Here is a 72,089-nt window from a genome sequence, read left to right as displayed (position 1 = left end):
CGAGTGGGCGATTTATTGAACTGTGATCTAGCAGAGAATTCAAGCCAGGAGATGAAACAGCCTTCTGGGAGATAAGTTGGAGTTCAAAGATCGTGAATCAAATGTGTCTCCAGGAGGTTTTTATAACGCGGCGCAGCATACTGGAACAGTCAAGTACCTTTTCCTCTTGGCTGTTTTACATATTCCTTGTAAAGCTGCAGATTGATGCTTAAAATGACTTAATGTTCTGTTAGAGAGCTGTGGGTTCCCCTAAAATTATTTTCCATGAGACATATGTATGGACTGTACCAGGGTAATATTAGCAGGTCTGCTACAGGCATCAAATAATGGGCATATAAGCTATGAAGTATGTTGCTCCTCTTAGTGGCGGTGTAATAATCAGAATCAGAAACCGCTTATTGATAAGTAGGTTTGCAAAGATAAGGACTTGGTGATGTAGCTCATCACAAAAAACATGCAAAAAGCATAATATGAAATTAAAATAAAATGGCATCTGAAAAAAATATAAGAATATGTTAAACTATGTCTGTAATTACAGTTTTGGTTTTTAAAATAAAGCGTAAATGTCTAAATTATGGCCCGGGGAATGAAAAATGTACTGTATCAGTGCAGTGTTGATGATGGTGTAGCTGTTTGCCTCTTCATTTAACGGTGTAGAGCTTTATATGTTAATGATGCTCTGTTGAACTCTGACCATCTGTCTGTCCATCTGGCTCATTGTCTGTCTGTCTGCTGGTCCATTTACAAAGACACAGAGGAACCTCAATAAATACATCACCCAAAAAATGATCATTTGCATATTAATCACTCACCATGATAGTTTAATTGGTGAAGAAAATTTTGTTTGTCTGGCATGCCTCCACCGTGAACGAAGAATCCAAAAACTGAGAAAATTCTTGATTTATTGGAGTCATAGGGGTCCGAGTTTAACAACACCAAAACCGTGTCAAAACATCCGTTTACAAGCTTTCACACAACTTGTGCAGTATAATCCATGTCTCACTTATCCAGTGTTATGCTCGGTACTTGCCAAACATGCATTTTTGCTAAAACCTTGGTATTTATGAGTAGCGCACATGAGCAAGCGCGTGTGTTTGAACTCTGATCGTGTATTTCATTGAGCAGAGTTAAACACAAGCACTCGCCTTGGTGCGCTACTCATCCGTGTGTGACACTGTTTATTCAGAAGGGTTTCAGATGATAAGGTTTCAGTGAAAATACATGTGTTTGAGAGGTACTGAGCTTACGACTGGATAAATGAGACTTTGATTGTACTGCACGAGTTGTGTGAGAGTTTGATATACCTTGCTGTTTTTGAACACAGCCCCCATTTACTACAAATTCATCAAGAACTTTCTCCGCTTTTGGATTATTCGTTCACCTCGTTTTCTTTACGAATTCAACGTAACACGGAGTGAGTCATTAATATGCAAATGATCATTTGTAGGTGAAGTATTCCTTTAATATGAGAGCCAGAAAGTTTGCGCTACATCATCAATAGGTGATGACATATCTGTATCATCTGCTGATTTTAAGCCGACTCTTCAAGGTTAAAACATCAGCCAGGACTCTCGTATGAGACGGAGGCTTTTGACATTTCACTTTCATGTGAAGTGATGAACACTGTTCTCCACAGACTGAGCCAGAGGTAAATCATGGAAACATTTTTCATTTGTCTACAGATGCTGTGATCTGTCGAAGCTTCCAGCAGTGTACAGTAGAATAGATTTTGTAATGTAAGATTTACTCTTGTCTCCTTTGGCATTAAAACAATGTTACACATGTTGAAAAGGAGGGTTGAGAGCAGAAGCAGAATGACATTTCTCCCAGTTGAGAGAAAGTGAGTGCCTGAGTCATACTCAAAATGCATCATGCTTTGTGGCTGTGCTGCAGTTTCTACTCTTCAGTCTACTGTTAGTGGGAAAAAAACCTGGTGCGGCTCGTTTTATAAGGTCAAATGTCCCAACGAAACCTGAGCAAATGTATTTTGAAAACAGCCGATGCTGAAAGCATTGCTGTACACAAACATGACCCTCCTGCATGTGTGGATGAGGGATGCTTGATTGATCTGTGCTTTTAATATGTATTCTGGGACTAAACCTAAGCAGTGTAAATATTGATGTGTTTAGTTTCAGGTAGCTTTGACCCTCCAGCCTTCTCCTCTGCCCTTGAGCTGTTGGTGGCTGTTGTTACAGAGAACAACTGACTTCTTAAAGTCCTATATTCCCTTAAATTTACCCTCGGATACTGTCTCTATTAGCAATTAGTGATGTTTGGTACATTCCTGGGCAACACTTGCGGTTGAGCCAACTTTCCCTCAACCTATCTTGTATTTTTCTTCAGCTCTACATTTCCCACAATGCCCCAGAGAAGTTCCCTGACCTTGGTTCATTTAGCCGCAGCTTATGCTGCCTCCAAGTGAAACTTGTGAGGTTGTGTTTTCAACATGGGAAGTCAAAAAAACACATTATGGTTGCCATCAGAGTGGTTTAAGTCATGAGAACATTGTTGCAAGTAACTGAAATAGACAGATTCTTCTTTAAAGGGACAGTTCACTCCAAAATCAAAAAGTACATATGTTTCCTCTTACTTGTCATGCTTCGTATCACTTTAGATTGTTCAGGTGTGAGTTGTGTTGGAGACATCGGCTGTAGAGATTTCTACTGTCTCTTGAATACAATGGAACTAGATGGCACTCAACAGCAATGTCTCTTCCTGGAAATCATGACCCGGTTATTCAAGATAATCCACAGACCTTGTTGTGAACTGTTTTATGTAGGAACTATTTTCTTTCTGCTGAATTAATCGTATCACCGCACAGAAGGAAGTGTGCATCTACACATGGTCAAGAAGCTTAATGCTCATAACAGTGCAAGATGTGGAGACAAAATAGTTCCTACATAAAACTGCTCACAACAAGGTCTGAAGATTATCTTATATCTTGAGACATAATTTCAGGAGACACTGCTGTTAAGGTTTTTTAAGAATATATATTGTTGTTAGTATGTGAATATGTGAATACTAAAGCGATCTATGTAAAAATAATATTTCTTTGAGCACCACATACCCAGTGCCATCTCGTGTTATCATATTCGAGGGAAGGCTGACATCTATATGGCCGATATCTCCAGCACTCTGCAACTCACACCAAAACAATCTAGACTGATAAGTAACACTACAGGTAAGAGGAAAAATATGTATTTTTAATCTCAAGTTGAACTGTCCCTTTAAACACCTTAGTATTTTTAATCTCAAGTTGAACTGTCCCTTTAAACACCTTAGGGGGAAACTGTTTTGGTCGACCATGCATGCACATTAAAACAGGAAATAACGGTAAGTGATTTTGTGTGATTCGCAACAAACAACAAATATAAATTTGACTTTTTCAAGTTACCTCAATGAACTTTAAACTAGATAAAGCAGTAACACCAAGTGTGTTCCAGAAAAAAAGGCAGCTGATGTTAAACAAGTTCTGTTATTGGAAAATATTTCATTTCCTCTTCCTGGTGGATTTCTATCAGGTGGTATGTAGATTGCTGGACAAAATAAATGGTTTACAACAGCTAGCATGTGAGAGTCAGGATTTGGACTGTGGAGTGAGGCTCAACAGAAAGAGCAATCATTTCTTTTCTTCATTGTGTTTTTCTGTGTCGGCTCTAGCGTTCTCTGTACCTTTTATTGAAGCACAAAGATCAGACATCACACACTGAGCTCAGCTGTAACTACTGCGAAAAAAATACCCTTTAGACCTTACAAAAACACACATGCACACACACACACACACACACACACACACACACACGCTCACATTTTTTCCCATAATCATCCAGTCATGCAATGAGCATGCCACTGACCATCCCAATACCCACAAACTGATTCATCCAGCAGTCCTGTCCTTCCTTCCTGTGGTGGAGTGGAGATGAGATGACCACACCTTACTATGAGTCAAAGCGGCGCTGGCTGTCAACACACCTGCTCCACTGGAGAACCGTTGTCTGTCTTACAATGGCCGCACAAAGGAGACATTTGCATTTCACTAGACAATGATCCTTCTGCGTTCTGCTTTGAATAATGTTTTAGTTGTTACATTATCATGATGGTGAATAATCCGCCCACGGTCTACTTTTGGCTGATTCATCATGGCGATGATGCGACTCACTATAACACCATAACGCAATCTGCCGTCCTCACAGCTATTTCCAGCCATTTGTATTTACTTCAAATTTTCTATGGAAAGCAGACTTGTTGAAAAGAGAAGCTGTTTGGCTGTTGTAATAACAGCTGTGGGATGCATAAGGGCATGAGGGCTGTTGCTGTGGTTCTATTATAAACAAAAAAGAGCTGCAGATGTTTGATGACAAAACTGAAATTTTGTCTTCGGCCAGGTGATCTTTTCCGGTATTCACACTTTCACATACTAACAAACTCTACAGCTCTATTGCCCGCGTTAATTGCCACTAATCCACACTTCCACAAACACTTCAAAGATCTTAGAAAAAAAATAAAACACCGCCGCTGCTGCATTAGAGCAAGCCAGGAGCACCCAGCAATCAGAGGAGAGCTTCTGCCTCATGATTGCTATGTTGGCAGACTGGCCACATGCTTTACACATGAGAGACAGGCAGAGTGGGCCAGCCCTGCATACACTGTAACACTCCCATCCACACACACACGCTGAAAAAATGCCCGCACTCTTCTTGCTCATTCCCCTGGTCTCCTAACACATGCATCCCGGATTTTTTTCCCCCATGCCTTTAATCTGGCCCACAGATGGAGAGTGCTTACTACACCCCAGCCCTCTACACAAACACACACACACACACACACACACACACTTGAGACACCAGGAGCTGGTTCTGGAAAATTGTAACATGAACTGAGAAAAAAAAAAACAGGAGTGAAGTCGTAAGTGGAAAAGACGACTCAGGAGAAAGTTTTTTTTTCCTCTAGCAGCAGCGAAAGACAAACCCTAAAGCTCCCAGGTCCCTGACCCCGGTGTGTGAGTGCATTTTCCCCTGTATACGCATGCATGCGTTGACACAATAATAAAACTGTGGCGTTTCATAGTGTTTGCGGGACATTTGGAGGGAGAATTGTTCCCCCCACGGCTGAGCCATTACTGAAACATGAAATTAGACCGCAGAGGCATTTTGACAAGGCCTCATAGACACACACTCAGGAGGAGGAGAAGGCTGTGGTTTCGCTGGAGGGCCAGTCGGAGCAAAGCAAACAGTCACTGGTGGCGCCTGGTGTGAGAGGCGAGCTATTTGAGGGAGGGCAGTGTGTATTAAGGGGAGGCTGGATTTGCGTCAGTGGACCATTGAGCCTGTACAGGTATCTAGAGCTGTGATGCAGGAACCAGTATCTGTGTTTTTTTATTTCTTCACTTGTGTTGGCTTAAGTCACCGTCACTGATAGAGAATTTTAGGAAACGGTTTGTTTTTTTGAGGTACAGTTTCTGGTTTCAACTTGTCTCCAGTCGGATACTTCTGTACTTTTATTCTCTATTATGAGTGTTCACACTGAGAAGTATGGCAAAATGCAGTGCACTATGAGCAGGGTTTATGTTAGCCGGCATATGCTGGCTTTTTGCTGGTATCACGTGTAGTTGTCTGGCGGATGAAAATATCAATGGCCAAGATGTCTTGTGGGAAATTTGCCAAATGAATAAATAAATACATTAACATTATGATAAATAGCCTAAATTATGTGATCTATAAGATATGTTGCCAAGACAGCTTAAATATAAATTATGCAGACCAGTTTTTAGGATTTTAATTATGGGCAGATCTGTTTATTCAGCATACGCCACATCCATGGCGGTCACAATCTTCCTCTTGGCATTGTCGTTGTTCGATCGAGCTCTTCAGGAAGGCTTTTAACACACGGTGGGTGTTCTAACATACCAGAGATATGCTTTGCTCCACCACAGCAAGCCAGACAGTGGATAGCAGGGCTTTGCGATTTCCTGGATGTGTCCATGGAGGACTTTACGGTGACACATGCCGCACCAAGTTCTTTTCCTCCTTTGCCTCTGCTGCTAAACTTGTCATTAGCGGCAGAGGCAAAAGACGCCTTATTCATTTAGCTTATTTTCAAGTAATTTAATTTGAGGCGTTTTATTGCTGTTAAAATGTAGGTGTTTATATGGCTATTTAAAACATGTGTCTGGTAGTTGTTCTTTGGGGCTGGAATTCTGGGATATAATAGGTCATATTGGCCGTCAAAAAAAGTCTAGCATGAACACTTTAAGTACTCAAATGGTGCACTCATAACAGTCAAAAAGTTGAGCGCCGAACATTGGACACTTCTCACCCTCGATGGTCACCATGCTGCTTACACAAATGTAAAATGTCGGCTGAACACCCGGTAAACACCAAAACATTCCACTACCATTATATTGTTGTTAGATTTAAGTTTTTAAGTACTGCAAGCAATAATACGAATGCTAACGTTAGCTTTCTAGCTACCTTACAGCAGCAAAATGTATCATCAGGCACTGATGTTATGTGTTGTGGCATAAGGTATACAATCTAGGGGTTACATTAGTTACATTACGTGTTTGTGCATGTTATATTGTCGACTCCTCTGTAAAAGATTTCAGTTAAATTCATGAACAGATGCTTACAAGTTGTAAATATTTGCAGAATGTGGCAGCTATCATTAACTTCGTAAATCTGCTTGTGATAAAGCCCGCCAGTATCAGCCACGGACATTCATAATGTGCCATGTAAGCATGTTTTTTTAATACAATAAATAAATAAAACAGAAGGAGACAAGTGAGCAAACAAGCAGATATAGCAAGCATGCCAGTTGTTCTCAAATGTTGGAGATAATGCTCTGCCTGCTTGCCATTTGCAGAGCAGAAAAAGAAAAGCTGTCAACTCTTGAGACTGTCATTTCCCGTATGGACATATTTGTGCTTAATGTTAGACATATTTACGGACACATATGGAGCTTTCTGTCTGTACTCTTTGTTCATTTTGTTTGCATTTGTGCTAGTTTGCTTAAAGCTTACGGATAAGGACGAAATGATGCAGTACCACTGGAGATCATGGGGGCAGTGTAGCGTAATTCAAGCAAGATGACCCTAGGACACAAGGATGACATTTAAAAAATGTCGGAAGGAGACCAATTGGTAATGCAGTGCAAAGAATTCTCCATCCACACGTCACAATGTATTTATGACCTCGCAGTCCACCATCATCTACAACACTGCCTCCGTTAACAGATACATTATTCCAGTCTCCTGCACCTTTGCCTCATTTGTTGTTGTCTATAACCTTTGACGCTGCCCTCTCGTGCCATCTATTGGCTTTATCTGTTTCAACATAAAGGACACATTGACGTATTAGGGCAGTGACATTTGCAACGTATCTATTCTCATAAACAAAGGGTGTATAAATGAGCCTTAAGTGTGCAACAGCTGTGTTTGATTTGAGACAACATTACCCTGTCAAAATCTGCGCACTACACAAGTAAGTACATAATGTACACTGTGCGCTACATGTGAGTGTGCTAACGGAAGTATCTGATTTGAGACAGCATTAGACGTTATGGTTCAGTAAAAGCCACTTCAGTCTGGGTTTGTCTTACCTACCGTCTCCTAATATAACCTTGGTATGCAGATTATACTGAGTTAAATGGAAAGTTTTTCTCTCCCACTTACCGATTAAGGCAACAGAAAACGAGGCAGAGTGGGAGGCAATTACACACAAAGCTTTTCACACTTAACTCTGGCACAACTGAACTAACTGTGCTGATTATAGTTTTATAAGAGGAAAAAGTACAGCACCTATGTTCAGCATAGTATATCACAACAGCTAGTGTGTAGCAGTATGTCACATTAAGCTGCTTTTAGCGTACATTTAGAATTTGCCTGTGGGAGGTAGACGGCAGCAGAACAGACAGAAGAAGCAAATGTGGCCATTACATTTGTGCGTTTAGACATTTTATGGGCAACAAAGAGAAACTCAGATTCCACACTGTCATCCTTTAACTTGGATTTGAATTAACTCATAGAAGGATTTGGTTCCGGCTGGTAGCGGAGAGGGTTAAGCTGAAAGAAGGAATGTATTCACTAGAAGTCAGAAACAAATCTACAAATGTGTGTGTGTTTATGTGAGTGTGTGTGAACCACAGTTATTTCCTGGTCATTAGTTAGTGGTGGGTTGGCAGCCAAAAGCGCAGCAGCACTTTGGCTTTACACTAAAGCATGTCATGCACAGTTAGGGCCTCCAAAGCCCAAAATATATCTGATTTTATCACTCCAGTCAAACGGAGAGCAACCTTTTAATTGAAGCGGGATAGACATCTGAAGCCCCGCCCCTTCTCCTGGCTAACCTTTGCTCCTCTAACATTTATAACACCGTGTTATTTTCTCATTGAGGGTTTATGTCATCTGTCTTCTTGAAAAGCTGTGACATCCACAGCTGTAGTGGCTAGTTGAATTCTAACACCTCATCATTTAAAAATAAAACAACAACAGATGCCACCAGGGCGCCGTATTTGCCTCACTCATGGGAGCTGCAGTTGTCAAATGCTAAATGTAACACAAGGTTGTGCAGCCAAAGAGCTGAAGTCACTATTTAAACTATCTTAAAAAAGATGACATCAATTATAATTTGTAAGCACACAAAAACATACTACTAAACTGGGTAACTTCTACGTCATGACAACTTGGTTTCTTCCTTCCAGACATTCAGTAATGCTCTTTTCTTAATTTACCAACATTTAAATTGTAATTTAATCTCAGCTGTCTAAAAAAACACTGTCCAACTCCCTCCTATTGTTACAGCCATGTCTTTTTGTTGCTAATACTTACATACTTTTACTTTATTAAACATTTGAATTCCAGATTTTTACTTGTAACAGGGTATTTAGTGTTACATTAGTTGATACTGCTTGTTACAAATGTCCCTGTAAGTCCCTGAGCATTTCATTAGCCACTGGCAATCTGTCAAATGTGAACCGTAGTTGTGATGCGCTAACAAAGTCATTAATTTATCTTTCTTAAAGGTATACTATCAACACGTTTTCACTCCCAACTCGTTTAATCTGGCAGTTTGGTCAGTGGCCCCATGCTTCAAACTATAGCCCCTTTTAAACTGCCAGATTTTCGGAAAATGTTGGGCCGTTTTGCCGGCAAGCTGCGAGCGTTTGGACACACAGAGCCGGATTTATGAGTTGATCCGAGGTGCCCAATTTTCTGCCTCGTAGGGTAGACATATTGGAGGAACCCTTTTTAGTTTAAACAGACTGAGGCGGCCTTCCACAACAGGAGGGGCTGTTGAAGACTTGTGGGAGGAGCTGTTGATGACGCCGCATGTGCGACCCACTGGCGGTGGATTAACAGGAAACAGCTGATAGCAGGAATTAGCGAACAGCTAGTAGCAAAAGGGAAACACAAACCTGACAGACACTGTAAAGATGAGCAACTGGGGAGACAAGGAATTGCGCGCCCTCCTTGTCCTCGCAAACGAAGAGGCCATTAACTGTCAGATGACGGGACGGTGAAGGACGGGCTGACTTATGAGAGAATCACCGAAGGACTGACCAGCCGCGGCTTCCCTCCCACGTTACTGTTTACGTCACATGCTGAGCTACACGTTTTGTTACTTGCTCACGCCCCCCATTGACCCGAAAAAGGCGCATTCTGTATAAACAAAAGTAGGTAGGCGGCATTTTGCCGCGCTCCCCGATTTTGTTTTTATACTGCCAATGCTGAAAAAAGACTGATTGGGCTTTCTTGCAAATTTGCACTACTCCTATCTAAAAAGGGCTTATAATGCTCTAGGTATCCCTCTAGCGGCAGCTTTGGATGTGTCAGTTTTTGTGTTAAATTCCACTCATTATATGCTAAAATAAAGTTTGGTTTTGCCATCAAACTACTTTAGGTTTAGGCACCAAACCATGATAGTTTAGAAAAATGATCATTGTTTGGTTTAAAATGATTACATTTTTCAAGTAACTTAATGAGTATGACACTTGATGACTACGTCATGTGTCACGTGATGTCTGCCAGTAACTACATTATGTGATTAAAAAAAAGTTTTTTCTAAAGAAACAGGCCAGCTCCGCGTCACTCTTCATCCCCATCCTGTACTTCAGTGCTTGGCAGCAAAAGTGATAGTAAAAGCCAACCCGAGATTCACTCTCATTTCGTAATGAGCTTTGTCTGCTTGGCATTTCACTTTGCTAAATTTGTTTTTGCCTTCAGTCGGGCACCTGATCACTACTTTTTTATAAACCTCTGAGTGGTGTTATTGACTAGGGGCTAGATTGTAGAAAACAAGTGTCGCACCCTCTGGCTCCATATGCATTTCTTTTATTTCGATGACGTGTCGGCCTTTGGGCCTTCTTCAGGATCAACAAGCTTACTGAGACACAGGCACACTGATCTGTTATATGGACCACACCTTTGTCACACAGCTGATGATGATTAGGTGATCATGCTGCACCAGTAGACTGAGCAAATCACAGTCACATAGCTGACAGTGGTTAGATAATCATGCCATTGCATTAGATTGAGCAAAGAAACAATTTTGAAGGCCTCACCAAAATGTCATTGAAACAAATGACAACAGCCACTACATATTCTACCACATGTCAGTGTAATACACATTAGTTGCACCATGTTCAACGATGTTAAAATACAAAAGTATGAAACTTATCAATAGATCGCAAAAGTTAAGGCACCAGCTCTAAATGATAATATACCTACCTATAAAGTGGAGGGGTCTTCTCGTCTTACCATCCAGTTAAGGATGCTAGTGGTAGAGAGGGTAGCGAGGGCAGGGGGTGGGGCTTCAGCTCTGTATAAGGGGACTAACAGACTGGGCCTCCAGTGATTTGAAGCTTCCTAGTGCCTCACTTTAAGTAAACTCAGTTATAGTGATCGAACTAGTAAACAAACCAGGAGGCCAAAGTTATGGGGAAAGCTGGCAAGGCCTGGATCATTGTGCACGCGAGTATTTGTGTGTGTGTGCGTGCGCGTGTGTGTCTCTTTGTAAACGATGCCACGGCATGCTGAGACTTGGCTGAGGTCTATGAGAGGAGCGACTCACCCCGGGCCGGAAAACACTTACTTCCTTGCCACTCACGCTCATCTCAGTGTAGATCTGGTGCGAAATGAACAGAGAGGAAGAGATAAACAAAACGAGACGGGAGCTTCGTGAATGTGAGACAAAGACACATGATATATCCACTCCTGATACAGCTGCAGATGATGTAGAAGGGAAGGAGGGTGAGGAGGTTTATGATGCTGTGTGGGTCTGTGTCTGACATAAAGGCACTTTGACAGGAGCAGAACAATCAAAATATGGCCATATGATTTAACCTCTCTTTCCTAACACCCCCACCTCCTCCATCCTTCTTCCCATCACTCCTCCATGCTCCTTTTAAATGAAGTGACACATCTGCAGGCCTTCAGAATAGCTGTGATTATGTATTTATTTATATTTTCTTCTTCTGTGCAAATTCAGAGCATTTTTCCAGCAAACATGTCCTCCTTCATCTCATTTTTTTTCTCCTCTCTCATGCTCACTTCTATTAATGTTGACTGAATGGTGTGAAATGAAAATGTACATATTGCCAGCTCCTGCCACCCCCTGCCTCTCCTCGCCCTCTTCCTTTCTCTGGAAATAGCTTAGCTTCTTTGTGTCAGATGGAAAAAGTTAAAGGAACTTTCTGCCTGTGTTCCAGCTCAGACAAAGTCAGGAAAGCCCCAATATTTTACCCTCCTCTGTCTTTTATTAGGCGTCACTCACACAGTCTATCATTATGGTTCACACACAAACACACACACCCACACATTTCTACCCAACCTCCTATAAATAGAGCGCCACTGTTCTATGAGTCAAATATTTTCTTTAAATGGTTATCTGCAGGAGTTTTTCCTGCTCAGCTGCATTTCCCAGTGATCGTATCGATCTAACTGTGCTGTCTGACATTTCCTTGTATTTTCAGTCATATTCACTTTCCACTTTTCTCATGCACAGTAAAGTAAAGTAATGCACCACAATATGTATATAATCTATTTCATCTGTCCGGTAATTCATGCATGTGACGAGTTTGTTGACAGGTGTAAGGACGAATTAGTATCTGTGTAAGGTTCAGGTCATAGATGGTCAAATAAACACAGGAGACTAGTGTTCAGGACCTGGTGAAACCAATGAACTTGGAATTATTCTAAAGCACGTCATCACTATGTTCATTTTCATAAACCTTACCTATTTACCTAACCTACGTAAATTTAAATTAAGTACAAAACATGACAACGCCCAATCATGATACTTTTCCTGAACCTAAACTACCTAACTTTACTTTCCTAAATCTAACCTAGGAAGTAGTATGAAGAATGAAAGTCCACACAAGTATGTAATGGGATGAGGTTAAATCACATATTGTTCTTGTAACTCTTTATGAATCTTGCTTTTTTTTATCTATGTAGTTTTGTGTAAATTCATTCCGCTTTTTGGATGAATTGAAAATAATATTTTGAAAAATGTTTTTGAAGAATGTGAAAGAAAAATATTGGAAAAGAAAAGTGAAATAACTGTGATAGTTAGTCATGCAAACCTGAAGAAGCCTAGTCTCGCCACCAGACAATCAGAGATCTCCACCTTCTGATAGTCTGGGGACACTCCTTTCTAAAGTGTGTTTAACACACCGGAGAAAACGGCTGCCAACAAAGCAATGCCTCTTGCATTTTTTAAAAGGACATGCCCTCCCGGAAGCGTGTGCTCCCCCTTTTCTCGTCCACAAGGAAACAAACACACAGAGAGCTTCAAAATGGATGCAGAGAGATTTAACTCTGTTTTATCAAACATGTGCTCAGTCCACAAGATTGTGGAAATGAAGGACTTACAGCGACTTTGTTTAAAACTTTTAACGCAGTCAGACTATGTTTACGAGCACAAGAGTTCAGCGAGCCACCGAAGGACCGCCCTGTGGATTTACTATTGGTCAGAGATGGGACCAAGTCACACATGTGCAAGTCTCAAGTAAGTCTCAAGTCTTAACCTTCAAGTCTCAATTAAGTCCCAAGTCATTTTTTCTTGGGCAAGTCAAGTCAAGTCACAGGTTATGTCAAGTCAAGTCAAGTCAAGTCCTGTAATAGGTCAAGTCAAGTCCAAGTCAAGTCACCTTATTATTGTAATTTTACCTGCAGAATCTGATTTTAATAAAGTGAGATCAAAATCACCCATTTAGCTCATTTAACCCTGTGTTGCTCGTTCATAAAACGTACAGTCGGTCTTGTGGTGAACCGGTCGGAATGTTCGCTCACGTTTTCTGGGGTTAATGTTAGCAAATAAATTAAAAAACAAGTTCCACCAAACCGACCCACCCGCCCACCCCACCACCCCAACCCACCACCCCAACCCCATATCGTATAAGACAACGTTAGCTAACTACCGACTAACCAGATAATATTAACTAATTGACAAGCACTTACTGGGCAGAATGGCTCTTCAAATGACGAACAAAGTTTGAAGTTGTTGCCTGGCTGTCCGAGATGTTTATGCCGCATGTCTTGCACTGTGCTGTTCGTCTTTTGCCGTAATAATGGTAATTCCGAAAGCCGAAGACGATGACTCTCGGTACCCCTCCCGCTGACATGTTGATGCCTATCTGATATAAGAGGGCCTGTTTCTCCAATAAACACGTAAGGTACGTAGAGAGGGCATGACTGATTGACAGGGTAGTGATCCAATCATGACAACGCCATTCTCAGCCTGCGCTCCTACCGGGTAATCAACATTATTTTTTAAATTAATTTATTAATTTTATATTCTAACCGAAAACATGATGTGAATAACACTCAGGTCATTCAAGTCATTGTGTCTCAAGTCAAGTCAAGTCCCGAGTCTTTAACTTACAAGTCCGAGTCAACTCTCAAGTCTTTTATTTTTTGTCAAGTCAAGTCACAAGTCATCAAAACAGCCACTCGAGTCGACTCAAGTCCAAGTCACAATGACTCGAGTCCCCATCTCTGCTATTGGTTCTGCAACGTAGGGAGTTTTTTTAAACTCTGAAATTGTATCGGCCCATCTAAACACAAAATCAGGGAGAAAGACATCAGTCTTTAGTTAAGCAAAGTGTCTAAAGACTGACTTGTGAGTCTAGAAGAAGCGAAACAAAACACGTCATTTGCTCTTAATAAAATCACGGTAATTCAGTTCAGTGTGCAGTGGTTTATGTTGATGATTTTATCTGAGATGTTCCTGCAGCCGACCAGCACCTGATCCTTGAGCCTGGCTGTGCAGAGGGAGTTCTGTTTACCTAGCCTACATAACTTTACAAAAATTATGTCACGTGACAATGCCGAACCATGTTTCTTTTCCTAAACGTAACCTACATAACTTTATTTATAAATACATCACGTGACGATGCCCAACCATGATACATTTCCTAAACCTAATCTATGCAACCTTATGTTGAGTACATAACATAACTTTACATTTCACAAGAACGTAACGACGCCCAGCCATGATTTTTTTCCTAAACCTCACCTACATAACTGTACATGTACGTTAAGTGGGCAGTGGGCAAGTATTTACATAATACTACACATTCACATTTGTATGTTTCCATACACAGATTACATGTGTATTAAAAGAAAGAGTTCCCAGGAAAAACAATATTTTTTACCATGCATGAATTTCATTACAATGTATGAACCATATTATATAGGTCATCTTTTCTTGTAGTCTCATTTGGAAAACATGAAGATATGATTAGCATGCTAACAGAAAACAATCGCTCATTAAATGTCCCTGCACCACAAACAGTGAAGTTTGACTGTAGCTGCAGCTCTTGTCTGTGTTTGTCCAGTTACTGTGGTTATCTGCCCACTTTGTCGTTACTGTCTTCCAAACATACTTAACCACTTTAGTCACTGGCAAAAATGTAAAAAGCATCACTTCCTGTGAGTCAAGACAGTTTCAGAGACTCACCTAACAGCGGTTGTTTGAAGCAAAATCTAGCTACACTTTGAATTATTGTTGTTTTGTTTAAATTACCAGTAGACATTTATTTATTCATGTGGAAATGTTCAGTATTTCAACCACCGCCCACCTGACAGCTGATGATCGTGGCAGAGTACTTTTCCAGAGAGGCTCCCAGAGGAGGGAAGCAGAGAGGGGAGACAGCCTGCAGCCAGTTCCCATGCCCAGCTAACCAGCTAACTATGGCCTGGTGTTTTTACTAGCTAAACAATGGCAGACATGAGCGAACCACAGCTGGTGAAGACATTAGCTTTACAGCAGAGGAGAGGTCAAAGGGCAGGGATCTCACAGGGCTCTCTCAGTCCACGCTGTGTCCTAACAGGATGTCCTGGATACCACTTCTCAGTCTCTGTGGACCAGCTGCCTCTCTGGTCCTTATAACGAGGAGTGACTGTGATGAAAGCCAAGGCCAGCGCTAAAGGTGGGGGTCAAATCGCTGATATCTCCCTCTCCCTCGCCCTTTCCCCTTCTCCCGTTCCCTGTGACAGGCGATCAAGCTAGCGACGCATTAATCAATCAGACGTCTCCTGCCACTGCCTCATTTCGCCTCATCTCTCTGGTTCAGCTCTACAGGGACATGGCCATTAAAACTAAGAGACAGAGAGAGGCAAAGAAAGAGATGAGGGATGGAGCATTAAATAAGGCTGTGCCACGGCCAAAGGCAATCTGTTCTTGTGTCCCTCCTGACTCAGAGAGGCTCCTAAGTGCTTTTCCCTGGACTGTTAGTCACAGTAGAGACACTTAGACCAGTCCCAGCATAAACACACTTGTAGGTTCAAACACTGTCTCGGTCTGTGTATAAGACCTCTTCATCACGGCTACATTAATATACATCAATTTGCTTTTATTGAGAAATACTCCCAACAGGTTGCTGTAATTTGCATCCATTATGCTTTTGCCAGTAATGCTGAATCAAACATTGCTCTGCTGCCCATTGGCATGTATTCTGATTAATACATGGAGAGCATCCTGAAGTGGACCATCTTCATTTCTGCTTGTTATGTCTTTGTTTTGACTATCTCTGAAGGATTCAGTATACTTGAAGCAACAAGTACAACATGTCATCCAAAAGCACCTGAAAGCAAAATGTGGTTGTTCCAAACAGCCACAGTCAGAGATCATGTGAAAAGAGACGGAAGTTCAAATCATACTTTAGAGGCAAATGTCAGATGGTCCATTTCTGAAGTTGGTAACCACAGACACCACAATTCTAACAATGGAAAGTTGTGGGATAATGCTTGACTTAGGTTTGACGCATCTGCATAGCCAAAGTGACAACCATCAGACCCATCCCTTTGCGGGGTTCCTGTGCCGCAGGGTTCCCCTCTGTCCATGCACATCCCACATTTTCCCACTACGCAGATGCAGATGGGCAGATAAATTTGAAGAAACATGCTTTAGACGTGAGTTTTCTATACACTCCAAACATTTCCTCTTCAGGATTCAGAGTCAGCTCAGCTCCATGCGACCATCTTTCTGGCAAACACAATGTGGCTCAGGAGTTAGACTGGGTTGTCCACTAATTGAAGGATCAGTGATTTGGTCCCCAGCTCCTCCAGTCCGCATGACTAAGTGTCCTTAGGCAAGTGACTGAACCCCACCCTCAGTGTGTGAGTGCGTGTGAATTTTTGAGTGGTCAGAAGATAAGTGCAAGTTCATTTACCATAACTGAGGCTTAAAGTGATACTTCAACCAGCTTTCAAAACAATGTCGGTAGTCTGTATGAATGAACTGTGGTAAATTTCCCTCCATCTAACTAGTGCCGAGATATTCCTCCTCATCCCCCGGCAAAACTCTGGCGAAACTTTTGTCATCCAGCAGAGTTTTGCTGGCTTTCAGGCTGTTGCCTGATCTACAGGGTGCACTTCTGAATTTTCGTATTGCCCGCCACCCATGCTGCCAATGCAGACACAAAGAGTATAGAAGCAGATAGACAGACAAACCCATCCCTCTGTCATTCTCTTAAACTTGCACAGAAATTGGATCAAACAATAAACCTAGGCAGTACTGATTGAATACATATCAAGATTGTGTTACTGTATTGCCTATTTCTCACCAACAGTGTTTTAAGAAACATATTTTCATGCTGTGTTTAGCTGTAATAGCGAGAGTTGTGAACAGGAAGTGGGCGCCATACTGTTTCCTGCACAGTGAAAATGGAGGCTGAAAAAACTGAGATCGAAGTAGACAGCGCTGACCAAATATAAACCAAGATTCTGTCACTGAGTTGCCTATTTTTGGCCTCAAATATTTTCTGACTCAAATTTTATCTCACAGTTTAACTCTAAAACAAGATTTATTGGTCTGGCACAGCGCACTGCATTCTGGTAGTTGTAGGTTTTCTCCCTCTTGAGCAAAAACGTCCTTTTTCTGTGTTTTCTCTGGTTCTGTAGCACCAGTTTCAAAAGTATTTGCATCCTTCTACTGCATAGACATCCTAGTTTTATTAAAAGGCCATCTTTCCAGCAGTGAAATACTTCTTTAAGGGGGTGTGAGACATGCTGTTTAATCATCCAAACACTCTGCTTGTTTTAGGTAAGTTGTCTTCTTACAGATTTAAACATGCAAACATCAGCTGAATCTCTATATATAATCTGTGCACCTGACCTCAATATATAAAATATTATGGGCTTGTTTTTTTTAGCACACAGAAAAGCATAATAATCGTTGTTGTAGCATAATTCACTTATAATGAGCAGATCAAATATACACAGCCATCATGTTATATAATGTCATCACAACACACAAACAACATAATAATTGAGATGAACAATTAACATGTGTATAAGCAGCTCTTATAAATAGAGCCTGACTGATAATGCATTATTAGAACAAATACCGACATCAATGTGTGAAAGCTTTTAATAGATCTGAACATTTATAGCATAAAAACATAAATTAAAATCCAATAATTTTGCTAATTCAAACATTTTCACCAACATATGCACTGAGTGGGATGTTTAACAGATGACACACACACAACATAAGCTATATAAAGGCGTCTCTGTTTCTAACCTACCTCAAATGTACTGTATCTTCTCATATTTTCCTATGCTGAGCTCTGGTGAATTTCAATAATATCATGATACAAACGTATCCAAAAAGAGCTTACATTGGCTGATATTTCAGCACAACAGATTTATCAAGTCAAGTACAAAGTTGTGTTGGATTTCTGCGCTGGTGGCGAGGCTATCAAAGGAAACCACTGCAGCTCAGTTGCTGTTTATTCTCCTCTTATCAGGATAAAATTCACACCAACCTCAAACAAAAAGATCACAAAATGTGACTCACAGTATCAGGCCAACAGCGAGGTGAATGCAGCACTTTATCAACACGATTTTTACTGACAGCCATTTGTTTACCTGCTGACTTTTATGATGCCTCAACCTGTATTTATTCCATCTGTATTTGTGTTTCTCAAGTGTGATGCACCTTTTGTGCCTCACCTCATTCATGTTCCCCATTTGGGACGAATACGATAGGTTCCAGCAGAGACAGATTACACCTGCACAACCCATTATCAGACAAAGATTCTTGCATGAGTTTGTCATGTGTTTTACACAAAGTTGGCAGTGTGCCTTTTTACGAGCCTCTGGGATCTATGAGGGAGATAAATCTGTATTTCCTGCTATTGCACTTTCTTCCAGTAAAACACGAGCTGGCTGTAACCTGTGCATTCCAGTTTCAACCAGAGACACTAAATGACCCACATCCACATAAGGAACTGAACTTTAAACTCTGTAACCCCACTTCACACAAAATGAGTGTCATTAAGGTATTAAAAGGGAGTTATTTATTAACCCTAAAGGTGCGAATGCCCCTCTACATCCTGAGCAGCTGTTAATGGCACGGTGAATGACCCCGTTCAGCGCCAGAGTGCCCTTTGGAAACTGGCTCAGACTCAGATTTTACATGTCATGAATAATGCACATCAATGCACGACACCGTACTGAGTCTGGCTCTCTTTCTCTTAGTGGAAGCACGCACACACACACATGCATTTGCAGCAGACAGAGAGTGAGCAGGGGTGGTGTGTTTGAGTCATCTTCTGATTGGAGCACTGTGGGAGTCAAAAATACACCAGAACGGAGCCTTTGCTGGTCCGGAGTAAACGGAAGAGAGACATGAAAAGACAAAAAAGCCTCAATTTGCTCCACTGCCTGTATGCCTCTGTAGCTCTCTCCTGTGTACGAAAGCCTGCATCGTGATGTATCTTTACACACTCTATTTAATACTAAAATTTAATATATGGCTGTGTGCATGTGGAGGTGAACTGATAAACACAAAGCCTGCAGAGAGGGACACTGGAAAATATATGCATCTCATCTCCAGCTCCATTTATAGACAGTGGTGGAAAGTAACTAAGTACATTTACTCAAGCACTGTACATAAATACAATTGAATGTACTTGTACTTGAGTATATACTTTATACTTGTGCTCCACAACAAGTCACAGGAGAATAATGTGCTTTTTACTACTTCACACTTACCTGACATCTTTAGCTACTAGTTATTTCAGAAAACTTATAATTAGTTTTAAAAATTATACATTAGGATTCATCAACCAAATACTAATGTGTATAAAGCATGGATACTTTTACTTTTGATACTTTCAGTACTTTTAATTGCTAAAGCTTTTACACTTTTACATACATTAGATACATTTTTTAATGCAGGACTTTTATTTGTAACTCAATACTTTACCCACAAAAAGACCATTTGTATATCAATTATTCACTGCATGTTACATTGAACTCGTGGAGAAAACTTTGTCTCTCATGTCTCCACTGTGAACCGAGAATACAAAAAAGGTAAGCATTCTTCATGAATTTGAATAAACGGGGACCATCTTTAACAACAGCTAAACTATATCAAAACAACACTTGACAAACTGACACACAACCCGTGCAGTATTATCCAAATTTAACTTATCCAGTCCATAGACTGTAAAAATAATGGATGTAACTACAGTGACGTCACCCTTTGGTTTGTGGACTCCAGTTGTGAGGCATCAAGTTCGACATTTCTGTGGTCGCCAGTTTGGTTTTGTGGAGCCAGATGTCCCCATATTTGGGCGAGAGGCTGCTGCTGTGGAGGAGCGAGGGGTGGATCTGACTGAGAAGCCAAGGGCACTTATCACTCAAAGCCTCCAGCCCTTAATGATGCGTAACTTTAAGCCGTAATAAAATGTAAACAGGTGAGATATAAAAAGATTCACATCTGTGCAGTTGTCATAAATTAGCCATAGAGACCAAAACAGTTTGTTGCCCCAGGCTGTAAACATGTTTCAACTCCACTTTGAAGTTGGGCACTGTAACTCAGGTGTCTTTGGAGATTGACTGGCTTCAGGAGCCTGCCTCAAGTGGTCACTCAAAGCACTGCAGTTTTTGGCACTTCAGTGTTGGCTTCATTTTTCAGCCCTGGAGGTTGCTGCTTGATCCAGTACTTCCCAAACACATGCATTATTGCTAAAACATTTTGATTTAAAACACATAAGTACAAACAGTCTCACTTATGGCTGAGTGGGAACAATGGGCATGCGTGTGTGTTAGAATTCTACTTGAGCAGAGCTTATACACACATACATGCTAACGGCACGCTACTCCTACATGGAAGTGTTTTAAATCCCAATGTTCTAAAGAAATTGCATGTGTTTAGGAAGTACTGAGCAAACAACTGGATAAATGAGACTTATTATTAAGTATTAAGATTAGACTGCTTGAGTTGTGTGAAAGTTTGTAAATTAATGTTTGATATAGATTTGCTGCTCTTAAATGTGGTCCCAATCTACTTCAGTTAATGTAGAATGATTGCCTTTTTTGGATTCTTCGTTTACCATGGAGGCATGCAAGGAAAAAAAAGTTTTCTCCACAAACTTAACACAGCATGCAGTGAGTAATTTGCAGGTGGAGTATTCTTAAAGACAATATTTTTACAGTGTGATTTTGCTGCTTTTACTTTAGTTAAGTGTCTAAACATTTCTTCCACCACTGCTAGTGGAGCTCTGGTACCAGCTGGCACAGCTCACCATCCCTCACCTCCCCACTCCAGTCCATTGGCCTCTCAAGCTTGCTTAACACTAACCCTGCAGGCTATTAAAACCTCTTTACTGCTGCTGAATGACCTGCTCCATTGTTTTCCTCAAGCCTTGTAAACGCAGCCAGAGAGTCTGCTGCGACTCTCTCATTGGACACCAAAAGGAGACAAAAAGGCCAAGGCAAAAGAAGAGGAAGTCAAGCTGTCACACATGCTTATGTCTCTTACTTCTCTTTTTCCGTGACATTTCCTTGGTATTGATATGTTGTTAATGTTGCCTTCACTCTGTGAAATGGTGCTGCTGATGGATGACACACTTTATTACTGAGGGCTTTTCCTAGACTTGTTGCCACAGCTTGAGCACACAAGCTGACAGACTTTAAAGTCTGTCTCTTGTATATGAAATATGAATGTGTGCAACTACTACAGAAGTCCAGAACAGATGAGGCAAAAGCGTACTGGCACAGCACTGCTGTTTCCCTTATAAAAGAAAATATCTGAAAAGGAACATGTCTGGAAAATTATTGCTGTTTTAGCACTTAAAGGGTGCAAAGAATGACCTGGCAGCCATTTTATTTCAGAGAGGGATGTGTTGGTTATTCACGTACAAATACATGACTGCCCATGAATGGAAAATAGGTGTCGCATGGAAATAAAATGCACACCAGGGGATTTTGGTGACAGTCTACAACTGGACGGAGGTTTTGCAGAGCTTAATGCCGTTTTTGTTCGTCACTCACCGAAAACACTCCTAACCTCTCTTACCTTTCTGCATCTCTGCGCCATGTTGTCTGTCAGCAACCTTTAATGTTTGAACTAATAATGTTTAGAGGAGGGAGTGTCCGGTGCGAAGAGTGATAAAATGATGTCACATGCAACATGTTCATCCTGTGCTAATATCCAGCCCTAACAAGATGATTGTGTGGGGACACCTTTTTCTGTTGTGGGAGCGCATACAAGCAGGTGGTGAACAGACGTATCTGTGTCTGTCTGAAAAAAGAAAAAGAAAAAAACACATCCCATGCACGTGTACAGTGAGTGTGACCTGTTTTTTTTCCAATACAAAAAATGAGCATGTTGTCATTAGCAACCCCAAACAGGGAAGCACTGATCGGGCATTGTGTTTCCTTATGCATGTGTGTGTGTGTGTGTGTGTGTGTGTGTGTGTGTGTGTCAGATACCTGATACTGTCAGGATCTTGAGCACTGCAGGAGCTCTGAATGGTTCAAAGCACAAACATCGTGTCATTAGTGGCTGCAGAAGTAAAGGACTCACAGTTCGGAACAGGAAGAATCAGTAAAACGTCAAGCAGGGACAGTTAGAGTCTGCTTTGAGAGAGAGATTTGTAACATTTCAAGAGCATATTAGTTTCAACAATTCGACTGTTTCACTTGATGCTTAACAGATTTACACAATCTATGCAGCATAGGTGGAGTTAATAGTTTAAGTTTGGCTGAGTGATTTGAAGAATATGTAGATATGTACACAAATTGTCACATATAACACTTACAAACAAAGCAAAACGAATTGTTGAAACTCAACCTAGCGACAACCTCCGGGGCTGAAAATGAAGCCAACGCGGAGGTGCCAAAAACAGCAGCTCCTCGAACAGCCACTTGACCCCCATAGACCCCTGTGTTAAAATTCCCAACTTAACAGCAGAAATAAACATGTTAACAACTTGGTACAAAACGATTTTGGTGTCTAAAGCTTATTTACCCCTATCATGACAGCTGTACATGGGTGAATCTTCATATAACTCCCCTGTTCACATTTTATTAAGGCTTACACGTAATTAAGGGCAGGCCACTGTAAGTGACAGGCTGTGTGCGATAGTGTCCTCGGCTTTTCACCCCTCACTCCTCCACAGCACCAAATATAGTCACTTCTGGCTCCAAAAAAACAAAATGGTGATGGCCAAAATGCCAAACTAGATTTAAAACTGGAGTCCACAAACCAATGGATGAGTAAGCTTCCACAGACCTGGTACATGTGTCAGATGAATAATGTTCAGGTTTTGGTACCATTAAATAGTGCAACAGTTATGCTGTTCACTACTTTATCTTCACATGTATATACATAAATACGTACCCATTTACACGTGTATAAGTGACGTGGGTATATTTCTGCTTGTGAACATCACTGACTTTATTTTATAGGATTTTTCTTTTAAATTTTCTTGGCTTTTGTCTTTGTTTTGATAATTAACTTGACTGGTTAGTGGCTGAACACAGACCAGCTGAGTAATTGCTATCAATATCTTTGATCAACACTGTAAATAAGTAGTCCTTCTTATAAACTGTGATGATGGCTGACTGTGCTCTATTTACCTGAAGTTGCTTTTCTGCGGTCGAGACATGAAAACCGACACACGAAAAGCAGCCGCTGACAGACACACACAGACATTCACACACACTCACTCAGTAGCCTCATTCAGACGTGTGTGTTCTGCAGCGGTCCAGCTGATAAGCACACAAGTGCCTCCAGCGTTGACTCGGTAAAGGCCAGTCGGCCCTCATCAGTGTTAGCTGCTGGTCCTGCTAATGGCTCATTCCTCTGGTTACTCTGGAACGAGACCAACACAAGCCTCAGGACCACGTCTCACAGCCCAGCTGCAGCACGCTGCACAAAATGTCCAGATTAGCAATCATTTCATTTAGAGTTGTATCGCTTTACACAGATAATAAATGTGCTAAGGGGCCAGGATCAGCTCACTTAACCTTTAAAGACAGATTACTTATTTTTTTTAGCTTTGGGTTTTGTTACCTTTGGACAGTGCGAGACTAGCTTCCACTTGTTTCCAGCCTCTGTGCTAATCTAAGCTGAGCTAAAAGGATGCTGGGTGTAGCCTCACTGTACACTTAAAATATCTGTATAAATCTTCTCCTCTGAAGGTGTATAAAGTGGTGCTTTAACATAACTAAATGCCACCACCTTAGCCACAATCCTAAGACTCAAACAGTGTCTTTGTAACAAACAGATGGCAGCACTTTTCTACAGCAAGTGCATAGCTACAAGACACACAGAATGCATATCACAGACACGTAAGGCACAAAAGAGACAAAGGCATTCGACACACCACAGACTGAATCAAATCAAAAGGACGGTTATTTATTTAGAGTTCATATGGCTGTGGGAATGAAACTCTTACTGAAACAGGCCCCTCTGTACATGAGTATACCTGCATCCAGAAGACAGCGAGATAAAGTACTGATGGACTGGATGATCTTGAGTGATTGTGAGCGTTTTGCGTACCACAGATGAGGCGGCACAATCAGATAGGCTCGGAGTAGGAATCGAAAAGTTAGAAAAGTTTGCTGGCTAAAGGAGTTATCTTTAAGAGTTTATTTTAAGTGGTGACTGAGAGCTTATGGAAAAAACAGACGGACAGAAGAAGACAAAGATGGGGTTGTACTGGCAGGTGATTTGATTTACAGATGGCTGTAAGTCTCTGCTGACGGCGCTTGTAAATGTCCATGGTGTGCTGACTGAAGTAGTTAATTTAAAAAATGATGAAAAATATCTCTTCCTGTCTGGTCTTGATATGAAGCCAGTTTGGTTTTGTACCGTTTTGAAAATTCAGCAACTTAATTAATTGGTTTTTCATTCATCTTTAGTGCAACACAGCGATTGGCTGCACCTATAAAGTCATCGCAGCTCTGGTCAATGTTCACCAACTTGAACTCTCCTGTGCACACTCCTGTGTACTCAGTAATGGCAAGGTGCATGCACAGTTTGTGATTGTGTGAATACGCCATAACTCTCCACTAGGAAACAAATAAGATATTTACCATAATCTCAAATGATTACTTCAAAGGGAGATGAGTGATGCTTTTTGATAGCTCTACTGTATTTGCCATAAATGGCCACTTCATTGATGTACGTGTCTCGGACTGAAATGAAAATAAATGAATCCAGATGGACATTTTTTGCAGGGTACCACCTTTTAGCGGGGCAGGTTTGGCTGCTCTCCATGTTCCACACTGTATGTTCTGATGCAGCGCAGCAGAAACTGTTGACTCAGCGCTCTAAAAACATCAGGCGGAACAAAGAGAGACTGTCTAGTCAACAGCCACGGCCAGAGAGCAGCAAGCACCTTACTAATCTGATGTTAAAAGTAAACTCCACCAACTCCCAAAACACTCTTATGTAACCACTTTGATGGGCCGATGGCTCCTACGACTGGCCTGGCATTGGTGGAGGACTCTGCTTCTGGTTTGTTTTCAGTAATGTATTGCCACATGCTATGCAGAATACTCACTTTATGTTGTGAAAACTTTACACTTGGGGACGAGTGCGAAAATAATGAGCAGGCAGGAGGTAAAGTGTGAAAGCAGGAGAGAGATAAGTAGCAGGAGAGACAGTTTTCTGGCCATCTCTCTGCTGACAGCTTGTACTCCTCTCTAACTCTTTCTGACACTCTGGCTCATGCATGTCACTCATTGCAGCCTCTGGGTGACAGGCTGTATGTGAGTGTGTGAGAGAGCGGACTTCTCAGTGTCTCCATGTGCATGCTTATAATCATCTACGCTCACTTACTGTATGTGCTAAAATCTCCAGCCAGACTCTGAATCACCCACCTCCTTCCCCAGCACTCTGACTCACACCTCAAGCAGCCTCGTGTCCATTCTTCACTGTGTTTTTTCCCCCCACACTCCTTCATTTTTGCTTACATTCTTCGCCACTCTGGGATGTGCAAACAGACTTGAGACAGGGGTCATGGCAAGTGAGTCGATAGCCACCTGCTGGTCCTTAGAAACAGGCTCCAGGCTGTGTGGTGGGGGGTGGCAGGAGAATAATTAGTCTACTTTTAGCTCGCCACTAAAAACAGAAAAGATCCGAACACTTCCTTTTCATGCAGCACTGTCTTAAGTTATATGAAACTGATCTTTGCCTTGCGAGTCACAGATCGTCTCTTGCACAGAAAAGAAATTCACTTAGAAAGCCACTGGTCACACATACTGGTAGGATCCAAATCCAAATCGCCTGCACGACCATTGGTCTGACAAGGCCGTCTTTATATGGAGCAAGCTGTCACCTTTATTAGTGTGCCAGGGTTTCAGAAATCTATCCAGTTGGGTTTCTGAATATCAGAGGGACACTGGAACAAAGAGCTGCTTCAGAGAAACAGGAAATAACAGTGACAAAGAGAGCCTGTTGATGAGAGCCACAGATCTGCCTAATGAGAGCCGTAGTTATATGTCCTGGTGTTGCTATACAAATATCATGGAAACTACCGTGTTGCCGTTGTAGTGTTTTTATGCATCAATGCATCACCTCAGGCCATATAGTTTACATTTCAGAGAAGTCTGTGAACAGCAGCCTGCAGGAAACAGACACTATCTCATTTGCAACAGACTGATGTTTATTGTAGAATGTCAAGAATTTGTTTGTCATTGAAGTTGGTTCCTAGTACTGTATTTTGTGGTCACAGTGTATCATAACATCCATCATAAATGGATCCTTTCACACACCAAACAGCACATAACACTTATTTATAAACTGTCCACTAATCTGCTTGTTTTTTATTGCACATTAACTTTTTGATTACTGTCTTCGATCAGTGATTCCAGTTCACATAAAGCTGCACTTATCAATATTTTTTATCAGCTCTATAGTGAGTTTTAGCATCTTTCAGCTTATTGTTTTGGTTTTGTGGCCCACAATTTAAAAAGTTTTGGTTCAGTCTCGCCACTTAATGTTGTTGTCATGTGCTGCAGTGGAAAAGCTTTTATAAACCAGCACAATCACCATTAGAAAATGCTGGCTTTGAACATTTCTACAGGTACATTGGAGGGGATGGTGGATGGTGTGACACCTAGTTGAGGTGGGTGCCAAGGTGCATACCACTGTGAGACCAACAAAGTGGGGGGTTTTTTTGCAATCATTTGAAGTGTTTCCACTGGTGTTAGTGGCAACTAACCTGGGTGTTTATAGCGGCACATCATTGTGTTTCCCAGCAGCATTTGAACCACCAGACCTGGGCATTTTTCACTGACACATCACGGCATTTCCCAGCAGTGTTTGAGCAACCGAGCATGGTTGCCTTTTACCTATCCATCCCTGCTTTTCCGGTTTGTGTCAGAGTGGTTGTTTTAAGTTAAAACATGATTTTTTTCTTTTCATGACAACACGTTCTCATCCCAAAATATCAAATATCTCCGTTTTGTATAAGTGGACTTCACGTCTACATATGAAGCACTAGGTATCCTCCTGCATCTGTTGTTGATGTTCCTTTTCAAAATACACTTGTGTGTTCAAAATAATGTACAGTTTCTGCTCATTTGAAGCATACAGTCTTTTTCAAATGAACTTACAATGTCTGTAAAACATCCCGTATTTACGTTTATTTCCTTGTGCAAGAAAAGCACGTGGTTAGGTTTAGAAAAAAACATCATGGTTTGACTCAACATTCACATGCGACGTGAACAGTGGCCTCCCGGACCCACCCACTCTCTAGGAATTCTTCCAGCTCCTTATATTATGTTGTTACCAGCAGCGTTTCAAACTGACGCCGTCCTGTGTTGTTAGAAATCGACGGCGCCCAGCAGCATATCACACCGCCGCAAAAAATGCCTTTATGCCTCGATGTCTGCTGCCAAAATCACAGACAAAGCATTAGCATTAGATGAGTTGGGAATGAGAACGGACTGACCATAATCAAATGGTTTTTGTGCCTAAACCTAAAGACACCTTCACCACAGCATTGTTGAGAAATGTAAAGTTTTAACGTATCACTACAAAATAATGTCCAAATATGCATTATCTGTGGTATCTGTGGTTTGCAGAAATGTATATTGAGAACATTTTTCTAGAGGCTGGGTTGGATAAACCCACTTTTAGCTACTTTCCCAGCATTAAAGGGCAGGTGGACAAGAAAATGAATCATTTGGCAACTAAAGAGCCGGATATTTCCTTCAGAAGATGGTGGAGACCAAAACAGAGCTAGAAGAAGAGGATAAAACAATAAAATAATGTCTGCAATGTGTGAATTGGTAAATGTTAGCTAATATGTCGGTGATAACATGTTTCCAGTTTGTTCTGCTGCCCCCAAGTGGCCCATAAAAACAAAAATCAAATACAAATCTGAAGAAGTAGAAATAATGGCACAGTCAGGAATCTTTTTACCTTCAGTTTCCTTTTTAACTTCACAACAAAGGCTTTAATAAAACTTTCTTTCTGCAGGTTTGACATCTTCATACTCACCCACTCCACTTTTGTCTAACATACAATAGGTCTCACCCCCACTCTCATGAAGCTGCACAAAGAAGCAGTACTTCAGATCTCTTGTTTTGGGAAATGACTGTAGACAAGGACATCTGCCTTATTAGCTGTAAATGTCACAGCGGGCTAATTATATGTACATGAAATGCCATTTAGCTTCAGACCAACACGTGAAATGTCACTTCTGTACATTCACACGAAATGCCACGGATCAGATTTCCAACAATTGTTGTGCAGCATTCGACCTCTTGTGTATGCATGTGTTTAAGTGACACACATACTGTGTATAGACACACACGCAGATTATGTGGTGATGAATTCTGCATAGCTGTCTGTTTTGATAAAAAATCATAATTACAAAAAAGCAGGTGTCTTTGAATTTTGGCTCATCTGTTGTTCTGTGCTGAGCTTGCTGGGCAATGACGCCCCCGTCCACACTCTCTTTCTCGCTGTCTCTGTCTCTCTCTCTCTGGACATACATGTGGAGGAGGATGAGGCTGACAATGTGCCCAGGGAACAGGAGGAAAAAAGTGAGGCCTCTTTCCTGGCTTTAATCATAATAGGAGTTATCTGGTGTGTAATTTGTAGCTGGGTGGCACCTAAATAAAACCCCTCGCCGTCCTCCCACTCCTCACATTTACACAGACACATGTTAAGCTGCTGGAATTGGTGTATGATGACACAGTCAGCCTTTTGATGTTCTCCTCTATGATAAATTGCGACTGCAGTGGGACACGACGTAAAACCGTGATCGGTCTGAGTAGAAACCGTGTGCAAAGAGGTTCTTATCGGTGCACAGCTGTTTGATGTTATCCAGAGCAGATAATCATTCCTCCCATAGTCAGCCAACCACACCACAGGCAGCTCCAGGAAGGACGCCGCCCTGTGTTGAATGTGGCCGCAGTGCGTTTCATCTACTCCTCAGCCCTCTCTTCTTAGGCTGTGTTCTGTGCTGAGTTACTTCTGTTAACTTTTTTTTCTAAATCAAAGTACAGTTTTGTTTTTTGTAAAATAAACTTTTAGTCGACAACAGTTTTGTATATCCAAGTTTGGAGTGGACTGGAGGATGAGCCTTTTGTTCATGCCAAAATAAACTGAATCATCCAAGAGCAGTTTGCATCAGTGCTGTGCCTTCATAGTGAGGAGATCACATTAAAATACTGCTACCAATTAGCTTGTTACACAACCGCAAGTTGTGTAACAAAGATAGAAAAAAAGTCTTTCTCTGAATAACTAAAAAATCTGTACTTAAAATCCAACTTTTTTTTTAGCACACAGAGTTCTTTAAGCAAGGACAAAGTAATGTCAGTGAAAACAGTGGAAAGGAAGGACCCGTATTTGTATTACAATGGGTGAACACAGTTGCAAAAGCCTGTTTGTCCAGATGGAAGTCAGCTGTTACGTGTAAACACACTGAAATTTAAGGGCGGTGGTTAAAGACTATAATAACAACATGCACCAAAATGTACTGTAGTCAGTGCTCTATCTGCTTCCAGTGTTCAGTCTTCTGTATTTATAAAGTAATACTTGAGTTTATCCATCTAATATCTGTCTCTTAAAGGCACAGCAGACTGTGTTAATCTGTTAATTAACCTAATGTCCTAATTACATATTTGCTTTCGGCCAGATTTAGATTAGCTTTCTCAATCAGTGCAATGTTCTCAACACCATTTATTTTTTCAAAATCTATTGAGAACATAGTGGAATATTTGGCTGTTAAAGGGACAGTTCATCCTCAAATAAAAAATACATAATTTTATATCTTACCTGTGGTGCTTTTTATCAGTCTAGTTTGTTTTGGTGTGAGTTGCAGAGTGTTGGAGATATTAGCTGTAGAGATGTCTGCCTTCTCTCCAATAAAATGGAACTAGATGGCACTCGGTTTGTGATGCTCAAAGCGCCCAAAACAAAAACATTTGGAAAAACCTAACAGCAATGTCTCTTTCCAGAAATAATGACTCAGTTACTCAAGATGATTCACAGACCTTGTTATGAGCAGGTTCATGTAGGAACTATTTTCTTTCTACCAGACTACACCCACCAATCACATCACTGCACAGAGGGAAGCGTGCATCTACTGCTAACTCACCTGGCACAAGTCTCTCGTCCATGAGTAGATGCATGCTTCCGTCTGCGCGGTGATACAGTTGGCAGGTGTAAGCCTGTAGAAAGAAAATAGTTCCTACATGAAGCTGCTCACAGCAAGGTCTGTGGATTATCATGCCATGACCTCTGGAAAGAGACATTGCTGTTGACTTTTTCAAATGTATTTTTGGTGCTTTGAGCTGAGTGACATCTAGTTCCGTTACATTAGAGAGAAGGCGGACATCTCTACGGTCAATATGTCAAAAACTCTGCAACTTACACCAAAGCAATCTACACTGAAAGATAAGAAGAAAGTCATGTATTTTTTAATTGGGGGTTAAGTGTCCCTAGGCAGTTGGTTGAAATCAAAATAGAGCTAAAAGGACAATGAATATTGAGCTTTCATTTATCAGTTGGATGCAAACAAGACTCCAAAGTAAGGCTAATGTTATTCTGTGTCTGCTGAATCTGTGAATAGGCAACAAGTCTGCTGTCACATAAGCCATATCAATTCTATTAGGTCACCAGGCTGTTCTCATTTGCTGTTCGTACTTGTACCTATGAAAACTAATGCACTACAATTCATATATAACCCATGTAATCTTGAGCCAGGAGGCTATGATCATGTGACCTATGCACCGCAGGTTGTCGGGAGCAAAGAAAGTAGTCAGTTGATGTAATATAAAGAGCAACAAAATCTGCTTAGGTTGTAATGATGGATGGGTCAAACAAACACAGGACTGTGACCCAGGAGAACACTGTTTGTGTCCCATCTGAAATGAAAAGTCAGCACTGAGGTATTTTTAGTTATGTACCCACGTATGTAATGTCATGTCACATTACATTACATTAAGTATGTAACATGACAATGCCCAATCATGATTCTTCTCTTAATCCTAACCAAACCGGTAGGGGCGCAAATTTGTATAATACTGAATGAGGATAAGTGGTAATAGGTCAGTGCCGTGTTTCCAGCTTGCTCTGCTGCTCCCAAGTGGCCAAAACAATTTATTAATATTGCTTTAAAGTATAAGAACATGGCAAGCTACTTCAGTGGGATCATTTTTCTGTTTTGTTTGTTCTGTCTCTCCACTGCTCCTTTAAATATTTATGGTGATGAGGATTTCTGACCCCTTGATCTAACCCCAAACCACTTGTCTTTCTTTTTCTTTCCCCTCAGGACAGGAGAGCTTCAACTCTCGCTCTCTGGCCCTGCAGGCCCAGAAAAAGATCCTCAGCAAGATGGCGACCATGGTGGTAGCCAACATGCTGACGGATGACACCAGCAGCGAGATCCTGGACGAGCTCTACAAGACGAGCCGGGAGTACACCAAGAGCAAAAAGGAGGCCCACAAGATCATCAAGGACGTCATCAAGATCGCCCTGAAGATCGGCATCTTGTACCGCAACCACCAGTTCAGCCCCGATGAGCTGGATACAGTAGAGCGCTTCAAGAAGAAGATGAACCAGGCGGCCATGACAGCAGTGTCGTTCTACGAGGTGGAGTACACCTTTGACAGGAATATTCTGTCGGAGCTCCTGCTGGAGTGCAGGGACCTGCTTCACACCCTGGTCGAGCAGCACCTGACGGCGCGCTCACACGCACGCATCGATCACGTTTTCAACCATTTTGCCCACGGGGAGTTCCTGGCCGAGCTGTACGGGGACAGAGAGGAGTACAGACTCTCCCTGAGGAAGATCTGCAATGGCATCAACAAACTGCTGGACGAAGGAACGCTTTAACCTCACACACCTGACCTCTCTCACCTCTAGCTCTTCTCCTCTTGCTCCTTCTCTCGCTGGTCTCTCCTGCCTCCTTCTATTTCCTTTCCAATCGCTCACCTCTGACCGCTCACTTTCTCTTCCTCCTTTTTGCTCTCGTCTTCCCGTTTCTTCTTCTTCACCCGTTTCCACGAAGCTAGCTGTAACATCCCGCTGCTGTGGTTCATTGAGGGAACTTTTTCAGACTGTTTTTCCGCTCAGTGGATCATTGCTGCACCATGGGACAGCCTGTATCACGTTGTATGCATTATAGCAGTCCCAGTCATCCTCTCTGTGTGCAAAAGTGTACTGTACCAATGGCCAAAAAATATACATTAGGTATAGTTGGATATGGAAGATAATCAGTAGTAGTAATCGGTCTCTTTCTCTCTTTGTGCGTATGTGTGTGCGTGTGTGTGTGTGCACATGTGTTTGTATGGGATTCGCTTGAATAATGTGTTTGTACATAAGACCAACTATGACATGGTGTGTGTATTATGTATCTGTGTCAATCTTCTCTACAAGGGTGTAACACTTGTCTTTTATTAAAGATTTCTTGTAAACATTATTTCTGCAGTTCTTCTGACACAATACCTCGATGTTAAGCTGGTAAAAAAGTTTCAGGGAAGATGGGTTTGTTCCTTCGAGTTGGCAGTTACAATGACAGTTTCTTCCTATGACTCATTTCTTAGAGAACGTGTGAAGGAAAACAATGATTTGCTTGCCTGCTAACCAGTTCCTCTCAGAATACTGCCTCATATTTACTAAAATAACTAAACTTTTTGCTGCCTATTTTTGAGGGGAAACAGCTACCATGACAGAAAATGCATGGGTGGATCAGATCTGGAAACTAAGCCACAAATGGTGCATTAAGCTACTACTTTCCCGTCCATTTCACCCACATGCACGCCAGGCATAAATTTGCCAACACTCATTTTGAAATGAGCAGGAAAATCAGTGATTTGTCATTTCTGGTTCATTAGATGCCCTCTGGTCTACTCCGCTCTGCAGTCCAGGAAAACATATTACTGGTGGCTTGGTGTGACTCCAGCTGAATTATTTTGGCAGCCAGTTGAGAAGAAGTCCAGTTTTATGCCTCTGTCTCTTTGTAGAAACACAAAACAGACCACCCACCCGATGATCCTCTGTTTGCACTCACGTACTCGCTGTCAGCCAGACGCGTATGTATCAAGCTATGAAGTCGTAGTCTATTAAGTGTGATTGCACATTAACAGTAAGAGGGCATTTGTGTCAATAACCATGCACCTCATTTACTTTTATTGCCCTTCGTTCTTTTTTTGGACAAGATCTCCAGCGATAAGTGTGTCACACACATAATTTATAATGTAGATAAACTCTGATAAGAGAACTGTAACAGCAGGAGGAGACCACACATGCACACACACATATCTTTTAATGTGGTCCTGGATTTGACTGGGATTTTTTTTGCCTTTTTTGTTATCTAACCTCCAAAATTCTGCAGGGAAACTCAACACTGTAGTAATTTGATACAGCACATACACATTCAGAAGCATTAGTGAATTAAGTAGCAGCTAGTCGCATGTGTTTTGGTCAGTGAGTAATTCTATTTGTATATTAGATCACAGAGATGTACCAATCCTCTCTGCAAAACAGTGACTATGCATATTTTCCAAAGTGGATTTTTTTTCATTTAACCCTAATATCACCACACCCTGAACCTGATCACAATCTTAAAAGGGTATTTCACCACATTGGTATTGCACAAGAGACTGATAAAAAAAGAGATTAAAGCAGCATGGCCAAGGATATGCTAACTTTTCGTCCCTAGTGTGGGTGAAGCTCTAAAAACACTGAATACTGCAATTCCCATAATGCATCCATAGCATCTTTTCTTTTAACTGCCTGCCATCAACGCACATTTTTCACTGCCCATGCACCAAGTTTGAAACACAGTCCCCAAGCCCAAGTAAAAATAACTCCCAAGACATCAAGTCTGAGAAAATGACCCCCTAATGATGACATTATACAACTGTTTTCACAGGCTGAATTGTGCTCGTTACTCACAAAATGACCTAGTCAGAGTAAAAACTGTGGAATTCTCCTTTAAATATGAACAAAACAGATTAAATATTTGCTTCACTAGAAGGTGTTAAACTCAAAAGAGTTCTCAGACGTGCAGTTTTAACGAGACCACACACACAACACACACAGCTGCTGAAAGAGAGGCACAACTGTTGATAACAGCGCTGGGAGGTCACATGTTTGATCCCCGCTGCTGGACATGTGACCTTTTGAAAATGTCCTTGAGGAGCACAGAGAACATACTGCCTCTTTCACTGTAATCTGCCTGAAGCTGGTAAAAATAGCACAGCTTCTAAAACTGAAAAAGAAAAGGTAATTACAAACCAGGATCTGGCAGTGTGACAGGTGTGCTGTGGCATTTCACCCACAATTAAGTTGCATAAAAACCGATGTGCATGAAAACAAATAAAAGGGTGGTTAAGATTTTTGCGCTTTTTTGTCTGTTTTATACATTCTTTAACCTCATTCCTCTTTTCTGATTTTGAGTGTCTTCATTCTGTGTTTAAGAGGAAAGCGTAGACCTCTAGTGGTGAAGTGACTCCTCACACAGATCACTATCTTCAGTGAGACTGATGCACTCCAGCTGACATTCAGTCACAAAAACCAGTGTAACTAATCAAAAATAATATCATCTCAAACCTCATAAAAGTGATTTTATTGTGTTAAAGCCGGGGCTTTTTCTACTGCTCAAATGGAACAAAGACCATGCTTCAAATGCAACCTATTTATACAGACCTGGTGACCACAGATAGCAATCTGAATCGAAGAAAATGAATCGATGTGTCTAAACAAAGGCTCGTTTGTCCCAAATACCCACAGGATTTCTTGGAAATCACTGAGCGAATAAAATGTACTCTGCATAGTGTTTGAAAAAAGGCTGGAAATAGACGACATATCAAAGCTTCCTCGCTCCATAAATCACCACTTTCAGTCTTTGAACTCCTACAGTTTGCCCCGGGTCTGATATGAAGAGGGAATTCTTGTCCTTATTATCTGACTCGTTCTCTGGAGACAGCCTTTGTTTAGACCTTCCCAAAACTGAGTCAAAGGGCTTTTACAAACAACAGAAGAAGTCAAATAAATACCATGTCAGCAGTGCACGATATTACATCTCCTCCCAAACACACACTCTGTGATTCTCATATTTTAACTAACTCCAGTCAGATCAGGTGGTTGTCACAAATATTGAGAAACCTCAATCATCCACAGAGAGGCCTTAAATGATATACTGATTCGAAACATTAGATTCTGTTTGCAAGTCTTGGGGCAAAAGACTATATGTGACAAAAAAGTTGTATAAAACATTTTGATAATTTGCCTTAAGAGATGTCACTTGAGTCAGCGTCTGTCGGGGGTAAAGACTTAAGGCAACAAATTTAAGGATGAAGTTGTGGAGTTGGACAAAAGTGAGGTTACCAGACCTTTGTAGCCACTCAGGGCTAACATTTGGTGGACAGTACACAATGTAATTCAATTACAGATCAGGTCCTTGTGAGGTATGGTTAGACAACAGCATTGTTGTTGTACCTCAGCATAGTTAAAAAAAAACAACAACAACAACCTTAATTCATCACTGATTTAATGCAACACTGGGCCAGCACAGCAGGTGACTCAAGTCGAACACCATAATTTTTTCGTCACAAACAGGTGCACTATAGTGGAGCTAACACGCTAAACGCTAACATGCTCACAGTGGATCCTCCAGCCTTGATTTTGGCATTCACTCGAGAACTACTACCTTCACTCTGAGGCATTTCTGCTGTTTGTGTCTGTTAATCCCAGATGTGTCTGCAGAGTCTCATTCAGCTCAAAGTGTTTGCAAACTCTGAGCAGTGCAGTGGGACAGAGAGACTCAGACTGGTTGTATCAGCTTTAATAATGAATGAGCAGAGAAGTTGTACCAAGAGCAAATTAAGGAGAACTCATGGTTCAGGAGACTCGTAGAATGACACTCAGACAGGTGAGTACAATGACACAGTGTGCAGTAAGCAGTGTGTAAAACTGTGCAGCTGTAGAGTTTATATTGTTTATGCATCTCTGTATTGTCTGCCTTGGTGATGGTCTATTCAGCTGTTGATTTCTATAGCCTAATATTGCTTGTTGCACTCGCCTATGCCTTCAAAGCTCTTTTTAGTTATAGTTGGTTATTTTTGTTTAATTATTTCTTTACTGGTTAACTCTAGTGAGGCTACACTGAGGAAGGTTGTATATTTATCATGGATAGTCAGTTGTATGACAAATGTTTGGACATAGGTGGTCATATTGGTTCATGTTGTTCCTGTAGTATGTACCTTGACCTTTATGGAAATTTATTTTGTACCCTAATTTAACAGCAGTATTAGTGTTGGGGAAGAACTAGTTACATGTGCATTACAGAATACAATCGTATTCAGTTACAGTTAGTGAGAAATGATGTGGTTAAATTACAGTTACTTATCAAGATGTTTGTGATTGAAAACAGGTTATAGCTGGACTTGTTCTTTTCAGTAACAGTTTATATGTAGAATATAACTTTCATTCTGTTGCTTTGCATTTTGTCACCATGCAGGAACGCCTTCCTTTGGCACAACCTATTACCAGATTTTAAGTTTTATCGCCCAGTTTAAATCATTTGTTAGAAAACTCATCAAAACGTAATCAAATGCAATGCGTTACATGGCTTTGATGTAGTAATTGAAGTACTTCATTACCTATTACAGGTTTAACAGGCAGACTGTGGTAGATTCAGTGAACACATGATGGCAGTATATCCACTATAAACACACACTTGATCTGGTAATAATCTCCAGGGGTCAGAAACCTTTACTATCAAAAGAGTCATTTCTGACTAAAAGGCCTACAACATTGATAAAATGAAATTAATGTTAAAAAAACAACCATTATTCATTTCATATATTTATTTATCAAAGTTACAGACAGACAGCTCTGGAGCCACACTTAGCTCCAGAGCCACAGGTTGCCTACCCGTGGCCTTTACAGACAATTGCCATAATTCCATGCAGCATTTGGACTGGATGAGGATACAGAAGGAATGAGGGCAAGAATAAAAATTAACTGTGGCCCAGATTAGGGACATTTCTGGTTAATTTAGATCTGTTTTAGCTGACATGCAGCATTGCGTGTGGCCCAGATCTGACAAACAGGAGTGGAACACACCATTGTCTTCACTCCATGCAGTATTTGGGCCGGATGGAAGTTTAGAATATGGACTGGATCTGGGCCAGAATTACAGTGAGCTGTGGCACATGACAGTTCTGGTTTATTTGGTTCATTCTTGGCTGACATGCGGCTGCTGTGACCCGCTTGTGGCCCAGATCTGGCAAACAGGAGCGTACATCCAAGTGACATCATTCTGCGAGGAAGGTGAGCCAGATAAAAGCGTTGGGTGTGGGATACAGCAACTTTGTTTGTAGCAACAGTTTTCACAGGATACCATAAAAAATGCGGCACCCTGAATTTAAATAATGAGAATAAAACTAAACTGATGAGTAAAAATATCACTTATACACAGAGACAGAAACTAACTAAACTTGACCACAACCAGTACCAGCATTTGAAGATCAAACTCTTTATTTAAACAAAGATAAAAGGCCAAGGGGGGGGGGGGGCACACTAGGGACCTGGCACCTGCAAGTGACCCCTGCATCCATGGTGACTCCTCCTCATGGATGTATTTTGCATCCGTGCTCCTGCTCCTAGACAATTTCAACTACGGGATCAATAAGGCACGTAATTAGTTACACACAGGGTATGATAATCTAGCTATGTTTTCGACTGCATCCTTCTAGTGTAGGCCTATCGCTCAATGTAACAGGTTAGGTTAGTAACAGGTTGTAACAATGTTAGCTGACAAATGTGTATGGGCATGATTTTACAACCTGTTACATTGAGTGATAGGCCTACACTAGAAGGATGCAGTCAAAAACATAGCTAGATTATCATACCCTGTGTGTAACTAATTACGTGCCTTACCCTTATTGATCCAAAAAAAAATTACCACAAAAAACAGAAAAAAATTGCCACGAAAAACAGGGAAAAAATACTCAGAAATATAGAAAATATTACTCAGAAAAACAGGGAAAATTACTCAGATAAACAGAAAATATTACCACGAAAAACAGAAAAATAAATAAATTACTCAGAAAAACAGAAAAAATTACTCAGAAAAACAGGGCTTTTTTTATTTGTCAAGGGAATGCAATACGCTTCCGTAGAAGTGCAATGGGACAGAGATTATCTCACAGTTCAGAACAACAAGGGGTAAAAAAAAATAATAAAGGAAGGAATGGAGTGAAATGGTGCAGCGTTTATAAGGGAAAAAAAGTATGTGAATAAGCCAAGTGCAATTAGAGGCGACCAGTAGTTTACAAGAGATGGAGTTTTTTTGGAATCGGAGGTCAGGAAGTCCCTGTGAATGTTCTCTCTCTCAGGGTGGAGACTGACAGATAAGTAGTGTTTGTTTTGGGGGTGGGGGGTTTGTTTACACGTTGGCATTTTGTCAAGGTGCTTCTGAGGAAAACAAGCAACACAAGAGTGGGTGTAATGACAGCGACCACACACAAGATGTCAGTAGAGTAGTGCATTTTGCACATGGTGACAGACTGAGTGACAGTAAAGATCATTTATGGTGGATTGGTAAATTTAGAGAAACAATGTAAAGCTGAATCAACAAGCTGTCCCATTTTCCAGGATGATTGTCACTGCTTTGGATGATTACCTCGTAGGTGTTTTTGGTGTTCTTACTGTACTAAGTATCTGACTGGCCTTCCTCTTGGCAGTGCTCCTGTTCTTAGACTGCTGAGCCAGGCAGAGGACAGGAAGTACAGTCATCCCACAGGAGGTGGCAAACATCCCACCCTGTGCTGCACAGGGCACCATGATAGGGCAGAATTAATTCTAAGATCTGATCTGCACTGAGTCATCACTGAAGCGTAGGTCATGAGAGACGATAAAAACAAATGGAGTGGTCAAAGTTGTCATAATTGGCATTTAAGGTGTGCTGATTGATTCACAGTGTTTACTCATGCACTGAGTAACATGCAAGAAAACCCTCTGCCTTAAAAGTTGCTTGCTTGCTTAAAAGTAGCTGCTGGTGGTAGAGCAGTTGAGCAGCACAGTGAGCTACATTATTTTGTCTCAGTCTATATCTCCCTAACTGTTACAAGTAAAGCTGAAAAAGCAGGAAAACATCCTTTCATTTTGTAGTTGATTAATGTAGGCTAGCATATGTGAAACCATAGTTACATAACCTTTGAAACAAAACACAATTTAACCATGTGCTTGTGCGCATGTCATAGGTGCACTGTGGTGCTTAAACAAATAGCACTACACCTCTAGCCTAGATTGCCTGCACACGGCTCTCAACATGGAGGCGGCTGAGCAGCTAACAGTGCTAACAGTGACAACAGTGCTGAAAGAGCTAACGGTGGTAACAGGAGGGAATTGGAGGGTGGGTCTGGACTATGTTAGAGGCAACTGAGCACAGTGCAGAGTTTGCTATAGCCTGTGGGATACACACACACGCACTAGCATGCACCATACTGAGTGCGTTTACATGGACAGTTTAATTCCCTTTTCATTCAGAATTAAAGTTCATTCCTATTAAAAGTGATCTTGTAAACACCTAATTCGGAATGAACATGGCCATTGCGATTGAAAATTCATTCCGATGTAAGGGGCTGGAATATTCTGTTTCTAATTCCGAATGGAATAATTTCTCGCACTTGTATACACTCATTCCTCTTTAAGTTAATTCCGGTCTTTCTGTGCATGCTTGTTTCCTTGCCCTTCTGCCACGATGACGTATACAGTGTGCATAGCAACGGGCTGAGATAGAGCCGTCGGACTCATTGCGCTAACCGGTTTCCATTCGCCAAAGCACGGTCTTCTATCTCCCTTCTTTGACCTTCTTCCTCCCTTCTCCTCCTCAACAAACGAAGTATTAGTAGAACAAGGTTGTTGTTGTACTGCTGCTTCAAGAATATAAGCAAAACAAGCCTGAAAAAGGCACTAAGAATGGTGTCGTCAAGCATCTTGTTGTCCTGAACGAGGACTACAGTGTTTTCTTCCGGTAAACGTAAACACGTAACATCCACCCCGCCCCCCATCCAATCAGAAACCTTCCCTGCCCCAAACCTTGCGCGGACCCGAATACAGGCGATTAAAAGGCGATTAAACTGATCTCCCGTGTAAACCCTCATTCGGAATGAATATTTCCCATGTAAACTACCTGGAAAAACTTTAATTCCGAATGATTTCATTCAGATTTATTTCATTCTGAATGAGAAGCCATCATGTAACCGCACCCACTGTCTACCACAACAAAGAGCAGAGAAGCTCAGATTACACCACACACAGAGATAGACTTAATTCTCCTCTCAGGACGCCATTACTCCACAATATGTTAACATACCAAATTGTGGTGTGTATGAATGTTGCATACATCTCCTTTAATTTTAGGTGTTCCTGTTATTTTGTCCACCCCCGTATAAGCCTTTAATTACTGTTATCATGAAGTTCACTGACTCATGCTCGTGAACTCAACCATTTACTGAACATGATCACAGTCTAACATAAACTGACCAGCATGCAGCTTCTCGGTTTTGTCTCTCTTAGCTTATTTTCGCACATACTACATTACCCAGAAACCCTTGTGTGTGAGTCCCAGTAACACATACTGCTCACGGTCACAGCAGCTCATTGTGACTAATGTGATCAGTTAAGCTACACCATATCACATCACAACTGCTCTGCATGTTGTCCACTGTTGAACATGTTTCATTTCATGTGTTGAATTTGATTGTGTATTCTGTTATTAGTATACCTGTAGTGAATAAAGCACTGTACTTCATTCACTGAAACCTTCCTTTGAACAACAGCAACATTACACAGCAATCACAATCCTTCCCAATTCTATGTTTTAAAAAATGGCATCAATACTTTTTCATCAATACTGTGTACTCTTTTCTGTGTGGTGGAGGTATCTGCACAGCTGTATTCACTTATGTTGCTTGATTAGACCTCTTCTCAGCACTGTGTGGGCGTGAACAAACTGAGCTTAATCGACTTCTTCCTCACTGTCCTGTTAGTGCTGCTGCACCTCTCGCAGCTTCAACCTGACTGAAGGTCTAATCAGGCAGAGTGATTGAAAACACCTGCGAGACATGGGGCCTTTTGTGTAGACCTTCTATGGTGGGAACACAGATGCACAGATGTGAATGAAATGTCAGGGTCCTGGTGCTGTGGATGCTGCTTTGAATAGAGGTTGTTAGTAACACTTGTGCTTTCCCTACTATGACAGGACAATATGTCTGCTCTTGGCATCATCCTGTTGTATTATAGTCTATTGAAGCAAGGAGCAGTAACAGATAGGACACACACACAAACAAAGATACACACAAATACACACACACACACACGCTTAAGCCACTAATGGCACCCAGCCAGCCAACAGTGGTACTAAATCTTAACAGGGTCAAAGCTAACAAACCTCTTACATTCTGTGTAGGGAAAAGGACAACTGACAGTAAACAGCATTAAATCACAGCTACATTTACTCTGCTCAGTGGTGGACAAAGAACTCAGATCCTTCACTTCAGCAACAGTAGAAAAGCATAATTTAAACATACGTCCGTACAAGTAAAAGTCATGAATTCAAAATGTTACTTGAAGCTACAGGAGGTAACTTTTACTTTTTAACTGTCAATATATCCTGACAGTTGTTCATGAGACAGATAGTCTGTGAAAAAAACACATGTTCATCTGGCTGCTCCTGTGCTGCTAATGGCATTTGCAAGAATCAACTACGCCTGTACGAAAACATCCAATCAGAGACAAGGACTCTAAGACAGTTGTTTTGCACCAGGGTGGCATACACCTGCGGTGCGCCAACTAGGTGGAGTCTGCACACCATTTGACGGGTATCGTAGCCAGGATATCAGCCGGATCCACTGCTGATTTGAGCAGCGAGAGCGGCGTATACATCGCCATGACCATATGGCTCATACTGTACAAACACAAACAAATCAAGGGAGACTGATAAAACAAAAAACTGATGAAGCCGTTAGTTTACATTCAGGGGACAACATTTTCAAAAGTGGGCCACCATCCACACCTATTTTTATACATCCTGCAATATATAATCCAATGAATCATATTTCCACATGTATTTTGTATCTACTTGTACTTGTTTCTACCATTAAGACCTTGATTTCATATTTTGAAAAGCAGAGGTAGTCACTTGTGTGTCCTTGGCTGAAAAAATGCCCTCCAATGAATGATTATAAAAAAGTAAAATGAAACATTTATTGAGGAAATTACTGCAAGGTATTAAATCATAAAATAATTCCAGGAGTTAACAGTTGTTTTTTGTTCATTAGGCCTATTCATTTAATCATGGGTGCTACTTTATTTAGATATTGGTCAGTACTGGTTTATTAAATTAGGGCAGCACGGTGGTGTGGTGGTTAGCACTGTCGCCTCACAGCAAGAGGGTTCCTGGTTTGATCCCCGGAAGGGAGCCCTTCTGTGCAGAGTTTGCATGTTCTCCCTGTGTCAGTGTGGGTTATCTCCAGGTACTCCAGCTTCCTCCCACAGTCCAAAGACATGCAGATTAATTGATAACTCTAAATTGTCCGTAGGTGTGAATGTGAGTGTGAATGGTTGTCTGTCTAGCCCTGTGATAGTCTGGTGACCTGTCCAGGGTGTACCCCACCTCTTGCCCAATGTCAGCTGGGATAGACTACAGCCCCCCCGCGACCCTCAAGAGGATAAGCAGTTACAAAAATGGATGGATGGATGGTTTAAATAAACAATTGGATTTCAGTGATTTAAGTGAATAATAGCCTGGGCTATTAATTGAAGTTTTATGGTAACTTTTTAAAACATAAACAGTAACTTTAAGTGTCAAAAAAGTGAGTTAAAGGTCCAGTATTTCCCCTTGATATGTAGTAAGGTAGTAACATAAGTAAGGAAGTAAGGAAAGTAACATAAGTTCATCTCAGTTTACTTGTCATTATGACCGGCAAATGTATGCTGTGAAGCGAAATGACTCCTCTTAGAGAGGAATATCCTGTCACAAATGCATTTTAATCTCAGACATGAGGCTTTCATAAACCAGAGGATTAACAGTGACACACCACATCATCCAAATCATATGTTCTGATGCTACTAATGACTTCCACGTTGCATCCATGCAGCCTGCTGTGAGAGTCCCACACTTCCTTTCATCCTGACAAATGAAGTTGTTAATGTTCTGTATGACAAGCTTTTTCATGATTTTACCTCATATCTGATGCTTTCTTTTCACATTACAGATTTCCAGGAACTCCTATTTGAAGTCATCTCTATTGCTATTATAATAAGTGCAGTGTCGTGAGTTGGCAGCAAATTATTCTTCTGCTCTCCTCCTGCTAAAGTCTAATAAAAGAAGTGGGAAATTAAACCACTTGGTTTTGTTGGGAGCTTCACTTTTGGGAACTGAATAGGCCGCTGGAAACTGAACCCAATAACACCTGAATCATCCATGAGAGACGTCAGCCTGCATCTAATTAGCGATACTCTGATCCTGTGAAAGCAAGGCGGCCATAAAACTGGACTAATATATCTCCCCTCCTTTTTGTTTACGTGTCTAATTGTTTGCCTTTTTAATAACGGTTGCTATTGACCGGCCAGTGGAAGATCTACAACCATGACGCAGGTTGTGTGTGACGCACGGGATGGGCGGATTTTCTCCTCAAACGCTGCGAAAAATAATCAACTCAGCGTTTTGTTCCTACTCTCCTAAACACTTAGAGATATTCTGGGTCAAACATTAATCAAATAATCTAACAATGATGGTGCTTACTTCTGCACAGTCCCACTTTCTTAGGATGTTTCTGCAAAAAAGATTTTAATGGTTAAGTATCTACTCCACTAGTTATGTCAATAAAAATCTTAATTAATTCAAATTTTTTTGGCACTAGAAATGTGTCAGATCATCCAATTGCTTTTATAGCCTATATTATTCCCCCTGATAAACAATGAACAAAAATTATTTTTAGGACTAAACACTAGCTGAAATGTCTTGGCAGGATGGACACTTTTTGCAGTGTTCACCTCCTCTTCCTCCTCCCTCTCCTCCTCCTCCTCCTCCTCTGTAAGGACAGAGGGGGCAGGTCCTGTTGTAGTGGGCTCTATTACTGCCTTGGCAGGTGATGCAGGAGCTCACACGGGGCTTGAAGAGCCTCCCTGCTTATCTGGTTATAATAATAGAGAGGTGACCTGGTTTCAGCACCGCGCCTCGTCAACAGCTCCAGTGCACGCCGGAGATTTGGCCAGCCCCTCCCCGCCCGGTGCGTCTCACAGAGCGGGTACTCCAAGGCGCAGCCTCCGCGGCAGTTTCAGCACCAGCGGCCGGCCGGAGCGGAGCGGAGCTGTCCACACATTCAGCACTTTGGAGGAGGGAACCGGACCACGGACAGTAAGGCAGCCGGGATATATCTTCCTCCTGGACACTCCGAGACAGCTGATTTCAGGATGGCGTCAAAATACTTTGGCCTTTTCGTCCTTTTCCAGCTTCTAGCACTGAATGTAGTGAGCCAGATATCTGCCTTCCCCACACCTACAGCCTCAACGGATGGTGAGTTGGCCATCGCCTCTAACCATGAGATTATAGTCATGTAATGTAAAGCATTTGTTTGTGGAATACTATGTTTGTTAATGTAAAAATAGTATTGAGAACTGCTGCTGGAGGCAGGAGATTTTAAAAGCACCACAAAGTGCAATAAGGTCACAGCACTCTTTGTTCAGCACACATGGCTCCCTATATTCAAAATACCTGAAGTGTATCATAAAAAATTATTGATAATCTAATCCTTTAAAAGCATTAAAATATCTGAGACACAAAATGTTACCATCACACTTGTACATCTTGTTCAGCTCATATGAGCAGTTAAAGGGATGTTTATTGGAAATTACTGAGCAGTTACTGTTTATCCTTGTACATAGGTTTTATAATGTTTTGTTGCCTGTACTGTTTGGGAGCTACATTATTTTATTCATCCATAAACCTGTTGATTAAGAAAAATAGAGCACAAAGCAGTGCCTTTAAAGTTCAGCTCCAGCTCAGCAGTGACTGGCGGGGTTTTTAATGACTCCTGCTCGCATGTTATGGCCGCTTGTGGTCTATTTTCGACGCAGTTTAATCTTTTGTTTGATAATCCGATTAAGCTCTGCCTCTGTGGTGCATGGTGAGCTAGGAGAGCAGAAATGGACACACAAATCTGACAGATACAAATGTATTCAAATGGCAAGAAAAACATAATTCATGGTTTTAAAAATTGTGACACTTTTAATGGAAGTAAATGATCTCATGGATTTGTTAAAACGTTTTTATTTATGTGCAGTTCACATTTGTAACATGTAAAACCTGAGTCTGCTTTCAGCCACCAGTTTAGTAAGTACATGTTTTTTTTATGTTGCAGATAAAACTGTGTACAACAGACAGCTGACAGAAGAGAGGCCCCTACAAGAGCAGGTAAGCTCTCTTCCTCCATGCCCCAAAGCTAATTTCCTCATCCAATATCCGGTCAAATGAGCTTTATGGTCACTTGTCAAACAACCTTGATATTAGCCCAGCAAACATTATTAATCAGATCTTATATCCTGAGTGGAAATTATTTCTTTAATGTTCATCATTTCCTCCAGATTGCTGAGGCGGACAGCGTGAAGGCTGCGGTGCAGTCAGCTGGTAAGAGGAAACCTTACTGCCAATCAATTAATGACTTTATTTCCGCCTGCTGGATGGGTTCATGTTGCAGCACTTCCAGTAAAACAGGCATCGTCTGTATCGAGAAATAAAAACTATTAGAAGCATATTAATGTGTTCATCTGCAGTTGTATTTTACCAGTTTGATCATGTCGTGTCTGCTGCCTTTTCAGAGAGCAAGCGTCCCTCTGCCTCCAAGGACGCAGAGTCAGAGCAGGACCTTGATGACTTCACCGTGCTGAAGTCACTGGCTGATGGCCAGAAATCAAAGGAAACCACTGAGGTGCCGCTCAAGAAGGAGGACCAGTACGTCCCAGATGAGTCAGACTCCACCAAGAGCCGGCGCCTGGCTGAGGACTACGACTCCACCAAGAATGGGATGGACTACGGCAAGTACCAGGGTACGCACACCTGTCACCATGCATCTTGCCCATACAGGCCACTGTTTGGGTCTGACTCCTTCTGCTTGTGTGACCTTTGCCCCCCATCGCCAAGGGCAGGCCTCATGCAGGATGCTTCTGAGTGTCGCTGGCAGGCCACCAGGCAGACATTTTGAGACAGGGGAAACACGTGTGTGTGATGGGGATAAGCAGAGACAGATAGAAAGAGTCAAAGACAGGACACGTGAATGCAAGAGGGAGAGATTATCCTCTTCCTCACAGACACTGTTGTGAAAGCTTATGCTGCGGTACCAGCTCGCTGTCTTCACAGGAGACTCTTTAATGCATGGCTGGGATTTTTTCTGAAAGACAGGGACCATTAATGTTGAATCCATATTTCATAGTTCACTCAAAATCCAATCATGCTGACACAGATTTTGAGTCTCAATAGATTTCATCAGCTCAGCACACATTTCACTGTACACGCATGTAATTTGATATCCAGTCCAATCATCAGCATAAAGCAGAGTCTCTGAGGCGAGGTGACTCAGGCACAAAGCGCTGAGTGCTACACTTCATCGATTCATGCGGTCGGCCCGGCAATGACAAGCAGCTCGTCAGGTTACGCTACATCTAAATTTGGCAAGCGCAGTCTGGATTTCATTTCTTATTTCCTTTAGTGACACAGAAATAGGCCCGTTGTTTGAAGGTAAAGTACATCACCGATGAGTCAACCTGCCAATATGGGCAAAAGTATTCCAGCACTGCTTATTTTTATTGTGCGTGGACCTTGAGGAGCAGCAGGGACTGTTATGTAAGAGTCAAGCTATAACAATTGCACATTTCTTACTCAGTCATGTGGATAAAGATATGTTGAATATGAGGAGGAGAAGACAAAATTATCTTTGCCACATAGTGAGAGAGAGACTTCATTTTTAGTTCCAGGTTTTTTCAACAATAGAGAGAAGAGGAAGGAGGAGAGAATAAACAGGCAAACAGATTAAGCATTAAAGCACAAACACCTGCTTTCTGTGGCTAATAAGCATGTTTAGGAAGTTACAAATGATGACATATGTGTTGTTTCCTCTCAGATGACCCAGAAAGCTTCCGCCAGGTCGACGGCACTCCGCTGACAGCAGAGGACATTGTCCAGAAGATCGCAAACAAGATTTACGAGGAGGACGACAGAGGGGTGTTCGACAGGATCGTCTCAAAACTGCTCAAACTGGGGCTGGTAGGTTGTGAGCTTGTGTGCCGCTCGATTCGACACAGCGTGTAGCGTGACATTTACTCAACAGGAACTGTCTCTCTCATTGCACTCCCTGTCGCCTCACCAGCAGAGGAAGAGATGTGTGAATTGTACTTTGTTCCATGATTTCTGCTGTAAATTACTTTTTTTGACACTCAATAAGTAGTTTGGCAGAGTCCAAATTGCTCCCTGAGATGGTTCTCTCAGTGACAGTGATCGATATGTGATACAAAGAGGTTTATAGTCAGTGCACGCTGTTCTGTTCTAACACGTCTGACAGCACATTTGTTATTACAAACAATTGTTCTCAGTCTCTTTGTCTTTCTGTAGATCACAGACAGCCAGGCGGATACTCTGGAGTACCAGGTGGCTGAGGCACTCCAGGATCTCATCACCGAAAACGCCAAGAACAATGAGATTGAAGATGGTGAAAGCAACGACCAAGAAACCAGAGGACAGCAGGACGACCAGGGTTCGGACGCAAACAGGGTAAAAACCTGCAAAGAAGTGATAATGATGATAACAATAAGGATGACAATAATACAACAAAAAACTCTGGCTTCTCCAGGACTCGTGGGGGCCACCTAGACGCCGCTACAATGAAGACGAAGAGGATGAGGAAGAAAATGATGACGAGACTGAGGACGAGGTGGAGAGGGATGCAGAAGAAGAGGGAGGTGACACAGCTGACAACAACTGGGACAAAGAAGAGGGCAACGAGGTGAGTCCCGAAGACGGGCTCAAGGACCTGCAGTACTTCCCCAACTTCTACCGTCTGCTCAGGAGCCTCGACTCAGGTAAAAACACACACACACACACCCCGAGGTTGCTTTGACAGTTTAGATCAAAGACACAAACATCATCGCTTCACAGCATCCTTCATCCAAAGATAGAAGTTCTCCAGATCAAGAACAGGGCTAGAGAGCCGTTGTTGTCATGGCAATATTGTTCTCAAGGATGAGTCAGTGCTTGTTTTGTCCGCCTTTGTTTCCCTGACACATCTTCCTAGGAAGTGCGGATAAAACACATACACATCACTAATTATTTATAATCCCTTCATCATGACCCCCACAGTCAAACACCATGTGGTAACATTAACGCCACGGTAGCCAATTACCATTAGCTGAGCATTAATGCTGGATTTGCTCCCTGGTTGGCCGCTGCAGATCAAGACACTCAGGAAAGAGAGACACTGATCACCATCATGAAGACACTGATAGACTTTGTGAGGATGATGGTGAAGTACGGCACCATCACGCCGGAGGAGGGAGTGTCCTATCTGGGTAAGACATAACACAATAACAGCACTGTTTATCTTTAGTCTGGTACATTCAGTGCCAGAGCAGTAAGCATAGAATTGTATGACACATGCCACAGTCATCAAAGACCTTGCTGCATTCGTGGTAAATCACATAATGCACAGTATACGTAGGGCAGGGTGCTGACTTGATGATATTGTGTATTTTTCATGTAACAGTTCATTCTTGACCCTGGAAATAGTTCCATTTATTAGCTTCCTCTGAACCTTTCAACCCAAATATAACGTTCATGATGTGGTTGAAAAGTCCAGGAAAGAGTCCAATAAAATCTCCCATAAAAGCTAGTACTGTAGACCTTGATTTAAAGGAACAGTACGCAGGATTTAGTGGCATCTAGCTGTTAGGATTGCAACTACCAACCAGCTGAAACTTCTCCCCTGTGTCAAGTCTTAAGTGTTAATTGTTCAGGAGATTTTTATTGGGAGCCGAATTATCCTCAGAGGTCACTTCCTCTCAGAAGCAACAGGTGATTTAAACCAGTGAAAAACACTGAATAAAGCAGCTTCGCATTACAAATCAGTGTCTCTCTGACACTGCTCAACATGTTGGAGACAGCTGCTAGCCCAGTGCCTGCTGATGTGTGCTCAACTTTTTTCTTTGATAACTTAAGATCCAGACATTCAGGAGGTTTTTAACAGGAGCCAAATTATCTGCAAGGGCCTCAACCTCTCCAAAACAAATGGACCTGGTTATGGACCTGGTTACGTACGCTGTGCTTTTTTCCCCGACACTGGTTAGCTTGTTGCGAAGAGGCTGCAAACTACAGGTGCCGTAATGAAAACACAAACGGCCCTATCTAGACCCAGTGTTTGTCCGTTCTGGGCTACTGTAGAATCATGGCAGTGCAACATGGCGATCTCAGTAGACGAGGACCTGCTCCCTATGTAGATATAAACCGCTAATTATGATGTAGTGATAACACAAGGATCATTATTTTCAGGCAATTGTACAATAAAAAAAATGTACTTATTATTCCTGTCGGGCCAATATAACCCCCTAAATCCCACACACTGGACATTTAAGATTATTTTGTCAAACTATTATATATCTACTCTCTGTGGAATCATGATCATATGATCATATCAACAAAATGATGTTGTCTAAAGTAATAATTCCCAACTAACGTTACCTAAACTAACAAAAAGGAGGTTTTGTTTTACATTTACTGAGAGTATCGCTGATTTAAAGCATTACAGTTAAACATGGCTGACATATTCATAGTAATGTGATATTGGTTCCAACCATGTTGAACAGTATGTGTGGTTTATGTGTGGATAAAAGGTTTCAAATCTAAGTCTGAATCCGTCCACTGCATTAGCCACCAGCGCACACGCACTTCTCTGCCTCTGTGTTTTATGTATGTGCTTTTTCCTCGTGTTCTCTGTGTGTTCAGCCGAGCTAATGTTCCCTATCAGCTGGTGCAGTGGAGTGTAAAGCCTGCACGGACAGATTAGTGTCAGGGGCACCCTGTATAACCAGGCTAGTTTTTATGGCTGGCCATCACATCAGTGGCCAGTAGAAAGGTCAGCCACCTGTAAGGGACAGCTGTCATCTCTCTGTGTGAGCCTCAGGAAACCCAAGACAACAGCACTCACTCTCTCTCTGCTCAAATCAGTCCCAGCGTGAAGAAAATAGAAATGATGTGCTCTTTTATAACATAGTTGTGCTTTAAAACCAGCTCGGCAAACATGGGGCAGCAAGATTATGGTCATTATAGCTAAATGTGTTGATTATTTTCCGATAACTTAATGTTTAAATTGTAAAAAATGGGCATCATAAATTTCCAGAGCCGAGTGTGATGTCTTCAATTTGCTTGTTTTCTCTATCCAGCAATCCAACATGGAAAGATATTCAGTTTACAGTCATGTAACAGATAGATAAGCAGCCAGTCTTCAAATTAGAGAAGCTTAGAACAACAAAAAAAAATAATTTGGCGTTTAATTAAACTGATAAATCAAAAATTCTCTGTCTATTGAGTAATCAATTCATCAGCTAATCGGATCAGAAATACAATTTCTGGCCAATTGGAACACATTTACAAAGTGTAAATGCCACTATAAAAGCTGTGATCAAGTATTAAAACTAAGGCTGACCTTATGTAGGCTGCAGAAGGATTAATTAGTGCTCTTTGAAATGACCTCCAGCAGCGTGTTGTCTCTTACAGCGGAACAAATGATCACACCAGAACAAAACAGGCGTATACCATTACAAAAGCCTAGGGTTTCCTAGGCAACCCCCCTGGCATTATGTAGTATAGGTTGTGAGGAGATAACAGGACGGAATCCCGCCATCGCCTAGCAACAAGCTAATGCCCCCCACTCCCCACCTTCACTCCCCCCACCTAGGCTGTGATGCTCCAGTGACTCACCCAGGTACACAACTGACTACACAGGGCTGTCAGTCAACGCTAATCGGGTGATACAGGCCCCAAGATAGATGGAGATGTAGAGGAAGAGAATGGGGGAGGAAGAAAGATGGTGTTGATGTGTGTGTGGGCAGAGTGAAATAATGGGCTTCCACAGCGCTACAGGTGGGAGGAGGCAGCTTAGATACACAGAAAGTGCAAGTGAGATGCTTAGATAATAAGAAATGAAAGCGAGTGGAGGCAAATGAGAGAGGAAATCATTTTGGATCCTTGATGCTCGGTCACAGCGCTGAAATCAAACATTTCTGTTCGTCTTATCGCTTTGTTTTCTTTGTGTCCTAACATCCAGATATCTAATATCCTGTCACTGTGCAAGAGTCCCGAAAGATCTGGACCTGATTCAGCTGCTCTAACCTGTAGTCATATTTTCTTCTCTTTGCACAATGGTGTACTCAAAGTAAATGACCAGAATGTCTCTAACTCTAAATATTGGAGAGGTGCTTCTTAAGAGCTTGGGTCGCACTTTACTTTTAGTCCCCCATTCAGTATTACAGGCCCACGTTTATACTGAAATAAGCTTCCTGCAGTGGTGGATGTAACTAAGTACATTTACACACTGCACTGAAGTACAATTCTAAAGGGTACTTGTTCTACACTTGAGTAGGCTATTTCCATTTTATGCTAATCTTTCTAGTTTTACTTCGCCACATTTATGTTAAAGCTTCAGTTACTAGTTACTTTGTTTATTTATGTTTTGTATCAATAATCTACATTTGCAAATAGGTTATAATATATAGGCTAGGAGCCAGGACCAGCTGTCAGGATGTTTTCTAATACCTTTTTTTCACTATTATTTCCTGTTAACCTAAACCTTGAGCCATCACAAGTTGAAAACGAACATCCCCAACTCCAGACCTTTTGGTGTCAAGGGGCCAAAAACCCCGTTTTTCTGGCGACATCATGTAAATGCAAATATTGAGGTGCAACAATTGCATAAAAATGTCCTTCATTCATTCATTTTTCTGTAACCACTTATCCTGCTGGGGGTCGTGAGGGGGCTGGAGCCTATCCCAGCTGACATTGGGCGAGGGGCGGGGTACACCCTGGACAGGTCGCCAGACTATCACAGGGCTGACACATAGAGACAGACAACCATTCACACTCACATTCACACCTACGGACAATTTAGAGTCAGCTGTGGGGACATCCAAGCTCCGCACAGAGGGGCTCCCCCACCCTGGGTTCAAATCCCCCACCAGGAACCCTGTGACTGTGAGGTGACAATGCTAACCACTGCACCAACATGCCGCCCATAATAAAATGTCATACATTGAATCTGGCATGGAGTATCCTGAAACATTGGGGAAAGCAGCAAAATAAGATTCTGGGGCTTGCTGCCATTCTACTTTAAAATACTGCCTGCGAAACCCCAAAAAAGGCAACAAAAAAAATAAAAAATACTGTCAGCTTGACACATTCTCATTAAAAATGACAGCACTTTATGCTAAATGTCACTTCCTCACTTGTATATAGAAAACTCCCCAAGTTCATGAGCTTCAATCTGAGCCCAAGATGATAATATAGGTTGAGCCACTCAGCAGAGCAATTTAAATGAGCTCCACCTTTACCAGCAGCAACATTAAAAACTAACTAACACTAAAAGTATAATTTATAAGACATGGTGGAGATGTGAAATGGGACACCCTGGTTAACTATCTAGACCTTGAGAATAGGGACTAAGACACTAAGCAGACAGTATCTAAATTGTGTTTACTAACACGTTGTCTAGATTTAAGGAAAAGAAGTGCATGTATCAAGCAGATGCAAACCTAAAAGCTAAACTACCCTCACCCTAACTACTAAATGGTCCCAAGACATTTATTCCTTCAGTCTAAACATTGGTTAAATAGGTAAAGCACAATAAATACGGACATATGGCAAGTGGAACGAACAGTACACTTTAAATGGATGTAGGAGTAACAAGATAAGAAGTCACCAGCTGTTTATGGTATTCAAGCTTCAACATATTAACTGTAACTGCTGTCTAAAGCTCTTTGTAAAAACAGACACAGATAGTGATAGTAAAACACAGCTGTATATATAAAAATGTCTTTATAGGAGAAACGGTGATGATAGCTGCCCACAACTACATCATAGTGTGTTAGAAACCATGCATTGAATGTTTAAATGCTAAACACAGGGACTTAAAGTAAAGTGTAACTGTAACTTGATATACGGGATGAAATTTCAGCTGCTATCTGGGATGTGTGTATCCCCAGAACATCTGCTCTCTCTGTTTCTGGACATAATGTTTACCCCTTTGTTAATCCAGAGAGGATCAGTTGTCATTTGACTTGAGTCTCTGAGAACCATATGATCTGTTTGTGTCACTCAGCTGATTTAGGGTCTTTTATGTTCTCTAATCTTGTTGTGAAAGCGTAGCCCACTGTAATAAATGTAGTTGCTGATAAATTATCTCTATTACTGCTGCTCTGAGACTATATTTTCTTTCCCAATATTCAGTCCACAATGCATTCATGAATTATTGAAAATTATAGTGCAAGAGATTTTGTTTTTTGCTGTCGTCATACTCTTGAATCTCCCTGTTCCATTAATTAGATGGAACCCTTTTCTAATGATAATCACCCACTGAGTCACACAGGCACAACCTGGGGCTTTCAAACAGATAAGAGGTTTTCATTCATTGTCTGCAGAGTGAACTGACGTCATAATGCTGATCAAATCTGAAGTAAATGTTTGGCTTGTTTCGCCCTCATGCAGAGAACCTGGATGCTATGATAGCCATGCAGACCAAGAACAAGCTGGGAAAGTCTCTGGGGCCTCCGGACTTCATTGGACCCAACGGTAAACAGAGTTAGCCAACAAACACATCTATAACATCATATAATTTAATTCAGTGTGACCATATGTATTAAGTATATTAGGCTTTGTAACGCAAGTACAGGAATAAAAAGGTTTGTTAAATATGGTTTAAAATATGGTTTGATCATGTTATTACCTATGGGAGTAATTTAATTGACAAAACCACTTGGTAACCAACAGCATACCTTTAAGTGTTTTAAAACCTTTTCAGATATACAAACCAACTTACTCAAGAACTGTACTGAAGTACAAATTTGAGACACTTGAGTTGAGTATTTTAATCCCATGCAACTCTCTACTTCTACCCCACTACACTTCAGAGGGATTTATTGTGCCTTTTTCTCCACTACAGTTATCTGATAACTTTAGTTACTATTAACTTTACAAAGGTTTTTGCACAGAAAACATATGAAAATGTACAAGTGCAGCTAAAACTATTAGCTTAAATAACGTTTTCAATTCAGGACTTTTACTTGTAACTGAGTGCTTTTACAGGTTGGCATGAGTACTTTTACCTCAGTAAAGGATCTGAATTCTTCCTTCATCACTGACTAGGACAAAAACATATTGGGTGCGTTCCGAATTGCATATTTTTTCTTTATACTTTTAGCAGGTACTGCAGCTGTCCTTAAAAAATACACAGTAAAGCACACAATCCCTGAACTTTGACCCTCTTGCTTTTATATCTGTTACCTTGGAGATAAACAAACGCCACTTACTGAGCTCGCCAGAGACAAAGATCAACCTCTTTGCTGTTGTTGCTTTGCAATGTGTGTAGTTAAACTTTAAAGTAATTACTACGCAGATTGTAGATTCTAACATTATATTTGCGACAGTGAAATCACATCTACAGTTCTCTGTTCTCTCTCTTATTCACTTAAACAATCAATATTCCTATTATTACTATTGGAAGGATCTTCAGTTACTTGAATGTGCTGTCATCCATCACTGAGACTTCTGAGAGCTGTCAATCAGCTGTCAAGCTTTCATCGGTTTGTGGCTCAGTTGATGTGACATATCTTCCGCTGTGTGGAGGATTGTGGGTCAGAATAGCCAGAAAAGCATGCTGGCTTTCATACAGCAAAATCAGACAGGATGTTGTAGAACATCCTGGTATTTTTGGCATACTGCATTTGACTAACTATGTATTGGGGTATACTCAATCTTTTTCTGGCATACTTTTAGTATGGTAGTATGGGCATTGGGATGCACAGATTATTTCCACGTAGATATAGATTTTAGGGGGGTTAGATTTACCATGAAGGGAATAATTTGGCAGTTTGGGAAATATGCTTATTTGCTTTCTGGTGGATAGTTAGATGAGAACATCAACACCACTATCAGATCTGTCTGTTAAACATAAGGCTACAGCCAGTTAGCTTGTCTTAGCATAATGACTGAAGAGAGGGGGAAACAGCTACCCTGGCTCTGTCAGAAGAAAATGAAATCAGCCTACCAGCACCTCTAAAGCTCAACAAAAAACATATTATCTTGTTTGTTTAATCCTTATAAAGCATAAATATAGAGTCTCCAGGAAGTCGCCGCTCACAGCCCTCCATAAAACAGCAGATTGTCATTTTTACACTTTGTACAGATAAAACGAACAGAATTCAGCGTGTGAATTACTCTCTGCCAGAAACTGAGTAAGCATATTTCCCAAAATGTTGAACTGCCGCTATAAGTAGCAGCGATTTTTAATGCTCCATGTGTTTTTTCTTTGCTGTAGGAAAAATCTTGGATGAGGACGACAACACGAAGGCTGAGGCCGCCAAGATGCAGAAGGAGTATGAGAACCTGAAAGACTCGACCAAGGAGGAGCAGCCATCAACTGAGACCAGTCAGTCCACTCCCCAATCCTGATGACCAGAGGAAACATGAATAGCTTTTTGTGTAGTGATTTGATAATTTGACCAAATAATTTGATACAATTTGATACTCTGTGCCGTGTAAATTGCATGACTCGTTTTTTTGTTTTAGTTTGTTTTTTGCATTATGATTTCATTGTTTTGTTTTGTGTCAAACGTCCCAAATAAACACAGAATTCTCACATATCTCAGATTCCCACCACATCAGCTCAATGAAGCAAAAAATGCTCTTCACTCCACCTCAGTAAAAGGTTTTCAAAATGAGCCTGAATGTAATGGCCGTGACCATTTCAGACCTTTTGTTTTTGCTCAGCAGGGCTGACAGGAACAACACCGTGTAGTCCAGGGCCAATCATAGTTAAGTCCCTGCTTGTGCCTGAACTAGGCCAGTCCAATAACCCTCACAGGAAAGCTTGTCACAGCTGTCATTATTTTCTCTCCGCTCATCAATCTAATCCACACAAACACACAGACAGGCACGCATACAAAAAGGAAAAACAAAACGAAACACAGAGCAGGATTACCACCAGGCAGTCATTTCAGTTAGAGATGAAGTAAATCCTGAGCAATGGCAACTAAACTCTCAGTAATCTGTACATAAACAGGCTGCAATGAGTTGCATAATATGATATTTAGCAAATAAAATCAGGGGCATGTGTTTTAATCTAGATTTAATCTGTGGTTAAATGATAGTCTGATTTTAATTGGTGGTTAATATCAACTTAAATCTCAAACCTGGAGATTTTATACACTAACTGTAGCCCCCACTTTTCCACACTGAGTGGGTCTTTTTAAACCAAGGCCAGAAAATAGTGTTTTATTGTGCTGCAATGTCAATATGAAAGAAATATCCTTGTTGTCAGCGTGCTCCCGTTGCTACAGAAATTTCAAAGTTAAAGCATAAAATCTTGCTTTAGGACAATTTTGTGGTATAAATAATTGATAAGTTCAAGGCTTGCTGAGTGAAAGTACCACAGAAGTAGTAAAGGCAAAAGAAGAACACTTATTTTTTATTTTCTGAATCAATCAAGAGGCAGATTTTAACATTTCTTTTTCTCCTCTTCTTACCAGATCAGCCTGGCAAGTCAGAGACTTTCCTGGAGGCCATCAGGAAGAACATCGAGTGGTTGAAGAAACACAGCAAAGAAGAAGGCAAAGATGGTGAGACACACTCGCTTGCTCGAATATTTCTGGTTGAACCAGTCAGTCTAAACTGCTCTCACTGCTCCAATCTTTGCTGAGCTTTAAAAGCCAGACCAAGAAAACATCCTCATTTGCAAGTTGTTGTCTCCTCACTAAACAGTGGTGGGTCACAGACAGGTCCGAGGCAACGCACTGAAGGACAGAAAATTTGAAGCATCTTTTGTTTGCCTTGATTTGCAATTAAAATGAGTGTGGGATACCGGGATAAATGCTTCACTCCAGATCTCATGAATATGGATAATTCTTGACAAGTCCATCCTAATTATTTGTGATACAGCTTCCTTGTTTGGAGACAAAGGTCTATTCATTTAATCCCTCCTACCTGTTCCTCAGCATTTATGGTGTACATGTGTGCAATTGAGTGTGAGTGAAAAGGACATGTAGTCAGTGATGTCGGACCTGGTTCATAATTAGCACTTCTCACACAACAACACAAAAAAGCCATGAAAAGACCATCACGTCTTTGTTATCATGTCTCTGGACCTATAGTGGCGGTAAGTGTGCACTTATATGGACTGCCTTATGCGAAGTGTAACTGTCAGCATTCATAAAGAAGCAGCATGTGACCCAGAAACTGCACCAGTCTGCAGAGCTGTGAAAACAGTCCACCCGTCTAACAGGAGAAGCCTGCTGTCGGGCTCTCCACAGTGTAAAATCAATGCCCAGTGGTGCTTCATTAAGCAGCAGAGAATGAAATGTTAATGAGTTCTCACTATTCAGGCCACTGGTCTGCGTCAACTGTTGATCATCACAGCAGGACATGTCAGACAAAAAACACAAAAACTTCGAGCTCAGTGAGATTTATATTTCCTGCTCATGTTCAGTGGCCTGAGCTAATCTGAGTCGATCAATGGCTGATTCAGCCGCTGGTGAGTCAGAGTCACTCTTGAAAGACAATATAAATGACACTTAAAAACAAAGTTTGACCTAGTTTCTCATGTGCATCTTAAACACGGGAGAAAAATAAGGGCCGACACACTGAGCTTAAAGTGCTGCTGAGTGCGGAGCAGAGGGGCCACGAAGCAGCAGGGAAGTTTTGTTTGGTGCTCATCTCCAACCTGGCTCTATATAGGACACTTCATTAGCATTCTGGTGCGTGGAGTGGTTGTCTGGGACAACAGGGGCCTCCCCGCCTGCCTGTCAGTGATCTGGGCAGAGGAGACAGACAGATAATGGTGTCAGAGCAGACAGGCTCAGACTGAATGCGCACACAGAGTCAAAATGTGCTCCCAAAATCACCCAATTTTCCCATAGTGGCACTCTCGGTGGCGACAGTGATGCACCAATTCTCTAACACACTTTGTACCACATTAAACCTCATCCCTGTTTTCACTATATTTCCTTCCCTCTCCTCAGAGAAAAGTACAGCTGGAGGAGAACAAAAGCCTTTTCAACCAAAAAGCAGTGTCATAGTAACAGAGTGGGCGACGGGCCATATATTGTGTTTACCAGAAGCACACATTAGGACAATCTCAGCGGACGCTCTGTGTGCGTTTAAATGTGTGCATACGTGTGTGTGTGTACGCCTACACACTACACAGATTAGCCCGAGGAGCAGATGGACGTGAAGCGACATCCTGGTTTCGTCTCGCCTGGCTCCTCACAGCCAAGATTGAGGGAAGCAGTGCTGCTGTCTCTAATCACATTCAGTTAATCCCTCACACACGTCATGTGTGTCATCTTGCAAAGCAACAGTATCCTGAGGCGAAGCAATAATAAATGACTGCTGTTAGAAACGTCTTCAAAAAGTTTTTTTTGTGACTTTTTGGCCGTCCTCTCTGTCCTTATTTTTCTCTCTTTACTCAGAGTCAGTCAGAGTCAGGTAGAGCAGGGAGGAGTGGTGCAGCAGCAGCTGTTTGTCTGCTCTATGAAACTCATTTGTTACCATGATGGATAATACAGAGTTAGGCTGTGGTCATCTCTAAATATAGCCACATCCTGTTGCTGCCTTATGGTGCTTTGTTAAGTGACAATGAGCTGTCTGGAGCAAGGTGAATAATACAAATGGTTCTCCAAAAAAAGGGTAAAAAAAAAAAAAAATTAAAGGTGCATCAGGCTCTTTTAGTATTTGAGAGAACCTGGTTTGTTTGACATAACTCCCTGAGCAAGCCTAGACACATCAAACCGACTTTAAAGAACTAGTGCTGACATAGACGGCCTGTTGCGTCATCTGTGCCTCGGCCAGAAGTTGTACTTGGACACACCGCAAAAACAACAGCCAACACCCAGCTAGTATGTACATTTGGCACCTGCGCGAGAGGAAATAACCCAGCAGTATTCATCATTCAAAAAGTGAAACCGGAAGAATGACAGGACAGATTTAAGATGCTAGTTAGCCGGTTAGCGCCATACATGGGGGTCATCCCTATGTTTCCCGGGTTCTGTGTTTCCCGGGTTCTATGTTCCCACTTAACCCTGCAAAAAAGGTGCTATGTTCCCCGCTTACACAAAAAGGGTGTTTCCACTTGGTTGAGTGGGGAACATAGAACCCGGGAAACATAGATATGCTCCCCACATGTATGATAATGACTGGATCCAGTCCAATGGAATTGCTCGCCTGGCACATACACCAAAAAGAGTTTCTAGTTTCTGGGTTTAGTTCCATGGTATCCGGCCCACTGAATATGCGCAGTAGTGTTTCTCCCTAGCTTGCCCTCAAATTCCTGCTCATCTTACAGGCTTTATAATGTGATGACATCAAGGATTTTAACATCACTTTTCTTGGCTTAAGGAAAGTTTTACAAATATAAAACTCTGATGGATAAAAAAAAATCATAATAGCAAGAGTCATTATTGAGCTTGTCTGCAGTTAGAGGTGTCCTGTCAACAGTTTCACAGACGTCTCTTTTACAATGGAGGCCTGTGGAGAAAACGCGTTTTGGGCTGCAGGGGATTTTTTTGCTGCAATACTGCGAGTGGCCACTGGGGAAAAACTGGAAGCAAGACTGAGAGTTTCCGGGGGCCTGGTTAGCACATTAACAACACAACCCAGTGTTGAAAGAACAAATGATATTTACAGCGCGCTAGAGAACAGTAACACAGACAATTACAAACCGTTTTTGCTGAAGAGCTCAGTGACTTAAAAAAAAGTTTGATTCCATCTTATGCCCTCTTGACTTTAGCCGCTTGTTTGCTTTCCTGTCCTCAGTTTCTCTTCTGGTGCGCTTAGCTGAACTGCCAATCAGAGTGATTTAATTCACCAATGGGCTCCAACGTTTCTGATGCTGTTCAACATGTGTAACCTGCCAAAACAACATACTGCAACAACTAGAGTGACAGGCACTCACCAACAGCCGACTGAATTCTAGGAATCATTTCATTGTAAGAAGTATAATTTTGAAAAGATGTATCACTCTGATCTTCTGGCCTTCTTATTACATATGTGGTGTGCTCTTAACCTCAGACAAACATGTTAACTCTGACCTTAATCCTCCTTGATAATGAACTACCGCACCAGATTATGGCTTGTTTGGGTGTGCCGCCTTAAGACGTTTAATGTCTGATCTTTCCTGCCAGCCACCATGGCCTCACGATCTTTTCTCTTTGAATCTCAGATTAAAAAAACCCTCTTTTGTTTTCTCCTTTCAGATTATGATCTGTCCAAGCTGAAGGACTTCATGGACCAGCAGGTTGACTCCTACATCGAGAAGGGCATCATCGCCAAGGACGAGGGCGACACCATCAAGAGGATCTACAGCAGCCTGTAACGCCGTCACCCATCCTCCAACCGACCTCTGGCCTAAAACACAGGACTGAATCTGACATTAACATCTCAATCAAAACCCCGACTATTTACAGTTACTTCCCATGGCATGGTAAAATATATACTGTGTATTCAAAACTACCTGCTTAGGGGATCTTGTTTACCCTCTTAGACATTCCCAAAACGTATCAAGAGAAGGGATTTAATAATACTATCAACAAAACAGTCAAATGATTCTTTACAGCTACCTAACTGATTATATTTGCACGCCAAGCTCACAGAGTAATAATCACTAGAATATTATTGAGAGAGAAATCAAAGTATTTTATGTAACCAACTCACACGTCCAACTACATGCTAGCATTTACTCCAACCTGACTCCTGTGGGAAATGAATGTTATGAGAGTATGATGCTGTAGCTTCGTCATCAACTGGTTCCAACTTTTTTTTTTTTTTTTGCAACAAAATGCACATATATCAAGTTGTACTCATTCTGTGTAACCTGTCATAGCCTATTATATTTCTTTATTTTCCAGTGTATATGTGAGATCTTAATGTATTCTTGCTTTTTATTTTACCAAAAATATATTTGTCGTGCATCATGTCAGTGCCCTCCGTACTCCTGCTATGTTCTGCTGTAATTCTTCTGGGGGCCCACTAGGGGGCCGTGTTTGTATCATCAACTCTCTCTGCATGTCTCTGTGAGTTCAACATTTCCATCTCTGTAGAGACTCCAGATAAGTATTTTTAAATGTAAATATTTGTGATTTTTTCCTAAAGTTTAAAAGCAATTAAAACATTGCCTTTTCTTTATCTGTGTACTGAAATGTGATGATGATGCAGCACTGGGAGAAAAAAAACAGCTCTAACAGACATCCACAGGCCAGAGCTGTGGAATCAAGTCAAGTCATGTGTTTGATGACTTTAGACCAGGGGTGTCAAACATACGGCCAGGGGGGCAGAACTGGTCCGCCAAAGGGTCCAATCTGGCCCGGTAGATGACTTTGCACACACAATATTGATGCACTTGTGAAGGCTAAAATGTGCCAGGTTTAATGAGCAATTTAAACAGTGAGCAGATACTAAATGTAAAATGCTGCCTCAGAGGCTTTCCACACTGACCAGAATACAGTTCTCTGAATAAAACAATGCATACTTACTGTGGTCATATTTAAATATATTGAACATTGTGCAACATATTGTAAATTAGCAGCTTCAGTACAAAATAATCTGTATCAGACTTATATCTTAAAATTATATGCATGGACCCCTGAATATTTTTCTGAGGATATCTCAGGCTGTTCATCATTTGTTTTGTAAATGGATGAACGTTTTCACAATGGATGTTTTTACACTATAAACTGAAAGATATTAACAGATTGTTGTTTACAGGTTATTATGCAGTGGTTTTACTGGTCCGGCCCTCGAGATCAAATTGGGCTGTACGTGGCCCATGAACTAAAACGAGTTTGACACTCCTGCTTTAGACTCAACTCAACAAAATCCAAAAAGAATTCCAACTCGACTTTCAACACTAATGACTCGTGGCTGGGGCTGCACAATTGCAGTATGGCCAAGTGCAATATCAAATTGCAGGAGCTGCAGTTTTTGGTGAAATGTGTCATAACAAACTTTTTTAAGTGAAGCACTGTGGTGTTACAGAGATGCCCCATCATATTCCAGATGGAAGGGAACATGCTTTACATCATTATCTTTAAAAGATTTTTTTCAGTAAAAATGAAATGTAAAAGTTACGTTTCCACAGAAAACATATATCATATATACCATTTCCACTGTATGACATGACTTGAGTGGAGATCTGTCTTGATTTTGGGACTTGACTTGTGACTTGAGTGGAGAGACTTACTTGTGACTTGCAAAACAATGACTTGGTCCTGCCTCTGCCCGGTGGGGGAGTGTAACTAAGTACATTGACTTAAGTAATGTACTTAAGTGCAGTTTGGAGGTACCGGTACTTTTAATGAGTATTTCCATTTTATGCTACATTCGACCTCTACTCCATTTATTTAAGGCTTTAGTCACTAGTCACTTCATTTTTGAATATTTTGTATAATTCAGTTATAGAATATATATGAGTCTGAAATTGGCCATTGTACATGATGAGTACTTTTACTGTTGGTGCTTTAAGTATATTTTTATGCTACTACTTTCCAGGACTTTAAATTGTATCAGAGTATTTTTTACACTGTAGTATTACTTTTACTCAACTAAAAGATCTGAGTACTTCATCCACCTCTGCCACAAGAACCCACACTGCCATCAAAACACTTCACATCTGTTTTAATTACATATTTATTCTCCCCAAATAAAACCGATAGAATTTAAAAGCACAATAAAACAGCTGTTACAGACAATTCTCCACACACATAAATAATGCATTCACACTTCAAAAATAGAGCAGTCCCTTCTTTTTCCCAAAGAAAACAGCTTCTATGAGGCAAATGTTCAAAGGCTTGAGTCCATCCACCGCTTCTGTGTGGGGTGTGCTCATACAGGGTAAACACTGATGAGGAAGGCCTGAATATACTTTCCAATGATACTATTCTAGGAGGGGATTTAGCACATCCGAAGCGGTTAGCGAGTCTAACAGGCTAATCCCTCTGGAATTGCTGAGCGCTGTGTGTGTGAGAGAGTATGTGTGTGTGAACATATGCAGCAGGTGGGTTCTGTACAGCAGCTTCAGAAGCGTATGACGAGTGGACGGGCACGTGTGCTCCGATGCTATTTACATCAGATGCTCCCCCGCGCCATTAAGTCTCCGAGTAGAACTGTACGCAACAATGACAATCATATACATCGTAATAATTGCATATCAATAAATAAAAGGCAAACATGACACTTTTGTTCAACGAGGTTTGGTGAAAGCAAAAAGGTAAAGAGAAAACAAAAGCCATGGGGTTGTGGTAGTGCTTGAGCGTGTGTGTGTGTTGTAAATGGACTGGTCCTTTAGATCTCCTGATATGACGATGTGGGGGCCGTGTAGTCCTCCTCTTTGTTCCTGCAAATGAGAAAAAGATAAATAACCTTTAGTTTCATGGAATTTTCCACAGTGGAAAAACAGTTTCATATGATAGCAAACACACACACGCTTAACTCCTTTACCCTCCACCGCAGCGTCTAGGTAAGCGCAGTGTGTGTGAATAATGGATGAGGCTAACCAAACAGCCGTATTCTTCTCCGTCACAGCTGAAGGCTCATCTGGCCTCTCAGTACAATACACTGTCTTGAGCTTAACCATGAAGTTTAACTTTTGCTGTTAAGTGGCCACTCTTTTACAAAAGCTTTTTCTTTAGCGCTACTGCTCAAACTTTTCACCAGGGTTGAGAGAACAGTCCAGCTGCAAAGGATTACAATTAAGCAGGAGAAGAATTATCAAAAGATCAAAATCAATAGAAGACAGAGAGGAAAGTTTTAAACCATGAGTCTGCAGGAAAAACTGAAGAGAGAACAGTAAAGTTAGGAGGCTAAACTAATGTTGCTACAGAGCTATAGGTTTTCTTTGACTAGAAAACATCCAGAGGGATGACTGGATCAATCTTTTAAACTAAGAAGAATCAGCTATTAAGTGCTCGGTGCTGTTTGCTCTTCAAGAGACCATTTATGGAAACAGGGAGTTGTTCCAACAGACTGCAAATTCACTCATTTCTTGCATGGATCTAGTGCAAACTTGTGTAATCCCTCATATTTCTGCTGTTTATAGCCATCTTTAAGAAAATCATTCACCCTTACTCCTTCTTTAAGTTGGTCTGTCTCTCAATGGGATATTTCTCTATCTATCTACATCAAAATTTACATGACGTTTGGTAGAGAGCAAGGTTTAAGGAGCAACCGGTTGATTTTTGGTGGTGATTTGGGTCTGGGAATTCTGTCATTAAATCTTCTTTAGCAGCTGAATAAGGGTTTGTTTACAGAGTCAGAAGTAACTGAGTGTTTCCTTCGAGGGCCTCCAGATTTTGGAGTGACCTGCTTGATGAGGTGAAGCTGGCAAACTCTTTTGTTTTAGATTACTTGTGGAAACAGAAGGATTTTCCATAATCTGTCTATCCTCTGTTACATTAAGACTTTTTGGTTCTTGATCCAACTCAAAAATCTTAACTTCTTTCCTGCATATAATTCGGCATAACAAAGATAACAAGGAGTAAGGAGTTGTTTCTTCTTTTTTTTTAACCTTATTATCCATATAATCTTTTCCTTTTATCATCCTTTATAATCTTTTTTTTACTTTTGCTTTGAAAAATGTAAGTGACAACAATTAGCAGATTGTGCAGTACTGACTGAGTTTGTGGAATAATCTGATGAAGTTTTCAGGCTAAAACCTTCCTAACATAAATCCATACAGTGATATCAGATATACGAGATATATAGATATACTCTATGGTCTGCTTAAGGTAATTTATCGACCAGTCCACTTTCCCCTACAGTTTGGCGCATGAGGTTTGTGGTTTGTTCCATCTAAGGGAGGAGGCCAAAGAGGCATGCGGTCTGTGTTTGCTCTGAGACCGTGTGGAAACAACGGAGTGAGCCTCTGTTTGTCTGAACACATAGCAGCTCCACGGGCCAACCTTTGACGTGGCTTGGAGTCGGAGCCTAACACAAAGCTGGGCTTTACCTCAGCTGGTAGGTAAACATTTATTGAGAAATTAAAAACTTCGTCTCACGCATGTACTCAAGGCTTGTGCGCCTTTGTGAAAACAAAACGCAGGTCTGGATTTACTGGCACATCATGAGAAAATTAACAGGAAATGCAGTGCAATCGGAGGGTCATATAATAATCTATCTGACAGACAGCATTTATAATTTAAACACCAAGCAAGTACTAACTGTTTATCACATGATGTTAAAATAGTTTTAATTCTGTCATGATTTTTTTTATTCATTAATAAGACAGCACAATGCATTGCCTTATGAGTTTCTTTCTGGCTTTTTGACGTCAAATACTAGATCATAATATAACACCAAATCAAAATCAAATCAACAGGATGTAAGAAACACTAAAAATACAACATTTTATTCTTCTGTGGTTGCCTTATATTGAGAGCTATAACCTGGTTTCAGACCACCAGTGTATGACAGAAATCAGAGACAAAGGAAAGCTGATGTCAGAGCAGCTGCCAAGTCTGTCAGGTGATGTCACCCCGAGGCCAACAGGAAGTAAATTAACATAACGGCTGCTGCAGTAGCACCTGTTTCCACTGTAGCATGAGCAAAACATGTTTCGAGAGCCTGAAGTGGAAAAACAATTTATACTCTTGTCTGTAGAGGAAACTGCTGCAGTGTGACTCAGTCCTGACTAAACTGATAGTACCAACAACGGCTGTTTGTCTATGAATGGGAGCATGCCAGGCGTCCATTACTACCTCACTACTGAGCAGATGTACCAATTTTCTGTGTCCTCAACATGCAGTGTCAGGAAGACATGCTCAGGCCTGATTCAGCGAGCCAAATCGGCCGCTAAATACTTGACTGTTACATAATGTGGCATCTGACTAGTACAGCAGGTCTGTGAAGCCCTGATTCCTATCTTCGATCCTCCTTCTGTGGGAACATTTGCACTTCCCTGTCTCTGTTCCTGCTGACTGGGACGTCCGACAATGTCCTTTCTATTAAACCCAGAAATTACTCAGCTTTTATCTTAACATTATCTTAACCAAGAAAAAGAAGCACCTTTTGCAGGTATCCATCATTTGTAAAGGGCAACAGGCAGATCTAAAACCTACAAAACACACCATCTGATTGGTTGACATGTTGAGCAAACACAGGCCTGAGTGGACCCTTAGGGAACGACTGGTCCAGGGGACTTATTCAGGGTGTCTGCAGATGCCAGACACTTACATTTAATGCTTTTTAAGACCTTTTTTAAGACGAAATTTAAGACTGATTTTTGGACAAATTATCTTTTTCTTATTAAATCATTAAATCTAAGTATAGAGGTAAGTATTACATATATGTGGTCCTGTGCAGGGGTAGGTTTTATGATTATTAGAGTGAGTTAGGTTCATCGACAGTTTGCCAACAGGTAAGTGCAGGTATTAAGTATTAAGTTAAGTGGTGCATTCAAAGATTTGTAATGCCATAAATGTGGACTTTCACACAAAAGAGCTTGATTAATTTTGACAAAAAGAAAGTTAAAGATGGATAGATGGCATTAGACAAAATGTTGACTGCATTTTTGACCTCACATATTCAAACTTAAGACTATTTAATGACTGTTAAGGCCTAATATTTATAAAACTGACTGTTACTTTAATTTAGGCTACATCCGTACTAATACATTTTCATTCTAAAACATCTCCAACCTCCATACACACAAGCATTTTAGCACCATTTCCGAAATAACCTCCATCCTTGTTACTTTCCTGCCCACTTGCTAACACTCCTGAAAAGGCATTTCACATGACCATGCACAGACAATGGGCCTGCGCTTGCCGGTGTAAACAGGAAGCAGGTTGTATACTCTGCGGCTGGTTGCTCATCTACAGAAAATAGTATGGAGGAAGAACGGCAATGGCGAAAAGTAAAAACAGGGATTTTTTTTGCTTGGACTGGCGACAGAGTGAAACTATTACTGAAAGCAACACATGAGGCAGTAAGAGGGCAGAAAACATAGATTGGTAGTTGTTGTACAGCTAGTATAGAGCCAGTATTAGAGCTAAATCAGTTTCCTACACAAAAAGGATGAAATCACAAAAGGTATGTAGGCTTAGCTGTAATGTTTTAGCTTGACACATTGTGACTGATAAGACCCAAGTCTTCGAGTTTTCAAACTAAAACGGTGTCAGCAACATTTCCAAAGGTCTCTTTAAGGGGTCGGAAACGTCAGTGTAGTGTGGGAGCTAGGCATAAACGTAGCAAAAGTTATGCCCTTTCAACAAAAACATATTAGTGTGGATGTTGGCTTAGTCAAACAAAAAAAACAATGAGCATTCACAGCCTGGTCTGAAAGTTTGTACTCATCAACAGGAAAAAAAAGTAGCAGCAGTTTGGTTGTGGGTTTTCTGCCACCTCACCTTACTTCCTCCTCTTTCAGCCTGCGTGCTGCCTGCTTTGATTGTTTAATTTGCAAGTCCAGTCTGTGTAAGAAGTCTTTGGCTGACAGCTCCTCTGGCTGGGGGGGTTTGGAGTCCTCGGGGGGCGGGAAAGGGGGCGGCGAGGGTCCCTCGATATCCTGCAACATAACACAAGGTGTATCTGACTCCTGGCACGCTGCGTCGCCGTCCCCGTCGGGAGACTCCAGAGACAGTCCGTTAAATATGTAGCGCTTCTCCGACACCACGGGGATGTTGAGGCTGTTCTTCAGAAAAATGCAGTCGTTGCTGAACAGCTTGTTGGCTCTCTTGATCTGCTCCATCTGGCATATCAGGGTGACAGAAATAAATGATAGTGTTAAAATAGTATCATGTCCATGACTAAGCTACCACCCTCCCTGTTTTGATCCTTTGCACTTAAGCTGAGACCTGCAGACCGAATCATCTTATAACACCTTCTATAAATATGTGGTGTCACTGATATAAATATATGAACTTGCTTATTTGTCCACAACAGTCAGTCTTAAAATCTTTTTCCTTGCAAGTGAGCCAAAAGGATGAGATCATACGTGCATTTTTAACTGCAGAGAAATTGTCTACACAGCACTGAAACCCTCTTAGGACACAAACTCTGCATTAAAACACTCTACTCTGGGATTAGGGTTAGAGATTAAGTTAGTTAGCAGCTGTTTGAGCACGCAAAATTCAATGAACCTGGAATACTATGCAAATCTGTCTTTAAATTTAGCTTCTGATCAACACTAATTAATATTACATTTTAAAAAAAAGTGAAAAGAAAATAACATTTCACAAGATGTTGTGTTCAGGGTCGACTCTCCCCTCAAATCAGCAGCTGATGGCTCAGGGCAGGTGGATATGCAATACTTCTTTCAAAATAAGAATAAAGTAGAATTTAGAATATTTTCTAAAATGAAATCGATTCCTAAACAGTATCCGAAGATGGCTTGATTAATGAGTTAGCGGTCCCTGGGGCAATCTTCTGATGTTTAGGAATGTAATGTAGGACCCATTTCAACAAATACTGTTGCGAATAAAAGTGTGCATTTAAAGGTCCAGTGTGTAGGATCTCAAGGGATATATTGGCAGAAACTGAATATAATAAGTTGTGCCTTCATTACCTTAGAATGAGCTGTTATATACTATAGGGAGCAGGTCTTCATCTACAGAGATCGCCCTTTGTGCCGCATGTTTCTACAGTAGCCCTGAATGGGCAAACCAGACACGGGCACTAGATCGTAGAGGTGTGAATCACCAGAGGATCCACGATACGATATTATCACGATACTTAAGTCGTAACACAATATTGCTGCGACTTTAAATATGTTGCGATATGCTGAGATTTATTCCCTTTTTCCAACTGTAAATTATGTCCTTAAACCAAAACTTTGTCACCATCTGCTTTATCTAACAAGATAAAGTTTTCAGTCTGTTCATTCAGCCAGTTTTTGCAAATGCAAAATGTATCTGGTGGACTAAAAAAGCTATTGATTATATTATTCTAGTAGGCTACCAAGAGTTTAATTTGTATTTGTCACATTAATAATTTATATCATTAAACAATCGATACTTTGCACTATGTGATGCCACACAAAAATATCACACTGCTATGCTGTATAGATCCCCCGCCGCCCCCCCCATCCCATTCTCATTTTTGTGCCGGTCACCGCAGTTGGCAGACCCTCCACGATGAGAGCATTGGTAAATTGGTGTTTTTACCTGTGTAAATCACCAGGTCCATTTGTTTTGGAGAGGAAGAGACCTCTGAATAATTCGGCTCCCAGCAAAACTCCCTGTACAAGTGAAAACTGAATTCTAACCTGTTGAAGTTTCAGATGGTTGCAGTATGCAGTCCTCACTGCTAGATGCCTATTAATCCCCCTAAGTCTTACACACTGCTCTTTTAATTAAATTTCAGACAACTAATAACACCCAGTGAACCTTGGGCTTTTGGGCCAATGAGTCAGGGTGACTTGGGCTCTGGGGCAGTCCAGCCTTGGCTGAAGTATGCATACAAACTTGACAATACTTTCACTTTCAATTAGCTGTAATGAATACTGTCTGCCCCCATTCTCCACCTGTCATACTCCTACTATATTTATTGTGTGCTCTTAGAACTGTCACCGCCTTTCACCTCTGTGATGTTGGCACTTTGTGAAAATGAGAGTAGAATCAAGAAGTGAGCACTATTCCCACAAGGTGAAGTGAAATACAGAAATAGTTTTAGATGAGGACTACGCCCACTTTCACATTTCACACGTCATTCCTATGGTCTAAGACTGTCCAATTATATCAGTAAACATGAACAAATCTCTCCCAAATCCAAAAACTAGATGGCTAAAACTCAATCTCAATCAATCTTGATATCATAAAGTACACAGTCTGAAACTGCTCCAAGGACAATTAATTGGGAAAGATGTCTGATGACATAAGGGGCATCCAGGGGAATGTTCTGGGTGTATGAGTACATTGGGAAATACTGGGAAGCTTAATTCATGAAGAGTTCCCCTTTCAAGTGTTAGGTCACATCCTCCTTCACTAGGCCTAAAGGATGCTGCAGCAACATTTCTGAAAAGCATCAATATAACCCTGAGTGCTCAAAGGCGTTACTGTGATATTTTGGGGTCGGATTTAACTTTAAAGTGAAATCAAACATCAGTGTCGTGACAGATCAATGAATTCAGGAGTGAACGTGATGCCCACATGATAGAGAAAACAGATGATGTTGAGTTTGGCTTCTCTCATCTGTCAGAGAGGACTGATCAAATGCATTAACACTGATTTCATATTCCAACAGATCCTCTTGTCAAGGTGAACATCAAAGCACGAGCTAACATTGCAGTGGTTGTGTAGCAACCTTACCGTAACACCGTATTTGAGAGCAATCCCTTGGAGGGTATCACCGTCTGTAACCCGATGCTCTATGTATTTCTCCCCCAGAGAGGCCGTGACGCTGGCTGTGCTTCCGTACGAGCGGATCTTGGTCCGGGCCAGACTCTGGGACAGTTCGCTCTCTGACTCGGAGCCGGATCTGGACCGAGGGAAGATGGGCTGACCAAATCGTCCTCCTCCATCCCGCATCGGCAGGACAGGCGAAAACTCCGCCATCTTCTCTTGAATAAACAGCGCGGTTACCTCTGTTTGTTTTAACGCTCCTGTTGACTGGCTGCAGTGAAGTAAACAGCTGCTTTAGGCGGCAGGGAGGTTCCCATCCCCGGTCATACTCGGTATGTCAACCCAGGGGATAAGAGACATGTTTCGGGGGCCACTACCTCACGGGTAGCTTTGTCATAGATCCGTTACGTCGACGTAAAAACGTCCAGATCGTCCAGGAGGAACAACAATAATACTGTTTCCGGTTAGACTTTCAAAATAATGAACAACACCATCGACTAAAATGATAATTACGAACCTTGATTGAAATGTTTTGAATCACAAACTAGCTATGGAGTGCAAGTATTTGAAGTAAACTGGGATAAACAACAACAAAAAAAGAAATGCTTCAGCTGAAGACAAAACAGAGCTAATGCTAGTCATTCAGTTTTCCAGCACAGTTGCTAACTTCCGGTAGCTTAGCTTCCTGTTAGCATCTGCAACAAAACAATAATGACTTAATTACTGGGACATAAAATGGAAAATGCACATAAGCTAAACTGTATGATGATTTGTTGTGATAATAAATTAGCTGCATTTTAAGTTTACGTTCCCAAGATTAGCTGGCTCCAGCCATAGACTGTATCCAGCCCTAAGTTGCTGCTACAACACAAAGCCCCTTTTCTCTGTTTTTAGAAAGACTCGTATGGAAAAACACCTTAGTGCTTTGAGACTAATGGGAAAAAAAACATACAAAGTCTGTTTGTATGCCTATATGTTTTGTGAATGATTCATTCTCAATAAAATAAAATAAAAAAAACCTGTGATTGGCAACAAACTTAGGTGTTAACAATCACAAGGAAATAGAGGTTTAAGAATTGACACCTTCTCAGGTGTAGGTGCAACTAATCCAAAAAGCAACATATTCTCTTAAAGGTTAAACTAAAATATATCTATCTATTCATTACACTAAAGGTATGACAAAGTGCAATCATTTACAGAGGAAGTGAAGATACTGTCTATTTAACTAACTGCATTTTT

The 72,089-nt window shown here is 41.3% G+C and overlaps 3 protein-coding genes across 5 annotated transcripts in view; 2 read left to right on the top strand and 1 right to left on the bottom strand.

Moving 5' to 3' along the window:
• tnfaip8l3 (tumor necrosis factor, alpha-induced protein 8-like 3) overlaps positions 1 to 32,682 on the top strand; it is a 33,721-nt gene extending 1,039 nt beyond the window's left edge. The window contains exon 2 of the mRNA XM_050035069.1: positions 31,534 to 32,682. Within this exon, the coding sequence (XP_049891026.1) occupies positions 31,534 to 32,096 (563 nt within the window). The 3' untranslated portion in view covers positions 32,097 to 32,682. The remainder of the gene's footprint in view (positions 1 to 31,533) is intronic.
• Positions 32,683 to 44,330: 11,648 nt separating this feature from the next.
• Positions 44,331 to 61,704, top strand: scg3 (secretogranin III). 3 transcript variants are annotated; one of them, XM_050034375.1, is made up of 12 exons: positions 44,333 to 44,796; positions 45,641 to 45,693; positions 45,864 to 45,906; positions 46,098 to 46,313; positions 47,396 to 47,538; positions 47,884 to 48,042; positions 48,122 to 48,350; positions 48,720 to 48,836; positions 54,019 to 54,102; positions 55,847 to 55,957; positions 57,057 to 57,146; positions 60,777 to 61,704. In XM_050034375.1, exons 1-12 carry the CDS (start codon positions 44,694 to 44,696, stop codon positions 60,893 to 60,895), a joined length of 1,467 nt encoding a protein of 488 aa, XP_049890332.1. In that variant the 5' UTR covers positions 44,333 to 44,693; the 3' UTR covers positions 60,896 to 61,704. The 3 variants fall into 3 exon arrangements, with proteins under 3 accessions (XP_049890414.1, XP_049890332.1, XP_049890245.1); XM_050034288.1 differs by having other exon boundaries at positions 46,098 to 46,325; XM_050034457.1 differs by lacking the exon at positions 48,720 to 48,836 and having other exon boundaries at positions 44,331 to 44,796; positions 46,098 to 46,325.
• Positions 61,705 to 63,171: 1,467 nt separating this feature from the next.
• Positions 63,172 to 71,290, bottom strand: lysmd2 (LysM, putative peptidoglycan-binding, domain containing 2). The gene is made up of 3 exons (XM_050034941.1): positions 70,818 to 71,290; positions 67,920 to 68,260; positions 63,172 to 63,910 (listed from the first exon to the last, which is right to left on the bottom strand). Exons 1-3 carry the CDS (start codon positions 71,061 to 71,063, stop codon positions 63,859 to 63,861), a joined length of 639 nt encoding a protein of 212 aa, XP_049890898.1. The 5' UTR covers positions 71,064 to 71,290; the 3' UTR covers positions 63,172 to 63,858.
• Positions 71,291 to 72,089: the final 799 nt, after the last annotated feature.

The sequence above is a fragment of the Epinephelus moara genome, chromosome 1, assembly GCF_006386435.1.
Source record: "Epinephelus moara isolate mb chromosome 1, YSFRI_EMoa_1.0, whole genome shotgun sequence".
Lineage (NCBI taxonomy): Eukaryota > Metazoa > Chordata > Actinopteri > Perciformes > Serranidae > Epinephelus > Epinephelus moara.
The sequence above is the reverse complement of the archived record's forward strand: the minus strand, read 5'-3'. Positions and strand labels throughout refer to the sequence as shown.

What these genes read in the sequence shown, in the direction of transcription:
- scg3 (XM_050034288.1), top strand. Translation starts at nt 44,694, where the DNA reads ATGGCGTCAAAATACTTTGGCCTTTTCGTCCTTTTCCAGCTTCTAGCA. An exon ending in GGAGGGAGTGTCCTATCTGG is followed by an intron (nt 48,837 to 54,018) that starts GTAAGACATAAC and finishes GCCCTCATGCAG; the next exon opens with AGAACCTGGATGCTATGATA. An exon ending in CAAAGAAGAAGGCAAAGATG is followed by an intron (nt 57,147 to 60,776) that starts GTGAGACACACT and finishes TTCTCCTTTCAG; the next exon opens with ATTATGATCTGTCCAAGCTG.
- lysmd2 (XM_050034941.1), bottom strand. Translation starts at nt 71,063, where the DNA reads ATGGCGGAGTTTTCGCCTGTCCTGCCGATGCGGGATGGAGGAGGACGA. An exon ending in CTCTCAAATACGGTGTTACG is followed by an intron (nt 68,261 to 70,817) that starts GTAAGGTTGCTA and finishes CTGATATGCCAG; the next exon opens with ATGGAGCAGATCAAGAGAGC. An exon ending in CTGAAAGAGGAGGAAGTAAG is followed by an intron (nt 63,911 to 67,919) that starts GTGAGGTGGCAG and finishes TCTCATTTGCAG; the next exon opens with GAACAAAGAGGAGGACTACA.